Here is a 72,089-nt window from a genome sequence, read left to right as displayed (position 1 = left end):
AGCCCTGTAAGTACAGAAAGTTATTTTTCTAAGTAATACAAGCACACTTATTATATAAGTTATAGTCCAAAGAAGTCAAAACAAAAACTAGAAATGAAAATAGTATACTATAAAAAACCTAATGATTCAGTGCAAAAATACCAAACAAACCAAAAAAAACCCAACTTCCATAGACAGCCCCCAAAATTCAGCTTGTCAGGGTGAATTTCAGCTGTGCGAAAACATATCTTTTTGTTGTTGAATCAAGGCATAGTAAATTCCTTCTGTATTAGTTATAGAAGAATTTAAGTAGTCTGATTCCTGTTTATTGTAGAATCATGAAGAAATTCTTATATAGCTTTCTCAGCTGAATTCTATAAACATAGATAGATGGTTCTTAAAACACCTGGCAGGGAGTGGGGACTAAGTTATCATTTCAGATAGATGAAAGCAACTCTCATTTGGGGCTGTCTGTGCATACATAGGAATAGTTTATCAATTTAGAGCCAAAGCTTCTTGGTTACTTTAACTACTATTTCATATTTCCAAGATTAAGACCGTCATCCCTGTGATGAACTTAGTAGTACAGTATAGTACTACTACATCAAAACAGTTTTATCAATTTATTGAATTTACTAAAAGAAAAGCAATGAATTTATGGGGAAGTCCGGGTTCCTTTTTTCTTTTCTCCCAGCACGTTTAGTGAAAACAAAAAAATGGCTGGTGAAATAGAAACTAAATGTAAACCTTAAAATACCTTTTTTTAATTACAAGTAATTAACTTCTTGATGATGATAGAATCATATTTCAGTTTTAATATATGAGTTTGTGAGTTTTGTAATATATAAGTTTGTAACTTTTCAAAATCATAAATCCCTGTTTACTTATTTTTCAGCTTGGATTCACTGCAACACTTGCAATCGCTGTGCTCTTCGAGGTCACACTTGTGAGAGTGCTAAAGCTGGCTGCTTTATTTGTGGTGGAGCAGGTCACAAACGCAGCACCTGTCCTAATCTTTCTGTGACTGAAAGAGCTGGCAAGTAAGTTTGACACTGCACCTCTCAATTGTGGGACATTATTTCATGAAAATGATTTGATAGAAGTAGGGAAACAGTTGCTCAGTAACCTCAAATTGTCTGTGATAGTGAATAAATTGAGGAAGTTTTGAGGGTTTTTTCATTTCACATGATGTTTGCTGCTTGCATCCTTTGTGACTTTGACCAAGTCATTTAATCTCTGTCTCAGCCTTGTCTATAAAAAGGAGATACTACCACTTCAAGTGTTTGTCCAAATGAATTGCCTCATGGACGTGGGATCATATTTTGGCCAACAGTGTCCATTGGGACTGCACGTGCGCCCTGTTGAGCCCCTCACTTAATTTATTTGACTAACTGACCTTTTGAGACATAGACTCTACCTATTTTGATCCCGTGCTGGGTCTTAAAGAAGTTTAGGAGACCCATGACTGTGGCATAATGTCTTGGGTACCAGACCACTGGCTGAGTGAGACTTAGCTATCTGCACTTTGAGCTGAGAGTATAATTCCCAGCTCAAGGAGACATACTTGCACTAACACTGATTGAGCTAGTGCACCATTGGAGATGCTAGGCAAGAACTTGGCACAGCTAGCTGCTCACAATGCCACAGCTTCATTTTATTTTTAGTGTGCTAGCGTGATCAGAGTTAGCATATGTCTCCTCAAGCTGGGACTCGCACCCCGAGCTAAAGTGCAGATGTGACCTTTGAAGAGACAGGAGCTTCTTTCTAGAGAGTTTGAGTCTCTCACATTGAGCACTCTAACAAAAACAATTTAAAATAGATGTGTCTGGCCTTTTGTTGGTGTGTTTTTAAAAAAGAGCTGCATATTGAGCATATTCCAGGCACATATCCCTCTCTAAAGTAATAAAGGCACTTTAATATGCCCATCATTGAAGGGTCTCACAGACCAGAAAAGTTTCTAAGTCTGGAAACTTAGACTCAATCATAGTCACTGCTTTAGCACCAAGGTAACTACTAAAAAAGTGGGGAAAGATTTTAATTTGCCAACAAGCTTAACTAGCTACTAAATAATATAACACTAAGTAGAGCTAACACTAAACAATAAGAGAAGATACAGCAGTGGTTCTCAAACTTTTGTACTGGTGACCCCTTTCACATAGCAAGCCTCTGAATATGACCCCCTCTCCCCTTTATAAATTAAAAAACATTGTTTTGCATATTTAACACCATTATAAATGCTGGAGGCAAAGCGGGGTTTGGGGTGGAGGCTGACACCTTGCGACCCCACCCCCATGTAAAAACCTCACAACCCCCTGAGGTGTCCCGACCCCCAGTTTGAGAACCCCTGAGATACGGCTACAAGGATACTTGTGTTCCATCTTACTGCCATGGGTGGTAAGAAGGAACTGAGTAGCAGTTGGGACTGTGCTGCTTTTATGTACTTAGGTGAGGGACTCTAACTGGATGGCTCCATGGTCACCAGTTGTCCAAAAGAATATGATTTTGTGTACATGGGGTTCATATTCACCTAGAGATGTTTTGGCCACATGGATCCTGCTCTCAGAACCACAATTACTGTAAGGTTTTAGTTTTTTGAGGTTAAATCCATTATTTTTTGTCCTAAGCAGAAGAACCCAGATGACCATAATAAGATCATGCAGTTACTCAAGTTCAGTAAGGCATGTGCACATATTAGTGGGTGAGGTAATGTTTTAATCTTTCCTTTTTATAGGTGAGATGGCAGAAATTGTGGTTCTACGAGTAGAAGCCTCTGTATATACAGCCCAAAAACTGTATTAGCATTTTGTGTCCATACCACATCAGCTCAGGTGTAATTTGCTGTTTATCATCAATGCAAGGCTTAGCCCAGCATTTCTGTTTTCCAATAATTCTAATTATGGAATAATGTATAGCCAAAATGTAAGGAAATCCTCATTCATAATTTTTTCCTAAAATATTTTTCCTCAAAGAAGTAAAATCTACATGAAAATAAGTCTGACCTTGCTTTTCCATGAAACTTTGCATGCCTGCAGGTTTTGGTGAGACCAAAGACATATCTTACTGGAATACTGTAGTTCTTACAGACCATTGGTTTTTATTATTCTCCACATATTTCTAGTGCATTGAATTGTTGGATTAACAATGTTCCTTTGCTAGTTAATGTAAACACCTGCAAATGTATGTAATTGTTAGTACAAAGATTGTGTAGTTTTTAGTTGATAGGCATGTTGCATGCCCATGACCGATGGAAAAGAATCCACTTGTTAATTATTTAGGTTTTAATTCCTGTATTCTATATAGATTCTTATGTTTGTTAAACTTTGTGCAATTTCTTCAATAGTAAAGCGAGCAGAGCAGTTCAGTATTGAACATGCAATGTCAACAATTGCCATGTTTTATATTTGATCTGTGATCATATATATAGTTTTAAAAGTTTATAAGCATTTGGGTCTAAAATTACAATACTGAGTAAAGATATCTATCTATCTATATAAAATAAACTTATCACTGGGGAGTTGAATTAGAATCTCACAAATCCAATTTCAAAGAAAATTTTCCTTTAATAGCTGATTTTGAGATCATACTTCTGAGGTTTTGCTCATGAACAGTCCAGAACTTTTATTTATGTATTTGTTTACTACAATGTACAATTCACTGTACTTTGATAGCATGTAGTAATGGGTTTGTCTGCCTCTTTGTTTTCCAGAGCTGACAGAAATCAGAAGCTAAAGAAGAACAAGAAGATAAAAATGGGTACAGTTAAAAGGCCATATGTGAAGCATGCTACATTCTCAAGGAAAAAAATCAAGAACAAGAAAAAGAAAAACACTCTTGCCTGTTAATCTTCATTTACCTAAAACTGTGAATGATTTTACAGTCAACTTTTGCTTTTCTGTACATGTTTGTTAATATGAACTTTCAGATAAAATCTGGTTGAATTAAAAATTACTACTTGTAATTAGCAATAGGACAAAACTGCTATACAAGCTGCTGTTTCAATTTGTAAACGTTTTCAAATGGGAAATAGAAATCAGTGTATATACACTGTAAAACATGTCTGTGTTAAAATAAAAAGTGGAATAATATTATACAGGACTATTAAGTTAAAGGGACAGGAATTTTAATAGCTTTCAGTTAACTTGGTATTGACCTTATAAAACAAAACATAATTTTTTGTCCTTTTTTCAAACATTTCCACCCAACTCTTACACTCTCTCAGCACCATGCACTGGGGCCATCTGTCTAACAGCTTTTTGTTGTTTATCTAGTGGTATGTTGATTGTATCACTGCAGTAATGGAAACCAATGCTTTATAATTTCTAGATAAGTAGACGTATGTAATTTTTAAATTTTAGCCACAGTGGGGACATTGTAGACAACAAAAATACAGAGGCTGTTCCTCTCCAGCTGTTACAATATTTTTAGTAGGATTTTAGTGATAAACTTAACAATAGATTTATAGATTCTAAGGTTAGGGACCATTGTGATCTTCTAGCCTGACCTCTATAGCCTGTGCTATAGAACTTCCCCAAAATAATTCCTAGACAAGTGCCCCTTGTTATAATATTTTTAAATAAGGGATTTTTTAAATAAATAAACTTAAATGTGTAACCTCATTTACTAGCGGTGATGAGTCTCAAGTTCAAGGAAACTTGTACAAATTATTCTTGATACTGTGCTAGACATGAATATAACAAATTCAGAGGAAAATGAAATGAGCAATGCAATGGAAAACAAACTTTATAACTGTACTTGTTTGATTCAAATAATTGATTTTCTATTTAGTATTAAATATCAAAGACATCATTGACAATTTTTTCACTGTCTCTGTCTTCTCCCATCTGCCAATACACAATTTCATTGTGCTACAGTGTGCAAAACAAAATCTTCCACAGGGATAATTTGTCAGGTTTATGAAATCTTGCAACAGAAGTTTCTCTGCTAATTTCAGACCCTGGTCATCTTGCTCTGTTTCTTGGACACGATGATTGAAACAGATGTAAGAGGGACATAGAAAACAGTCATAATTAGTGTGACTTTTTAAGGCTCACTAAATTTCATATTATATATGCTCAATTTATAGTTTTAAAAGATTGTGTTCTCTAATTGCTATTACTCCATTAAGAATCTGAAAGTTAAGCTTTGTGTTTTTTCTCTCATCTGCACATCATAACCAGTATTAAAGGTCTGCAATTATAATACATCTATTAATGTGCAAACAAGAAGAAAAATGAATTTTACTTGCCCAGAACTGTGCTAGTTCTGCAAGACTAAAAAGTACTAAATCATTATGGGGTTCAGAGTTGTCTGCTCTGTTTCTGTGCTTCCAAAAAACATTATTTATTCAAACATTTTCTAATGTAGAAAATGATTGGGAGTAGAGGGAAAGGAGGTTGTTTTTTCAAGTTGATCTGTAACGCTTATAGTACTGTAGAATTGTTGGACTGGAAGGGACTTCTAAGTCCAGTCCCCTGCATTCATGGCAGGACTAAGTATTATCTAGACCAGTGTTTCTCAAACTTTTGTATTCGTGACCCCTTTCACACTGCAAGCCTCTGAGTGGGACCCTCCTTATAAATTAAAAATACTTTTAAAAATGTTTAACGCTATTATAAATGCTGGAGGCAAAGCAGGGTTTGGAGAGGAGGCTGACAGCTTGTGACCTCCTCTCCTCCCTCCCCATGTAATGACCTCACGACCCCCAATTTGAGAACCACTGATCTAGACTATCATTGACAGGTGTTTATCTAACCTGCTCTTAAAAATCTCCAATGATGGAGATTCCACAACCTCCCTGGGCAATTTATTCCAGTGCTTAACCACCCTTACAGGAAGTTTTTCCTAATGTCCAACCTAAATCACCCTTGCTGCAAGTTAAGCCCCTTGCTTCTTGTTCTGTCCTCAGAGGTTAAGGAGAATAATTTTTCTCCCTCCTCCTTTAACAAGCTTTTATGCACTTGAAAACTGTTATGTCTCCTCTCAATCTTCTCTTCTCCAGACTAAACAAACCCAGTTTCATTCTTCCCTCCTAGGTCTTCTAGACCTTTAATCATTTGTGTTGCTCTTCTCTGGATTCTCTTTGATTTGTCCACCTTTCCTGAAATGTGGCGCCCAGAACTGAACACAATTCTCCAGTTGAGGCCTAATCAGCATGAAGTAGAGTGGAAGAATTACCTCTCGTGTCTTGCTGACAACACTCCTGGTAAAACATCCCAAAATATTTTTTTTTTTTTTTTTTGCACAAGTGTCATACTGTTGACTCATACTTAGCTTGTGATCCACTCTGAGCCCCAAATCCCTTTCTGCAGTACTTCTTCCTAGGTAGTCATTTCCCATTTTGTATGTGTGCAATTGATTGTTCCTTTCTGGGGGCGCTTGGACAGCGGGGGGGGGGAGCAGGCTAGTAGCTGCATGGGGGGGGGGGGGGGCTCTGGATTCCAGGGAGAGGGGCATGGCCTGGGGTTCACCCGCCACCCATAGTTACAACTCTGGTTTACTCCACTTTCTTGACTGAAAAACATCAGTTTGGGTTTTATACTACATTTTTTTGGATTGGTTCATAGGTTTAATTGTATCAGATATTCACACCAATTTTGTTTTGTAGCAGTGTAAGGTTCAAAGTTGAGTACTAGCCTGAATTAAAGTGTTTTGGGTTTTTTTTTTTTTTTGGTTGGTTTTTAAGTTTATAAAGCAGGCAAATACCTTGTTCTGAATGTTCAAACCTTTTACAGCCAACTTTTGCTTTTCTGTAAATGTTTAATATGATCTTTCAGATAAAAGACCAGTCACTCAGAGTCGGGCCTGGGACTGGTCTACACTACAGAGTTAGGTCGATGTAAGCCAGCTTATGTCGACCTAACTCTGTAAGCCTCTACACTAAAATGTAACTCACTCACCCACTACGCCTTCTTACACTTACTTAACTCCATCTCTATGAGAGGCATAGTGCTTAAGTCTATGTAGTTAGGTCAACGCAGTGTCAGTATCGACACTGCGTTGCTTACATTGATGCCTCTCAGAAACTATCCTGTGATGCCCCACATTGGCAATTAAATCAGTTAAGTGCTCCTAGTGAGGATGCACGCTGCTGATACCAGGAACGTAGTGTGGACATGTAAAACCGATTCAATTATTGTGGCGGCTGTACATCGATGTAACTTAGGTTGACTTTTGTAGTGCAGACATGCCTTCACCCAGCTCAAATTGCATTCTCGATCTCACACCAAAGACAATACTGAGAGCCAATTCTATTGTTACCTGAGGTCTTGCTGAACCCAAAGTTCTTGGGAACTTTACTCTTTGCGAGGCAAAGGCAGGAAATAATCAATGGGAACATGGCTGTTCGACCAATAGATAGTTGATGCAAGCAGGCAAACATAAGTGCTTTCATGCAAAGCTTCTACTTTATTTAGTCTCCAGCACTTAAATATGTCTTACAAATTACCCCCTAGATTCATATTTACCCAGGGTCATGGAGAGGTCTCGATAAATGCAAATGTCCAGTGGCTGGCTTTCCGTCTGCAGGGGAACTTGAGAGGTGTCTGAGCAGTCAAGTGTCCAGATTTCTTCCTGCTGAGCAGGAAGAAATGTTAAGTGTGGAGTTTTCCAGTCTGTCAGGCAGGGAATTTTCCATTCGTTAACAAGCTGTATTTCACATAGCAATAGTTAACTATTGCCAGAATTTCCATCTTGCAAAACCATATACTTTGGAAAAAGCTCAATCAGAAGGGCACAGGGTCATGTTTACTCCTCTTGGTCATTCCCTCCCCCCCCCCCACCTCCTGGTCTGTTAATTGTGCTAAGGCTTCAGAAAGGCCTCAACAATCTGAGGTTTTCACCCAACGTGTCACCCTCATTCTAACCTCGTTACCTCTACCAAAGCAACATGCTGGCAATGCTGAGTGAGCCAGAGAGTGTGTGTGCATTAGGTTCTTACCGTCTGTTCAGCTGAGCCACTAAGGTACAAGAGTTGACCAATAAATTCTCCTAAGGGAGATGTTCCACCTACAGGAGGAAGAGGAGGGGGAAGTATTTTCCTGTAAAAAGGGATTCAAGGGTTGCTTTATGAAGAATTTTATACAGAAGATAGTAAGAATTAAGGTGCAAATGCCCAGTCATTCCCTCTGCACATGAAAGGAGGAAGATTAATAGCACTGGGTAGGAACCCGCCTTAGGACAACAAGAAACTCTGGCATAGCAGGCCTGATTTGTATTTCCTTCCTACCCCTCTTCAAATGAAAGTCAGCATAGAGGCAGTTCAACACTGCCTACTATTTTGAGCCTACTGGAAATGAGGCCTACATAGATTAGCTCATTAGCTCTCATCATCACCCCACCTCTTATAACCCTCCCTACTTCCAAAAAGGCCACCCTAAACTATTAGCAGGCTAGACCTCGCAAAGTTTTACCCCAAACCAGAAAGAGGAAACCTTATTCTACCCAGCAGCCATTGCTGCCCCAGCACACACATACTTTCATTTCTGTTCACGTTCTTATTTGTGCCGCAAAGCTCACCCATGTAAAGCCTTCTCCCTTATTCTTGGACCGCTGTATCAAGTTATGGTGACCACCACTGACCTGCATAACTCTTCCTCTCTCTGAACAAGCAATAAGCTGGGAGTTTAACAACACGTTTCAATTTAAGGCTCAGTCTGATCAACTCTTTCCTCAGTCTCCTAGGCATGTTTCCTTCCCCACTATCCCCATCCTTGTTTGCTTATGCCAAGTCCTGCAGTGCTTCAATTGGCACTAGATTCGCTGGGAGAGAAATGGAGTGCACCATAAATCACGTGCAATGACTGCTCCAGTTACCAGGCTATGGGCGAGGGAGGGTAGCCTGTTTCCAGGGTCTATCTTGCTACTTGGCCTTTCAGGAAGAGACATTTGTAAGAGAGAGAGTGTGTGTAAAATGCTCTGTCTGATCCTTAGCAGGATGGAAGGAAAAGCGTTTTCCTAAAGGTATGTCTACACTACAAAATTAGGTCAATTTTATAGAAGTCAATTTTTTAGAATTCAATTTTATACAGTCTATTGCGTATGTCCACATTAAGCACATTCAGTCGGTGGAGTGCATCCTCACTACCGCAGCTAGCATCGACTTACAGAGCGCACACTGTGGGTAGCTATCCCACAGTTCCCGCAGTCTCCACTGCCCATTGGAATTCTGGGTTAAGTTCCCAATGCCTGATGGAGCAAAAACTTTGTCACGGGTGGTTTTGGGTACATGTCGTCAGGCCCCCCTCCTTCCCTCTTTCCGTGAAAGCAACGGCAGACAATCGTTTTGCACCTTTTTCCCAGAGTCCCATCCGCCAGACCTGCTCAGCCCACTGCCTGCCTGGATGATCGGAACCCCAGGCAGGCAGTGGGCTGAGCGGGGCCGGCGGACGGAGCCCCAGTCTGGGGCTCTGTTCACCGGCTCCTGCCAGCCACAGTCCCGCTCAGCCCCGTTCAGCTGGCAGACCTTGGTGAGGTCGATCTAGGGTGACCAGACGTCCTGATTTTATCGGGACTGTCCCGATATTTGCTTGTTTGTCCCGCGTCCCGACCAATGTTAGGTCAGGACACTGGACAAACAAGCAAGGCTCCCACGCCTCTCCCCCGCGCCCCGACTCCGCCCCTCCTTCCCCCACTGCATCCCTCCCCAAATCCCCACCCCCTCACTGCACCATTGGCTCCCTCCCCAAATCCCCGCCTCTTTCCAAGCACGCCATGCCTGGGAGACGCAGGGGAGCGCAGAGCCGGGGTGAGTGTGAGTCCGGCCTGGCCCCGAGCAGGCAGGACTCAGGCGCGGTACCTGGAGGGAGAGTAGGGAGGCGGCTGTTCTCCCCACCTGGGCAGCGGGACTCGGGAGCAGCCGCTGCTGCAGCTCCCACTGCCGCGGGGGGAGGAAGCAGCCAAGCACGTGGCGCTCGGTGGCTGCGGCTCTGGCGCCTGGGCCTGAACCCCCTGAGCCCGGGCTTTATGCGGGGACCCAGCAGCACGCGCACTGCGCTCAGCCCCTGGCTGGTCGTGTCTGGGCTGGCTGCCCAGCTGGTGCAATCCCGCGGGCAGGGCCGGCTTTAGCAAGAGCGGGGCCTGATTCCTGGGGGCGGGGCTTGCGGCAAGCACCACCCCCAGGAATCGGGCTGCGTTCCGGCCGGAGCTCTGGCCAGGGTTGCGGGGCTTGGGTCTGACCCGGAGCCGAGCTGCGGGGGCTGGAGCCGAGCCAAGCCTCGGGGGCCGGGCCGTTTGCGGGGGCCGGGCCGGAGCCGAGCGGGCCAGGCTGGACTGGAGCCGAGCCGGGTCAGAGCCGCTGAGGCCAGGGGTGCTCGGCCGGGGCACTCGGCCAGAATCAGGGCCAGAGTGAGCTGCTTGGCCGGGGCTGGACTGGGCTGCGCCGTGCCTCCCCGGAGCCCTTCTCGCGCCCCCCGCCACCCAGCTTACCTGGTGCTGCCTGCCTGCCCCTGCTTCTTTTCAGACTTCCCGCGAACCTCTGATTCGCGGGAAGCAGGGGAGGGGGAGGAGCAGGGGGCGGAGTGTTCAGGAGAGGGGAGGAGGGAGAAGTGAGCTGGGGGCGAGGTGGAGAGCTGTGGCGCGGGGCCCTCTTAGCACGGGGCCCAATTCAGCCGAATTGGCTGAATCGGCCTAAAGCTGGCCCTGCCCCCAGGGCGGAGGCATCGGTGGCCCCGTTCGTTCCCCTGCGGGACCCGAGTGGGATGGGGGCTGTGGGAGTCAGAAAAAGGAACAGTGACTTTTACTGTTTCCACCCAGTTTCAAACCAGGGACGTTTTGTGTGTTAGGTGAACATGATAACCACTACACTACAGGGCTTTCACGTGTCAGGTGAACATGTTAACCACTACACTACGAGCTTCTCTTTTTTTTGCCAGTCTTTGCCAAATGCGTAGGAATGTTTTCTCTAACTACAGAAGCTACCTAATACAATGTCTATACCTATGGCCTTCCTGCTCACAAAGCGGTCATGCCCCTGCCCAAGGCTGGCTCAGGCAGGATCGCTAGCGAGGCATGATACTTTTGCCGTTAAGCAAACACAGCAATTCTTTCCTGGCCTCAGCCACTGAATGCCACCATGCATTATGCTGTGCTCTAACAGTACGGGAGGACTGCATGAGCTCAGAAAACATGTAATCACAAGTGTGGTTTTTTTGCCTTCTAATCTGCGATAATCTCAGGGATGGAGATGATAGGGGGAGCGTAGAAACATTTTGGGGGGACTGCTGAGTTCGCCATGCTGGCCAAACAGGAAATGAAATTCCAAAGTTCGCCGGGGCTTTTCCTGTGTACCTGACTAGTACATCTGAGTTCAAAGTGCTGTCCAGAGCCATCACAAGGGAGCACTCTGGGATAACTCCTGGAGGGCAAAACCGTTGAACTGCATCCACACTACCCCAAATTCGACCCGGCAATGTCAATTTCAGCGTTAATCCCCTCATCGGGGAGAAGTACAGAAATCAATTTTAAGAGCCCTTTATGTCGACAAAAATGGCTTCGTCATGTGGACAGGTGCAGGATTAAATCGATCTAACGCTGCTAAATTTGACCTAAATTCGTAGTGTAGACCAGGGCTTCTACTTGTTCCCAGCTGACTCAAACGAAGCCACGCAAACCCACTTACACCGAGGATGAGCGTCCACACAGGCCGCTGCAGCAGTTGCGTAACCCGGTTTAAATCCCCCCCTTGGGCTGGTATGGCAAGCGCCCCCCCCCCCCAAGATAAGGGGCTTTCTGTGGTCCGAGCGGCAGCGGAGGGGTCCCCGCCTGGCAGCACAAGGGCGGGGGCTCGCCCCAGGGCTCTGGCCCTCCACCCGTTCGGGGATGTGAGCGGGCCTTGGCTGGGGCCAGCGACCCCGTGTCCCGGGAGCTGCCCCAGCGCAGGCCTAGGCGCGAGGCGCTGGCGGGTGCCAGGCTCCGCGGCACAAGCGGCTCCTGCGCGCCGCACGGCGGGCTTGGGAGGCGGAGCCCGGCGACGAGGGAAGGGCGGCCCGGAACTTGGGAAGGCGGGAGAGCCGGGGCGGAGCTGCCTGTCGTGGGAGCTCTCGCTGTGTTGTGTGGGCACCCGCCCGGTGAACCCGGGGTCCCCGCTGTCTGCTGGCTCCGGGCGCGGAGCGCGGCTGCCCGGGGAAGGGGATGGGGCGGGAAGTGGGGAGGGTTTAAGGGGGACGGAGATCGACGGTGAGAGAAGGGGGCTTCCGAGCAGGCTGTGCCTTGTGCCTGCGGGTGCAGGAGCCGCCCGCCATGCCTGCTTTCCGGCAGGTCGGGGAGAAGCAGCTTCCCCAGGAAATCATCTTCATGGCCTGGTCTCCCAAGAGGGATCTCATCGCCCTTGCCAACAAAGTGGGGGAGGTAAGGCGGGGCCGCGGGGAACGGGGGCAGCTGGAGGGCCCGGCTCAGCGAGCTGGAAATGGTGGGTAGAGAAACCGCCTCCTTAGACAGGGCTGCTGGGATCTCTCCTGCTAGAGGGAGCGGGGTTCCCTGGCCGACAGTCCGTCTCCGCTCACAGCGAGGGGCCTGCTGCCTGCCCCGTCCACGAGCCGTTCCCTTAGGGTTCACCACACAGGGCTCCGCTCCGTGGGTCCAGTCCAGTGCCCTGCCTCTGGCAGTGCCCCTACCTGGTACTCCAGAGGGAAAGAACTCTAGTCTCCCACTTGCCAGCTGGGCAGTGCTGTGCCGGGGGGTAGCATTGGTTACCCTCAATGGCCATTACTGACATCCAAAACATGTCTCCTTATTCCTTATGGCCTCTTCAGACACATGAATAGTGGTGCATAGCTGTCTCCAGTCTTAGTGTGGCATGTATCTGTATGAGTGTGTGTGTGTGTGTGTGTGTGTGTTTTAAACCCTTCACATGAGAATGAGTTGTTAAGTGCCCTGGGTTTACCATGTTGGCAGTTCCAAGGCATTTTGTTAACTGTACAGCTAGTTTAGCCAAGAACTGTGTTCTTCCATGCTGGCTGCATGGCACAGTTGCCAACATCTGTTCAGGAGAGACTCAGGTTTACAGTAGCTGCTTGATGTGTGTTGCAAGGCAGAATTTAGTGGAACAGTGGTGTGAAGAATCTGGCACAATGCCTGAACCTGCTGTATCTGAATCTATCTCAAATGTTAAGTCTCTGATGACTTTGGGAAGCATCCTGTTTTCCTAAAGTGTTTTTAAAAATTGCTTGCTGATTTTCTTCCTGTCTTGTGTTCTCTCACAATCCTGATGTTCTTCAGATGTGTTCTGGAAAAGGGGTATCATTTAAATGTTCATCCCATCACCACAAGATTACGTACTCATCTTCAAAATGTTCAGGTTAAGATCCCTGGGAGTAACGAGCAATAGTTGCTGCTGTGGGTGAAGTGGGTATATTGTCTCTGTGTGTTTTTTTAACTATATATGTGGGCCTTTGTCCACACTATAATAGTTCTTGTATATTGGGCCAAAAATACTTTGTGATAGGAGAATTTTCGCCTTACTTTATCCTTTCTATTTTTTTACCAATCTAAGTAAATGGTAATTCTCAGCAGAATGCCTGTTTTTGTGTGTGATTTAACAAGTGTATAAAAATTAATTTATATTTAAAATAATTTTAAAACCAATAAAAGCACCAAAAACTAGTTAGTGGTGCAGAGGCAGACTGTATGTCCTGGAACAACATGTTATATATCAGTTTCTTTCTTGAGGTAACGTAATTTAGAGCTTCCCTTGCCAGTTTGCCACATATTGCTTCTGATCTTAAGGCAGTGCTGTTCACTGATGACAGGGTAGGGGGGTTGCTTCGATCAGAGACCGTTTTTTCTGGTCTCTCTCTCAGTTCCTGTTTTCCTAGTTTCCCTCTCTCCCTCCACAACACATTCTTTTTGTTAAAAACTCCACTGTCTACCAGTAGTTTTCAACCTGTGGTCCACAGACCCATGCAGGTCCGCATAGTATGCCTAAGATTTCCAAAAGGGTCTACACCTCCATTTGAATTTTTTTAGGGTGTCCGCAAATGAAAAAAGATTAAAAACCACTGCTCTACACTTTGGTCTCCTCATGATGAATCTGGCTATGGATGGGAAGATCAACTGCAATGCTTCCACAACACAAGTTACTATCTGCTGGGGAGGCTTCTCTAAATACCATACTATTCCGATTGGCCAGGCTGATTGTAGACTTCAGGTCTTAACCTAAAACCTCTTTTCATTGCTTCGTACTAGACAGTATGCCCCAGAACTGTGTGTGTGTATGTATGTAGAATGACTGCTTTCTTGATACAAATAGTTCTAGAACTGACTTTCAGGATGTGGGGATTTATTTAAGTCTAATAAAAAGGAGTGCATCTTTAGTGGCTGACTTAGAAAATATTGTTAAAGGAGGAAGATGTTCAAGTTTCCTACGTTTAATCTATCTGCTTTTCAGGTTTTACTTCACCGACTTGCAAACTTTCAACGAGTTTGGAGTTTGCCACCAAATGAAAATACAGGGAAAGAAGTTACAGCCCTTGCTTGGAGACCAGATGGCAAAAGTAATGTTAAATATATGATGCTTTGTGCTGCAATAAAAATGGTGTTGGAAATCAACAGATACCTTTAGTGAACACAGTACCAACTATCTCAAAAAGAAAATACCCACTACAAAATATTAAGAAAAGGGTAGCTTAATTTTATGTAGCAATACTGTTAAAATGAAGTGAAAGGTACCTCTTTGATGTGTGATGTAATGTATAAAGAATGGCCAAATTATTGTGGCACTGAAGTAACAGGTGACATCTAAAATCTGATCGCAATTATGAGAATATTATTATTCAAATTGCATGGCACAATTTTCAACTCTTAATAGTGCAAAGATGTTCTATGTCAGTCATCCATCTGCATCTGAATGAGCAGAATCTCCAATGAACTGGCATTCTTTGGGAATGAGTTAATTAAAAAAGATGAATATGGTCACGTAAATCCTTATGCAGATATTGCCCAATGAATATTCGTGTCAGTGTTCTAATCAAGTAGGGATGAGTTCTTGTGAGAATCTTAGAATTATGTTATGTTGCAATAAAATATCCTTGCTAATTGAACAGTGCGTCTCAAATGTATTTTTGGCACCAAATTTGCTAAGACTTTCGTCTGTGCTTATCTTATGTTTTCTCCCATGAGTAACAGTAAGCTAAGCATGGACTTAGGTTAAACATGGGCGTAAGTCTTTGCAGGATCAGGTCATTTGTCAGGTGTGATCCAATATACCATTTTAAAATAAAAAGATTGACTTCAAGTCTGCTTTTTAGTAAAATGGTTTAAAATTAGAAGTGAAATTAATGTACTATAAATAGAAAAAGAGAAAATTGTATATAGTACTTGGATTTAATGACTGAAGAATCATTTCATTTCCTAGCTTGTCGTATGTTTGAAGTAATTGCAAAGTTTTGTGTGTTGATTGTTTCACATTATTCTGTTACTTCTCTAGTTTTGGCTTTTGGCCTAGCTGATACCAAGCGTGTGATCCTGTGTGATGCAGAAAAGCCTGAAAGCTTACACTCTTTCTCAGTGGATGCTCCTATTACTTACATGCATTGGATGGAAGTAACTGAAGAAAGCAGGTAGCTCTAAAACTTTTCAGTTAAATAGTGGAATCTAGTAGTTAAGCAAAAAAAAGTAACTTTGTCACACAGCTCAGTCACTTTTCCCACCACTTCATTAAAAAAATCCCCTTTTTTGTTTCTAGTGTAGGTTTTACATATATTTATTGATAACAATGCAGTTCTAGTGCTATAAGCCTGATATTTTTGTTCTCTAGTTATAAGAACAAGAACACTTTTAATAAGTATCTTGTGCATCCATTTATTAATTTATAGTTTATTATAGCTTATTTATTTAGATATATGAACTAGTATTGACTTGCATAATTGCTGCTCAGTTTATGTAATGGTGCTGTTCTAATCATCAATCAATAATCAATATCAAACTTATTGCTGTAATCTGCTTCGTTGTACCTCGACTATGGAAAGTGATAAATTAAAATAATATTTTATCCAAATTTTCAAGAATTTTAGTGATTTGTTTATTTTTAATGCATTGATGGAAGACCCATAGCTATTGGAAGTGCTGTCTTCATTTCGTTTGTATGTCAGGACATAAGAGTACCCCCATTGTCTTGCAATTTGTGTGCCATTAGTCATAAATTGTGCTTCCGTTCACTCTATGACATTCGCACAGATATGATATGTGCCCTCCATAGTTCCACATGCCATAGAGGAAGATGGGGGCATCCCCGCACACATTTCTGTGTCCTCACAAACATTTCTACACTGGCTATATTAAAAATCCAAGAAATTCCATAAACAAAAATTTTGTTTAAAAGGGATTAAGGCTAGGTAAGTGTGACATTCTGACCTATAAACCCTCAAACACAAACCCTGAACCGGAAAGGAAATATTAAGCTAGGGGATATTTTTTAACCATAGACTAATGCCCTCGTAGCCTGTTTCCACACTCAGTATCTTCATAAGTAACTTCCTGCAGAATATGTTGTGGGCTTCCTTAATCTCTCTTTACAGTACTCTCTACATAATTTTAATTGCAGCCTCATGCTTCCAGCATAAACACACAAAGTGCTGGACACTTAACTTATGGATATACGTTAACCTGAAATGAGGTTGTAAATAAGGTTTTGCTTTAGACTGAGGAGTCTTTCTGTTGACTTCAGTGGGCTTTGGATCAGACCCATAGACTTGTGCTAGGAAGTATTTAAAGCTCTTAAGGGCAGGATAAATACATACATATATATATATATATACATTGTCTAGCACAATGAAGTCCTGTGCTCCATGATCAGGGCCCCACACACTGTTGGAATGCTAATAATTAATAACAATGGAAGATTTGGGAAGCAAACCACTGAACAAGCAAATATAAACTTGTTCTCCCCCTTTCTATGTGGGAAACGCCAAGCCAAAAGGAGAGGATATAAAAACAACAAGATAGCTCACTAGCCATCTTGTATTGATGTGATTGTGTTTTTAAAAGTGTATATTTAGAAAACAAATGATATGCTTGTGAGATTTGTAACTCTTTGAACATACATGATACGTTAAATCTAAATTACTACCTGGCTTTTTTTTTTTTTTTTTTTTTACTTTTTACTATTTTTAAAGTCTGGCTTTGCCTTTACTGACATTCTTAATAATTTCTTCTTTTTCAGTGTTCTCACTTCATTTTATAATGCTGAGGATGAGTCAAATCTTCTCCTGCCTAAATTACCTGCATTGCCAAAAAAGTAGGTGTTAAATTAAAAAGCCTAAATATGTTAATTTGTCATTTAGTGTCATTTTATGGGTTCTTTATGTTTAATAGTACACAACTGTTCTGAAGTAAATAAGAAGACATCTTTACTGAAGGCACTTATTTCTCAAACTTTATTTTGACTTCAATTTAGCTACAGTACCACTGCAAAAATTTTCAGGTAAGAACTGATGACTTCATATGTTTTCTTATAATGATGCTTATGTTTGCCTATGGGTTACCATAAACACATTTTTATATTTTAGTGAAGAAAAATCAGATGAGATTATGAAGCTCTTGGGTGATGTAAGGTAAATATTGTTCTTTGAAATCTGTTTAAAAAAAAACAAAACAAAAAACCCCAGCAAGTTTGGATTTAAAATAATTTGTAACTTTTTTTCTTAATGGTGACCTACAAAAGGGGTGTGACTAATTTCTGTGACTTACTTGTTATCAGGCTAAATGCCCTTGTCCTTGGAGGCAGTTCTGGATTCATCGAGGTTTATGCTTATGGAATGTACAAGATTGCTACAGTAACAGGGGTAAGTGTGTTTTTTTGTTTTTGTTTTTGGTTTTATTTTTAACTTTCTGCGTCATTTCTCCTCTTAAAATACACCATATTAGTTAACCACAGTTTTTAGTTCATCTTTGGGAGTGTAAAATATTGCAACTTCAGTATTATTATGCTTAAAACCCAAAGAGAGGGACAGTTGTGTGGTTTTAATTTGTTTTTTAATTAGTATTCTGTCTGGAAAACTTCAAATCCTGTATAATTTGAAATAAAGTGCACTAATTTAATACTGATCATCCAAAACAAAACAGTAAGCACACATTTTGTTTCCTCTCAATAGCTGAGACTTTTTTTTCTCTTTTCAGTTGATATTTACGCAGAAATAGAATTCCGTTTCTGTTTGAAATAAGGGCATGTGTTTAGTTAACAGATCAGCATAGTATATGTACTTGTACTTATGGGGCTATTGAGAAAGGGAGATACTTTAACCCCTTTACATTGGACTCTTTCAGGTGGCAGGTTCTTGCCTTGGATTATGCTTTTCTAGTGATTTGAAATCACTATCAGTCATTACAGAGGTGCAAGTTTCCCCAGACAGTGCACCGGAGATTACTTATTTCCAGGTGAGTAAAATGGAGACTGCAAGCACACAAATAGTAGTGTTTTCTAAATGTTCCGTTAAAATATTAAAACTATTTATTTTTACTTCTCATATCAAACAATTCTAATATATTGTCCTCATTTCTATTTACATAATGATAAATGTTATTTTTATTTCCACCTTCTCTAAAGTTCATGTAATATTTAGGTTTTTTAGATTCTTCATTTTGACTCAAATTGTTGTAATACGTGACTGACAGTGATGAAGCTCTGAAATGTTTGCATTTTTCTGAGTAGCAGCCATATTCTAAAGCCTTTTGATATACTGTCTCCTTTCTGCCAAACTAACAACTAAACAGTTGTACTATTCCCTATTATAGTGACTCAGATTGCCAAGCCTTTCCATATTGACACAATTTAACAATACTACACTTAAGATCTCGGTTAGTCTGTGTCTATTACATTGCTTCTATTCCAGTCAAAACACAAAAAACAAGTATCAGATTTATAAAATGTATAACAAGGATTGGCATAGATATCTTAAGGAAATGTCTACTTCACCTGTGATCTAAACAGCTGTTTTATCTGTTGAGTTTAAAAGAGGGAAAATTTAAAATGGAGAATGGACAAGTTTTTGTGGTTTTTGCCTTAATGCACATGATCCAGTCTATTGTAACAGAAAATAAAAAGACCATCCATCTGATTATAACTGTTGCTTGCATTGCATATTACAGCTGGACACCAGTCTGCTATCAGTTTATTTACCTGAGGTAACTCGAATGGCCAGGAAATTTACTCATATTTCAACTCTGCTACAGGTACATTTTTGTTATGAATTCTTTTTAATACCACAGTTATTGTAGGCATTGGATTTTTTAACCCTATTTAGGTTGATTTTTAAGTTAATATAGAGCACAGCTTTAGAAATGTAAAGATAAGATTCTTATGAGAACATATGTATGTTTAGTCTGAATTTTAAAAAAGTCACTGCACTAACTTTTATTTGCATTGCAGTATATAAAGTTGTCATTGACATGTATGTGTGAGGCATGGGAAGAAATATTGATGCAGATGGACTCACGTCTAACCAAATTCGTACAGGTATTGTGGTATAAGCAATTATTTGGGGAAGGCAGAGAATGAATAACTTTCTTATTTATATATATATCTCAGTTCTGTTTCTTTCATAGAAATCATAGGACTGAAGGGAACTTGAGAGGTCATCTAGTCCAGTCCCCTGCACTCATGGCAGGACTAAATATTATCTAGACCATCCCTGACAGGTGTTTGTCTAACCTGCTCTTAAAAATCTTCAATGATGGAGATTCCACAACCTCCCTAGGCAATTTATTCAAGTGCTTAACCACCCTGACAGTTTGGAAGTTTTTCTTAATGTCCAACCTAATCCTCCCTTGCTGCAATTTAAGTCTACTGCTTCTTGTCCTATCCTCAGAGGTTACGAAGAACAATTTTTCTCCCTCCTCCTTGTAACAACCTTTTATGTACTTGAAAACTGTTATCATATCCCCTCTCAATCTTCTCTTTTCCAGACTAAACAAACCCAATTTTTTCCAATCTTCCCTCATAGGTCATGTTTTCTAGACCTTTAATCATTTTTGTTCCTCTTCTCTGGACTTTCTCTTAATTTGTCTATATCTTGTGTAATGAACAGCTATCACAGGATAATGGTCTCTGTAAATTCAGAGGCAAGCTGGAGTCCATTATAAATTAATGTTTGCCAAGTGCTTTGAAGTTGAAAAAGCATTGTTTGAGGGTTCAGTAGTATTATCCTGTGACTTTCTAGTCTGATGATGATGATATACCAATTGACTTTTGTAGATCTCATTATTTTAATGGATTCATGTTCATGCAGTAGTGATGGTTGTCCACTAATATAATTATTGGCTGATTGCCTTCTTATTAGATTTGTGTTTTCTAGCCCACTGAATATACTTCTGTTAGTGATTGACCAGCCTGTCCATGAAAGTGTACAACTTGAGCAGTATGTTTACACTCTTAATTTGTGAGTGGCTAAAGTTGAATTCCGTTTTTTTATAAGCAAATAATTTCCTAGCACAGATTCCAATTATCATAACTATTGAACTGGAGCACCTGCAGCTCGGTTCATCTCACTGTCTTTACGTCAAGTAGGAAAAAGTATAGTACAATCTATATAAAGGAGCTATCAATGAGATGCTGTTGAAGTGGCATAAATTTTGTAATCCTTGCTAGTATTTAACAAATGAAAAAAATTGTTTGGTAACATAGATTCTGAATTAATAAAAATAATGTTCAAAACTCTTATCACTAATGGAATAAATGTGAAAGTAGTGAACATTTTTTCCTATTTAATCATTGAATTTCCAGTGATCAAGAATGCATTTTCAGTGTTCAATGATGTATTTTGTTTCTCTGTATTTTAAATGAGGTGTTTGCAATTCTAATGACGTAAATTGGTAATTAAACAAAAATCATCAGTTTATTTCAGTAATTTTTGATTAACAGGAAAAGAATACAACCACTTCTGTACAGGATGAGTTTATGCAGCTGCTCTTGTGGGGCAAAGCAAGGTAGTTGCTGCTTGGGTTTTTATATTCCAGTTTCAACTTGTAAATGCATATTCAGATTAAAGAAAGAACACTTATTTTAATTTTTGTCACTTAGCCTTGAACTTCAAGCACTTTTAATGAACCAACTAACAGTAAAGGTATGGTAATGTTTACTGTCTTTAAATGGTCTATTTCAATATCTTTCATAAGTGTCCTATTAATATACTGTAATGAAGCATGTCTCTTTTCTATCAGGGTTTAAAAAAGCTTGGTCAGTCCATAGAGTCTTCCTACTCCAGTATACAAAAATTAGTCATAAGTCACTTGCAGAGGTAAGTCATAGAACACATAATGAATTACAGAGATAAATTTATTAGTAAACATTCGTTTAAAAGAAATTGAGCCCAACAAAAACATGACCACTTCTTGTCATGCAGAGTTTAGTCTGTTGTTATTTTGTGACATCAGAAAACTATAAAATGTAATTTGAATATTAACTCTGATCTCCCTAAAATATTGTAAGGGAAAAAATACTTGATTTATGTAACTGATTAGTTATAGAAAAGTCTAACACTGTACAGGAAATGTGCTGTAACTGATGTTTGGGAGCTGTGATTCAAAAAAAAGTAGGTAATACTTTTGGACAGAATGCTTCCTTTCTGTAAAATGAGGATAATGATATATTTGAAAGAACTTTACAAAGTAGGGATGAGAAAGTGCTGTATAAGAGTAAGATATTATGTATAAAATATTTGTCAGTTAAACAGTGAGTCTCCACTTGATTAAGAAATTATGCTTTTCTGTAATAGTGGCTCTGAGGCATTATTGTACCATTTGAGTGAACTGAAAGGAATGGCATCATGGAAACAAAAATATGAGTCTCTTGGACTAGACGCAGCAGGAATTGAAGGTACAGTAATTGGCTTACTACTCATCACACTGATGTTCATTTTGAAAACTAAAAATGGTTGCTCTCTTTGCAGATGCTATTACTGCTGTGGGCTCCTTCATCTTAAAAGCAAACGAGCTTCTTCAGTAAGTATTTATTTGGAGAGTTGCAACACAATTTTATTTTCAATAGGGCTGTCGAGCAATCGCAGTTAACTCATGCGATTAACTCAAAAAAATTAATCGCACTATTAAACAATAGACTACCAATTGAAATTTATTACATATTTTGGATGTTTTTCTACATTTTTCAAATATATTGATTTCAACTACAATGCAGAATACAAAGTGTACAGTGCTCACTTTATATTATTATTTTTCCTTACAAATATTTGCACAGTAAAAATGATAAACAAAATAAATAGTATTTTTTCAATTCACCTCATACAAGTACTGTAGTGCAGTCTCTTTATCATGAAAGTTGAACTTACAAATGTAGAATTACATGTTAAAAATAACTGCATTCAAAAACAAAACAATGTAAAACTTTAGAGCCTACAAGTCCACTCAGTCCTACTTCTTGTTCAGTCAGTCTCTAAGACAAACAAGTTTGTTTACGTTTATGGGAGATACTGCTGCCTGCTTCTTATTTACAATGGCACCTGAAAGTGAGAACAGGTGTTCGCGTGGCACTTTTGTAGCCAGCATTGCAAGGTATTTACATGCCAGATATGCTAAAAATTCATATGGCCCTTCGTGCTTTGGCCGCCATTCCAGAGGACATGCTTCCATGCTGATGACGCTCATTAAAAAAATAATGCATTAATTAAATTTGTTACTTAACTCCTGGGGGGAGAATTGTATGTCTCCTGTTCTGTTTTAACCGCATTCTGCCATATATTGCATGTTATAGCAGTCTCGGATGTTTGTTTTGAGAACACTTTCACAGCAGCTTTGACAAAATGCAAAGAAGGTAACAATGTGAGATTTCTAAAAATAACTACAGACTCAACCCCAGGTTTTAAGAATCTGAAGTGCCATCCAAAATCTGAGAGGGACGAGGTGTGGAGCATGCTTTCAGAAGTCTTAAAAGAGCAACACTCCAATGCGGAAACTACGGAATCCGAACCACCAAAAAAGAAAATCAATCTTCTGCTGGTGGCATCTGAGTCAGATGCAGAAAATGAACATGTACTGCTTTGGATCGTTAGCGAGCAGAACCTGTCATCAGCATGTTACGCATGTCCTCTGGAATGGTGGTTGAAGCATGAAGGGACATATGAATCTTTAGCACATCTGGTACGTAAATATCTTGCGACTCCAACTACAACAGTGCCATGCGAACGTCTGTTCTCATTTTCAGGTGATATTGTAAACAAGAAGCGGGCAGCATTATCTCCTGCAAATTGTAACCAAACTTGTTTGTCTGAAGTAGGACTGAGTGGACTTGTAGGCTCTAAAGTTTTACATTGTTTTATTTTTGAATGCAGTTATTTTTTGGATAAAGCAACAGAGAGTCCTGTGGCACGTTTAAGACTTAACAGATGTATTGGAGCATAAGCTTCGTCAGACGCATGCCAATACATCTGTTAGTCTTAAAGGTGCCACAGGACTCTCAGTCTGGATCTGTAAAAAGCAACAAACACGGCTACCCCTCTGATATTTTTTTGTATGTAATTCTTCATTTGTAAGATCAACTTTCATGATAAAGAGATTGCACTACAGTATTTGTATGAGATGAACTGAAAAATACTATTTCTTTTTGTTTATCATTTTTACAGTGCAAATATTTGTAAGGAAAATAATAATATAAAGTGAGCAACTGTACATTTTGTTGTAATTGAAAGAAATATATTTGAAAATGTAGAAAACATCCAAAAATATTTAAATAAATGGTATTCTATTATCGTTTAACAGCGCGATTCATTTTTTTGATTGCACAACAGCCCTAATTTTCAAATGTAAAAATCTAACATATAGCTGAAATGAATGTTTGAAGATTTTTCTATGTCATTTCATGTATTAGAATAATCCCCTGCAGTAACTGTCCTATGACCTCCTTTATTTAAAACATATCTGAAATGATCAAGTGAGATATTGGAGTGATGAACAGGGCAACCAAAATGGATCTTAGGAAAAGAAGAAATATAACTGGTACAATAAAGGTATTTTATTCTACAGCGTGAGTACCAATTTTGTGGAAAAACAGCATATGATCATGTAATTGGAGACTGTATCATAATGCACATCCACTTGACTTTGCAACCTTAATAATAGTTAACATTAATCTTTTAACCTAGCTAAATTTGTGGGTAATAATATAAAATTTTTGATATTGTTTAATCCACAGTTCATATTTCAACAAAATTAGTTCTCTTAATGAGTAATTTCCAATGACCAGGGTAGTTTTAAACTTAGGTATAAAGCCACTAACTTAATTTTCCTTTCACAGAGTTTATGTATGTGCAATTTCCTAGGTTATTAGAAAAGTAAACTGAAAAAAATAGAAATTCCAAGCTCTGGAGGGGAGTATGGTCTAATGGTTATACATTTCTGTCTGTTCTCCCAGCTGTGATCCCTTCTGCCCCATCCCCTCCAACCTGTCTCAGTCCTTTCTCTCCTCTACCCTGTCTTCTTGTCCCAGTCCCTTTCTCTTTACTTACCCAATCACCACTCCTCAGACTTCATCCTAGTCCATCTCCTTGCCCAGACAATTCTAGGATCCCCCTTTGGGCTTGCTTTTGGAATCCCATTCTTCCACTGACTACCAGTTTCTCTACTTACCCACACCTAGTGCCAATCTCCTTTCCCAGCCAGTACTTGACCCATACCTCTCTACCTCACCCCAGCTCCTTGTTCAATCTCTCTCCTCCTTTCTGCAATTACAAGAAAATTCTAACTTCACCACTATAGCCCTGGACTGAAGGGAGCATGCGCCACTGCTCTGTGGGGCTTGTACATGCACCGTCCTGTCATCTATAGGAGCTTTGAGGGGATGGAGCATGCTCAGTGAGGATGGAATCTACAGAGATTTTAGCTGTTAGGCTCTAGCAAATCTGTACTGAGCATTTGTGAGCCGTGTTTCCCCCTCCCCTCCCCCAGGCTTATAATTTGACAAAATATTGGGTGAATTCTCATGCAGACCGGAAAAGGCATACCCCTGACACACGTATCTGCGCTCCTTCCAAATTTCAAGCCCCTACTCCAAAACATGAGGGTGCTACAACATATCAGAAAAAAGGTCATCAGAATCTTTTAACTGGGAAACATATTTTTCCCTAGCCTCGTTCTCCAAAATGACTGAACCAGTTTGGCTGAAATTTTCCAAAACAATTCAGCCTGAGGCAGACATCTAGCATGGAAAGTTCAGCTCAAGGAGTTAAACTTTGGCAAAGTTATAAACAACTGAAAGTAGTCTTGTAATGGGAAGTGTAAGGCATTGCTACCATCCCCGCCTATAACACAGTTAGAACTTCTGCATAAACTTGCAGCTTGTGGCCTTTGTTTAGATCAAGTCTTTTACCAATTTTCATTTTCTTTTTTTATACAGAGTTATAGACAGTAGTATGAAAAACTTCAAAGCATTTTTCCGATGGTTGTATGTGGGTAAGCTTAATTATATCCTAAGTATTTCATATCTGCTTTATATTTTAATTATTTGCTTTGGAATTGTCATAGTGTAAAAATATTTGCCTGTGGGTTAATCTGTGGAATTGACTTCTAACAAATGTAGTGTGATGAGCTCTAGCTTTTTAAAAAATAAATTAAATGATGAAAAGAGCCAGTATTGTATTTAAATATTGAAATGTTGGCAAAAAATAGATTGACTAAATCCAATTGTGGAGCTGGTGTTATGACTTTCTATTTATTGGCATCCTGGAAATTCATACAAGTTAAAGTGACTTTTTTCCTTTATATAGGTGATTTGGGGAGCGGGGGGAATCTCTGGCTATGGTTTATCTCCTGTATATTAACAGTGGCTGCTCTTGGCCAGTTTAAATGAAGAGCAGTCGCTTAATTGAGAAATCATTCTCTCCCCTCATTTCAAAACCTATATTAGTACTGAATCATACTAATAAATAAAACCTAAGAATCTTGATTCCTTGTCCCCTGCGCTAGTCAATATTGCATCTAAAGAGTAAACTTTCCTGCTCTATCATCTTTATCTTAATATTTTACCTTAGGAAAATGTTGAGTGTATTGGAAAAATAGCATTTTTGCTGTTCTCATTTTTCCCCAGCCATGCTGAGGATGTCAGAAGATCATGTTCTTCCAGAGCTGAACAAGGTAGTAGTAACTTCTTCCTAGTAGATGCTTTTTATAATATTGCAATGTTAAGTCTAATTCTGAGGGTAGTCAGTGTTTAGTGCAGTTAGAAACAAAAAACAACCTTTTAAGGTTGTTTCTTTGAAGTAAATTTAATTTAAAGAATGATGCTGTCCATGCTAGTCCTTTGGGATAGTTAGTGCATGAAATGCCCTCAGTTGCACATTATCAGCTGTAATGTGGCCGGCCTTATGTCTAATACTCTTTTTAAAAAAATCTCACTTTTCTCTTTGAAGTTGAGTAAACTGTGTTGACCATTTTAGTGAGTAGGCTGTATAGTGGATCTTTCCACCTTTTGAAGGAGGCTTACTCTTTGCTCCCCTCTCCAGTGGGCACCTTGTCCCTGACTGGGGTGTCTACTTCCTCCCCTCCCCTCAGCATTGCTTCTGTTTCTCTGAGTCTAAGCTAATATCACTGCTGTTGCATGATCTTATCTGCAGCAGTCCTTTACACACTATATGAAAGCAGTTGCTGCTCATGTAAACTTTTATTAATGTGAAGCTTTGTGTTTGATTTCACTTTGTTTTGAAGAAAATTGTTGCTTCCCAGTATTCTTCACCAGCAAAATTGCTACTCTGCTGCTATTAAGGTATAGTATATAGAATCATAGAAATAGGGCTGGAAGGGACCTTGAGAGATCATCTAGTCCAGCCTCCTTCGCTGAGGCAGGAACAGGTATGCCCAGGTCATCCCTGACAGGTGTTTGTCTAATCTGTTTTTAAAAATCCCCACTTATGAGGATTCCACAACCTCCCTTGGAAGCCTGTTCAAGTGCTTAACTATACTTAGGTTAGATATATTGGGGAAAAAAATAAATTCTAAGTCCCCTTTGCTGCAGATTAAGCCCATTATTTCTTTTCCTACCTTCAGTACACATGAAGAACAATTGATCACCATCCTCTTTGTAGTAGCCTTAACATATTTGAAGACTGTTACAAGCTTCCCCCTCAGTCTTCTTTTCTCAAAACTAAACACGTCCAATTTTTTTAACCTTTCCTTATAGGTCATTGTTTCTAAACCTTTTTATCATTTTTGTAGCTCTCATCTGAACTCTCTCCAGTTTCTCCACCTCTTTCTTAAAGAGTGGCACCCGGAATTTGACACCATACTCCAGCTGAGACCTAACCAGTGCCGAGTAGAGTAGGATAATTATCTCCTGTGTATTACATAGGGCACTTCTGTTAATATACCATATAATATTTGCCTTTTTAGCAAGGACATCACATTGTTGACTCATTGAATCTGTGATCCAGTATAATCCCCAGATCCTTTTCAGCTGTGCTATTGCTCAGCCAGTTATTCCCCATTTTGTAGTTGTGCATTTGATTTTTTTTTCCCTCCTAAGTCTAGTACTTTGCATTTGTCTTTGTTGAATTTCATCTTGTTGATTTCAGATAAATTCTCTTAAATAGTCAGGGTTTTGAATTCTAATCCTGTCCTCTGAAGTGCTTGCAACCCCTCTAAGCTTAGTGTCATTTGCAAATTCTATAAGCATACTCCATTATTTAAGAATCAGACCCAGGACAGACCATTATGGGACCCCCACTAAATATGTCCCCCCCCATTAGATAACTGCTCTTTGATTAGTCTTTCAAACAGTTTTACATCCACCTTATAGTAACTTCATCTGGACCACATTTTTCTGGTTTGTTTATGAGAATGTCATGTGGTACTGTGTCCAAAGCCTTACTAAAATCAAAGAAGGAAATTAGGGTGATTTGGCTTGATTTGTTCTTGACAAATACATGAATGCTATAACTTATGACCCTGTTATCCTCTAGGTGCTTACAAATTGACTGTTTTAATAATTTTGTTCCAGTATATTTCCAGATATTGAAGTTAGGCTGACTGGTCTGTAATTCCCTAGGTCTCCTTTAGACAATGATAGGTACTATGTTTGCCCTTTGTCAGTTCTCTGGGATGTTACCCATCTTCCATGAGTTTTCAAATATAATTGAGAATGGTTCTGGGATTTTTTTTTTTTTTCCCAGCTAGTTTCTTAAGTACCCTAGGGCGCATTTCATCAGGCCCTGCTGACTTGAATACATTTAACTTATTTAAATATTCTTTTACCTGTTCTTTCCTTATTTTGGCTTGTGTTCTTTTCTCCTGGTTTAATATTATTTGTGTTGTATCTGGTCATGGTTTACCTTTTTAGTGAAAACTGAAGCAAAATTTGCATTAAACACCTCAGTCTTCTTGATGGTGTCCATTATTAGCTATCCTTCCCCACTAAGTAGAGGACATAAACTTTCCTTCTTTTTCCTGCTAATGTGTATATATAGAACCTCTCTGGATTGCCTTTTATATCCCTTGCAAGGTACAACTCATTTTGTCTTTCCATACTTGTGCTGGTTTTTTACTTAACAATTTTCCCATGTTTCCACTTTTTGTAGGATTCCTTTTTGATTTGCAGGTCATTAAATAGCTCTCGAGGGAGCCATATTGGCTTCTTACCTTTAATATTGTGCCTTTGAGACAACTTCCAGCTTTCTTGAACTTCTTTTTCTCTCTAATTTTTCTTCTTATAGGACGTTACCTGCCAGTTCTCTGAGTTTGTTAAAATCTGTGTTTTTGAAGTCAATTTTTTTTTTTATTCTGCTGCTCACTCCTTCCTTTTCTTAGAATCATGAAATCTATAATTTCATGATCACTTTCATCCAAAGTGCCTTCAGGTTCACAACCAATTCCTTCTTGTTAGTCAGAATCAAGTCTAAAAGGGCTGGTTACTTCCTCTACCTACTGAAAGAAAAAGTTGCCCCCAACACATTCCAAGAATTTATTGGACACTTTTGATTTGTCTTATTACTTGTCCAACAGATGCCTGGGTAGTTGAAATCCCCTATTACTATGTTGTCTTATGTTTAGATAGTTCTGTGTTTTTTTTTTTTCTAGAAATTCCTCACCTACCACTACTTCCTATTTGTTGGTCTCTAATAGATTCCTGTAATGACATTGCCCCTGTCCTTTCCCCCCCTCTTATTTTCACCCAGAGGCTTTCAATTGGTCTCCCTCTCTCGTCCTTCTGGACCTTCATAACAAGTGTGTATTCTTGATGTACAATGCAACATCTCCCTTGTTCCTCTGTGCACCTTTCCTGAGCAAGCTATACCCCTCTATACCAGTGCTCTAGTTAAGAGATTTAAATTAAATTAATGGAGATATCCTATCTCCTAGAACTGGAAGGGACCTCGAAAGGTCATCGAGTCCAGCCCCCTGCCTTCATTAGCAGGACCAAGCACTGATTTTGCCCCAGATCCCTAAGTGGCCCCCTCAAGGATTGAACTCACAACTCTGGGTTTAGTAGGCCAGTGCTCAAACCACTGAGCTATCCCTCCCCCAAAGTCTCTGTGATGCCAATTAAGTAATTTAGTTTATGGACTAATACTTTCAGTTCTTTCTGTTTATTCCCCATACTCTTTGCATTTGTGTATAGACATCTGAAATGGTAAGCAGAGTCCCCCACTTTGCCCTCTTGTTGCTCTTATGACTTTTTTGGAATTTTTCATTTCTCTCTCCCAACATTTAGCTCTCGGTTAAGGTCACCTTTTTTTTTTTTTTTTTTTTTTTTTACATCTAGCTGTAGTCTTTTGTCACCTGCCTCCTTGGAACCTATTACATTCTACATATGTTTGAATTATGGTTATTTCATAGACTTTCCCCTTTTCATTTCCATTAGATGACTCAAAAAGATATCACATTTGTTGCTGATTTTCTTACTGAACACTTCAATGAGGTAAGGTATTTCAGTTTACTGAGTGCTTTTATGCATGCACCCTAATTCTGTTTTGCTTCAGACAACTGACCTGGAAAGGCTGGTTAAACTAAATTGTTTGGTTTTTTTTTTTTAAGTGTCTCATTATGAAAAATCATCTAATTCCCCTTGTCTTAAGTACTGTCAGGTCAGTATTTTGTGTTTAAAATTTGTTTTATGTTTGGTTCAGGCACCAGAACTCTACAATCGTAAAGGAAAATACTTCAATGTAGAGAGAGTTGGTCAGGTAAAGTATCAGGCTGTATATTGAGATAAGAGAGACAAGGTATATGGACGAGCAGCAGCTGGGGAAAGAGGAACAGGGGAGCAAAGGCTAGAGTATTAAGATTATGTAGTTACCAAAGAGCACTCCTTCTAACTCCCTTTCTGCTGCTCATAACACACACACAGTTGTTAAGAGTGGAGGATATTATTTTATCTTTATTAGGGAAAGATTAATTAAAAAGAAAATTAATTGGATTAATATCTTATACATTATTTTCCTCATTTGTATGGTGTATTTAAAAAAAAAAGGTGGAACGTAGTTGAAACTAATGTTGATGGAATGAAATTGAAATCTGTTTGCTTGATGTGTTCAAAACATGGGACCACTAGTATTAGAATCTGAAATTACAGTTTCAAAGAGAAATGGTTTATAACTATCTCTGATAAGAAGTTCCACAGCATTTTGAGTAACTTGTTATAACCTGATTTAGAATGGACAATAAAACATTTTCTAAAGACCTGGGAAGAAGGCCCCAAAACTGGGTTATTTATTTTTTAAAAAAGGCCAATTTAGTGAGGATATTATGACATGTATTCCTCCAATACAGTCCTTCAGTGAATGTGTCATAATTATCTTGTTTTTAAATGTTTACTGCATGGATCTGTCATTTCTTCCAGTACTTGAAAGATGAAGATGATGACCTTGTATCCCCACCTAACACAGAAGGAAACCAGTGGTTTAACTTTCTTCAAAACAGCACACATCTTAAAGGTATTGCATGTTGCTATTATACTGTGAATCAAAGATACATGTGCAGATTTGACAATATTAATAATACCTGTGTAGGCATGAGTGCAAGTAGATTATACTGTGTCAATGGTGTAGAAATAAACATGCAGATCTCATTGCCCTATAAAGTGGTTTCCATACAGCCCCCTGCTCAATCTAGAATAAGATCAAAGTTTTGGAAACTGTTTTTCCTCAGGTATTATGGAATCCCTCTCCCTTTTACATTCTTCTCTCAGTCATGTAAATTAGACGTCAAGTAGTTGATGCTCATAGTAATTTGTTTTTGACTGCCTTGGTGGTCTAAAACTCTTCCATAGCATGGACCAAATTATAACAGAGAGACTATCTTGTCTTTCTGCCTATTCACAATCATGTAGCATCCTTATGGCAACTACAGTAATTGTTTATATGACAAAATATATCTGGAAAGTTATGTAATATAATTTAGGTATCTTTTTCATTTGATTTAGTGGCTGGAAATAGCCAGCACCATGTAACCAGCCAGCTTTCTGCCACCAGCAGAGAACGCTGCACAGTTTGAGAATGATTGTACAGTATAAACCAGCTTCTTGTTAGTATCACAAGTCAGCAAGTATTAAGGTATTCACTTGCCTAGTTATCTGCATAGAAATGTAAGCTTGAAGGAGTAGGAACATAAGTGGTTTTGTGAGTGATGCTGTAGTTCCAGATTTTGGTAGTTTATATTACCTTCTAATTCAGCGTATATTTATTATTTTTCCAGTAAAATCTTTGTAGAGAAAGGAATTAGATATACTTCAGAAGATAATTAGTACAAATACATTTCATGCACACACATTTAAATTTATCATGTCTCAAAGCAAGGAAATTCAAGCTGAAAATATTTCCATAGTAGATTCGCTAAGAGGAAAGAAGCATTTTTGGTATAGCAGGATGCTTCATGACACTGCTAGCTGTTGGCTGACTGCAACTCCCCTGTTTATACCATTTAAATTAGTTGGTGGGGAAGAGAGCTACAAAGACAAACAAGACTCCAATTCTGATTTCTATATCCAGACCCACACTGTGCTTCTGCTAGAATGCAAACTCATTTAACTGTATCTTTACAAAAACTGTATTTTTTCACAAAAAACATAATTATTTGTTTGCAGAAAGTCCACTGCTGTTTCCCTATTACCCTCCGAAATCACTGCATTTTGTCAAAAGGCGAATGGAGGGGATTATTGATCAGTGTCTACAAAAACCAGCTGTAAGTCCTGTTTGTAACAAACAGTGTGCATTTTGGGACAACAATTGCTGCTGTTTTGATCTTTTGATTAATTACTCTAAATTGTTTAAAGTGAATTTAGTACTCATTGAAGGTGCCACATTGTATGCCTTAAGGGCTGAAGTTCCCTAATTAGCCGTAGACAAGGTGTACCACATGGATGGCAGTAGTGCAGCTTCCCTTTCCAGTGTGTCTCGAGCCTGTCATGGGGCTGAGAAGGTGGTTAAATCTCTCTGCCTGTTCAGTTCTTTGCTTCTCACACACACAACTAGTATCCATTTTTAAATTTAATTCATTTTATTTTCCAAGAAACAGTACAGTGGTTTAATAAATAATTTTTAAAAAGTGTGTCAAGTGATACTAGATTTTGTGATAAGGACATTTATTCAGAAGGAACTAGGCTGAGTCAGTCTGTTTCAGGTAGGTTGTGATTACTTTAAAAAAGGTGGGGAGGGGTGTGTGTGTGTGTGTGTGTGTGTGTGTGTGTGTGTGTGTGTAACTAAATATTTTTTTCTGTATTTTGGAATGTTTTAATGGTGTGTTTCAGGATGTGATTGGAAAATCAGTACATCAAGCAGTTTGCATGCCTTTATACAAAGGATCTAAAAGGTAAATTTTTTCCCTACATTATGTTTAGTGTTAATTAGCATAGAATTATTGAAATTGTTACCTTCTGACTTTTTTTGGTTTGCTGTTTTAGTGAGGACTCTACACCTCGATTATTTAAATTACCCTTTATGTAAGTATACTGCTCTTCTTACTGTATTTCATTTACCATGTTTTATGTTTTGGTCTAACTTTTTTGTTTTGTTTTGTATTTTAGGTGGAATGACAAATCCTCCAACTTACATTATGTTCTCTTCACCATGTTAGAAAGTTCTCTTTCTAAAATTTACATTTTGAGGCGGCACACAGATGTTTCCAGGTAAGAAATTGATTGGAAATGAAAAAGTATGCTCTTGGGGCCTGATTTTGCAGCCAGATGTATCTAGATCCAGTTCCAGGCTTAGGACCTTGCTCTTCGTTGCTGGATTGAGTTATTTTACTCTTCCGTGATTGTATGCTTCTTTATTCAAATGGAAATGTGTCAAGTATTCTTTGCTCCTTCCTTCCAGTGAGGAGTAATGGTAATGTTAAATGGGTTCTTCATCTTACTTTATAAATATTCACCTTGGTCAACTCCTCGAACCTTGTGATAGACCTTGTATAGTTATTACAAAGCTTATCACAGTCTGTAAAAATGGGAAGATGATCTCAGTAGTTTGGACAGGTTATACTCTTAATTTCTTAGAGTAAATTGCTTTGTTCCAGTGATTAGTAGCTCCTGATGCCATGGTCTGCAACGCAATTCTGTAACTTCAGTCCTTTCATCCATATTGTCTTTTGCTTTTCTTCTTCCACACCCCATCCTTGAGAGTGAAAGCAACGTATAGCAAGCCTATCTGTTCACATCTAAATAGGCTGTGCAGTCTGTTCCAGTAGTTGGTGTAAATCTTTGGATTCTGGTATTTTGGCATGGAACTTTAAGGACGAGTAACACAGGTAGTTTTCTCCCTCCTTTAGGTCTGCTAATAATGGACTACTTGCTGTTGATTTTGGAAACTTCTTGAACAACAGTATAAATGAAAGCTCAGATACAAGGTTAGTATATTTGGGAAACAGGGTATTCAATAATTTATCAGATTATGTTCCTTCAAGGGTTTGCTTATTCTACTTAATATTTTTTTCAGCTGTTTACACTTAGAGTAACTTGCAGGATCAGGGTCTTTGTGGGCAGACCTGGGCACCTGCTTGCATCCTCATTGAACTTACAGGATTTTGGGCGGGTGGCTTACTTTGTACTTGAACTCAGTTTCCTTGAACTTATCATAATTTGCTAGATGGAAACGAAATTAGTTTAGTTCTGAAACTGCTCTTGCCTAAACATGGAATACTGACACTTAAAAACAGTGACACAAAATAAGATCTTAACAAATAGTAATATGCATGAAGTGCATAATGGTTGGGCATAATTTCCTCAATGCAGTGTTTTTGGGGAATTCTCTTCCCAGGATTTCCCTTTTCTCTGCTCTCCACATCTCAGAAAAGCCATGTCAGGCCAACTTCTCCTTCCAGCAAGGGAGAGCTAGATACAGCTGCCTTCAGAGCTAACCAACCAACACCTGTTTCAGCAATACCAAATATTTCCAGGGTGATTGGCTTGCTTTTTTTTTAGTATTCCCATTCCCTGCCTTTTTGTGTGAAGGATCACACAAACTTTGGCCCTGAATATCTATCGCCTGCATGTGGCATTGCCATAAAAACAGTGGACTGCCAAGCTTTCTGTAACCATAGGGTCATGACTGCGTATTTTTATGACCTTTTTGATCAATAGCCCAGGTTAAGAACACTTCATTTGTGGACTGAGGCAAAACTTGGATCTAAAATGTGAAACATAAATACTGATCACTTACTTTAAGATCTTTCAGTATTTATTCATTCAGTTTATTCATTTACTTTTTGTAAAACTTGATGGAATACAACTAAACACATCATCTGTTTTGCTATAGCTTCTACAGTTGTGTAGATGCACATTTTTATGATGATGAAACTATAACCGTGGTTCTTAAGGAGAATGCTGAACAAGAAGGCAAAGAGAGAATCTTGGCTCAGTTGCCTTTATCTTCAGTGTACGTTGACGAGGACCAAGAAAGGGAATTCAGCTTGAATTCTAGTAAAAGGTATGAAAATATGACCCCCTGAAAATTAAGAGCCGAAAAGCAGATTATACAAGTATCTGATTTGTGTACAGTTATACACTTAACACACATGTATTTTAAAAAGAAAAAAAATAACTTTTCTTCCTCTGAGGGAAGATGATTACAGTTGATTACAACTTCCAAATCTAATGTTTGTGCATATTTAAGCTTGCATGCTACTTATAATAAAAGTTCACATCTCTTTTTTTAACAAATGGGAGAGCCAATTTTGAGAATGTACTGAGGAAGTAGAAATGTTGTCTGTTTTTGTGTAAGAGGATTTGAGCCTCACCACTCACTGGAGTACTAGAGACTCAGGAACAGGAGTGAATACACAAGATCTGCAGTTGCACTGAGAGGGATAGGGTAATAAAAAGTTGAGGGAATATTTCTTCCTCATTCTCCCAGTGTTTGTACTTATGAGTATTATCACTGTCTGCTGAAAGAACAGAACTAACTTATCCCTGGAATGAAAGAGCAGGATCAATGCCTTCCCATATTTATTTATATTGCCATAATGGTTTCAGGGTGAGAAGAGAGATTTTGGGTATATTGTAAAGAAAAATATGTTCAGTAACAGAAATTTAGAATATATGCAGTAGGATAATCACAATGCTTATAAGTCTATTATCTGTGGTGCAGTGAAATTTTAATTCTGTCATTTTTGTCTGAGGTTACTCAGGGTAGAGTTGCTGCTTACACACATAAACAATGAATTTCTTTTTTTTACTACATCTAGGCTGGATGAGCAATCTGATGATATTCCTACACGTACTGTCTTTTTGGAGAGTCAGTGGAGAGTACTGGAGAATATGAAAGCTCAGTATGTTGCTGTGAATGGCATTCGGAAAGTTTCTTGTGTGGTAAGTATCATGTTTACAGTCTAGTATATAAATCATTAAGGGAAATAGTTTGCTGATGCAGTGACTGAAGAGATTGATACTCTGCATCTGTTACTCTTAGGGCACTTATCATATATACTCGTTCATAAGCCAAATTTTTTTTAGTAAAAAAGGGAAACACCAGAGAAGGGGGTCGGCTTATGAAAGGGTATAGAGAGGGAGAGGTGGGACACAGCCCCTGCCCCCAACAGAGGGAGCAAGGAGAGGCAGCACAGCCAGCAGAGCCAGAAGGGAAGAGGCAGGGCCAGAGTCTCTCTACTTCTGGCCCTGCTGCTCTCCCCCCAGCCTCTGAGGCAGCTGCAGCTCCGGGGCTGGCAGGCTGCAGCTGTGCCACTCAGCACTGCCCCCCCAGAACAGGCTGTGGCTGTGCCACCCGGCCCGCTGGAGCACGCTGTGGCCGTGCCGCCCGGCCCAGCCCCCTGAAACATGCTACGGCCGCGCCGCTTGGTCTGGCCCGCTGGAGCAGGCTGCGGCCATGCTGCCCAGCCTGCCGGATCAGCTCCAGCCAGGCCAGAGAGATCCTCCCCTGGCCCTCCCCATTTAAGGTGGGAAGGGATGGGGAGAGTGTGGGGGTCCCAGGCTAGGGGTTGGGTCATGTGGGGGGTGGTCAGAGGGGTTACTCCCTTGACCCCCAGCTTCTCTTCCCCCCCACCAGTTGCTGTCCCCGCCCGTAAGGATAAGCAGCTGGCACGCCAGGACACTTTGTTTACTTAGGTTTACCTCCGTGCCTGCAGACGCTCGAGGTAAACAAACCATCTCGGCCCACCAGCGGCTTATCCTGATGGCCCAGGAGCCAAAGTTTCCTGACCCCTGAATTATAGAGTTGGTTTATGAATGGGTCATAAAAATTTCTATTTTTACTTAGCCATCTTAGGGGTGGGGGGGGGGGAGGTCGGCTTATAAACGAGACGGCTTATGATCGAGTATATACGGTAATTTGTTTTGTAAAAAAATGTTTTTTATATCCTGTATTCTGCAAGATCCTTGGAAAGAAAGGAGGAGACAACCTGCATCTTCTCTCCATAGTGTAAAAAATTATAATTATAGAACTTAAATGTTTGCTTGCTTCTGTGTAGATAGATTGGTTAGTTTAGACATATTTATCTTATTCTAAATCAGCCATAGCAATGCAATAGGTTTATCACTAACTTGTTACTTTACTTCACTCCATTTAAAAGAAAATCAAGATTTTAGTAAGTGCTTCTTTTTAAAGGCATTGGCTAACATTTTCAAATAATTTTTTTTCTGTTAATTTTATTAATGAAAACTTCTAAATATTTCCATAGCTAAGTTCGAATCTCCGTCATGTCAGAGTATTTGAGATGGATGTAGAAGATGATGGAGAGGCAGAGGAAGAGGAAGAGGAGGAAGAAACAACTCCAGTTGTGGGTGGTGAACACGAAGAGCTGAATCTGTCTGCAGTTAACCACAATAGTATGTGTGGTGGTTCTGTTGAGGTGGCAGATGGAACAGAAGAACATGAATCAAGCCTGGATTCTTGACCTGATCCTTGATATGTGTGCCTTCACTATAACAAAGAAAGGAGAAGAGACTAAAAGCTAACTTCAAACCATTGATACTTTTCTTTGTACTGTACCAAATATTATATTAATGTTGTTGTGGATGTTGTAGAATACTACACAACGCCTCAAACAAAATCCATTTCTTTGCTCCAGAGTGTGTTTACTGAATGTTCATTCTGTTACAATTAGTTTGTAACAAGCACAATAGTTTCTTTCTGGAGTATTGCAGTATTGAATATGTGTGCGGAAGAGGGTGGTGGGGAGGGACAGCTGGAGTTTTAAAGGGACATAACCAATCTTTGTAGCCCATAAATTTACCTGCCTGAGGAGAACGTGATCTAGGGGTCAAATTTTCAGATGTATGCTTAATGTTTATGTCCATTTGAGGGGTGCGAACATTCTGTGCCCTTGTATGTATGTTTACATACATATTTGACTAACACAGGTTTGCAGGGATGCATTGGGTATTTGGCTGTCCAAGTTTAGCTGGTGCACATTTCAAAAGTTTAACTCATACTTTTGTAATTCTTGCTTGTGTTACAGGGAACCCAAAAATTGTTAAAACAACCACCCCTGACCCACCCATTAAGGTTGTTAAACCCCAACTATGTCTGTGTTACATTATATGCAACAGAAATATATTGCAACCTGTGGTGTGGTGCACGAGACAATTCTTGAACATTTTCCCCTGTGTATTTTATGATGGAAAATTATATTATTACAGAGAATATATTTTTCTATTCTGATGTGTTTGTATGTCCCATGTATGCTTTCAATTTTGCTATAGTCATCTCCTTTATTAATTTATGTTTATTGTTGGAGTGTTGTGGTGCTCAATGTGAAAGCTAGAAACTTGTTTAAAATCTGAAAATGTTTGCCTGTTGCTGAGTAGTTAGCCTCCTTTGTTCTATAACTGCAGCTCAACTCTTTGAATTAACAGTGCTGCTAAATACATAATACTATAAAACTGTGTGAGTGAATTTGTGTAACTTGAATTGGCGAAGTTAACTCTTATGCATGTGTTCCAGTTCTACACTTTTTTAAAATTAAAAACAATTACTACAAAACGTATACAACTATTCTCTATAAATTGCTTTTCTTTGATTGTGTTGGTGTGTCTAATGCCAATGAGTGATTCTAGAAATTATCATTCCCACCTTATCAATATGTAATTTGATTTTTTTTTTAAATGGACCCTTATTGGATGTATAATTCTTACTTTCTAAAGAAAGTTTGTGGACCTTTTACTAGCAGAGAGAGATTTGTAAACATAAAGTGATTGGTATGGTTTGAGAGGTTTTAGTATAGGAAGCTCCTTAAAAATCAGCTCCCTCCCATCTCCTGTTGGACTACCTAAAAGTTCAAAGGCTGCTGTCTGCAGAGTGGACTTGCTTGTTGAAGCATTCACTACTGATGGAGAGCAGGCTCGGTCCAAGTCTTCCTTCGATTTGAACTGTGAAATGGCCTAGTTTGAGTGTTCTGGAAAAACAAGTCACCTGGATCCGCCTTCTTTTTAAGTGGCTGTAGTGCTTGGGTTTTGAAGCATTGCTTTCTGCTTTGCCACAGTTCGTTTTTCTAAATCTCTGTAATAGTCCTGTACTACAATATGCTCTTTAGAAATACTCAATTATTACTTCCATTCATCTTCTTCAGTCTTCCTAACCCAGTGTATACAGCACATATATGCAAGGGCCCAGTCCTGCATCCACTGAAATCAATGGGAACTTTGCTGCCAGCTTCATTAGGTACATGACTGGTCCCTAAATCTCTAGTATGCACAATACAAATGATGTGTCAGTTTAGAAATATTTCTCAGCCTATTTAGGTTGGCGACTAGTTAACTAAAGTAAAATGTTTTTCATGACCCCCTTACATTTACTATGGAAGTAGGAGTACAAAAGATAAGCGTATATAATTTGTGTGTGTGTCTTTCGAGAGGTTGACAGAATACTTGACCTCGAAGGGTTAGAGTGCACAACAATTGGGGAACAAAATTTTCTTTGTTTAAAATTTGTAATATATTTTTCAACACCTCACAGCTGCCTTGATCATCTTTTCTGACCCTCCGGGGGGTTACGACCCACTGGTTGAGAAACACTGGATTAGAGCCTTTAGTCTTTCCTGATGATGTTTCTTTGCAGGCAGTCCTCCGACTTACGACACAATTGGTCCCCGAAAATCGCATCGTAAGTGGAAATGTCATAAGTCGGAACTGAGCATGTATGAACGTAGATTGAGCGTTGTGCTGTTCGTCGTAACTCAAACATCGTAAAGTCGAGGACTACCTGTACATCTGAATCTTTGTACTGAATCTGATTGTTGGAGCCCATCACCTTCATCAGACAAGGCCCCAATCAGCCCAATTGTTGTTGTCATATCTTTAGTTTTGATGGGTGGTATGTGGCCAGTCATTTGATCTTATCTTCTCTAAGACTTGCTTGTATTCCTGGGGGAATTCTGCGCCACTGCGTGTGTGCAGAATTCATGTCCCCGGCATTTCTTTTCTTCCCTGTAGAAAACTGACTTTCTGACAGGGAAGCAAAGGGAAGCTGCAGGAGCAGTCATGCACCACTCCCTAGCTGTGCATGTGCAGAGTTTCTGGCACCTGGAGCAGCCGGCGGAGAGGTAAATCACTGCAGCACTGGGGACACCCCAGCCAGTGGCTCCTACTGTGAGCCAGGATCAGCTGCTAGTCCAGGCTGGGCTGGAGGCAGGAGAGGACGGGACTTCCTCTTCCCCTGCAAGAAGTGGCTGGGGCTGTGTCAGACCTACTCCTAGCTCCAGGAAGCTCAGCATCCTCCCCTGCGTCCTGCCCCCATCGCTCCTCAGCTGCAGGTGAAAGGGTCACGGCAGGGGGAGCTGCTCCCCCATCCACCCAACCCCCATGCATCTGGACCTCCCATACCCAGACACTCCTGACAAGCCTCATGCTGTACAGCCAGAACCCCCACTAGTCCTCTATACCTGAACCTCAGCCCATTGAACCTCAATCCCTGTGGCTGCAGCCCCTTGAACCCAGATCCTCTGCCTCTGGACCACCCCCCCCCCACTGATCTGCCTGCACTCAAACCCCCACCCCCATGAGCTGCACCCACTGAACCCCCACATACAGACCCCAACTAGATGCCCCCACCCCACCAAACCCCACTGCCCCAGTACCCAGATGCCCCCCTGCTGAGACCCCACCAGATCCCTCTGCTGAGCCCCAACCACTTTCACCTGGAAGCACCTTCAGCATCCCATTGCCCCTGCACCTGGACCCCCCCCAACAAGCCTCTGTGCATCCAAATCTCCCCACACCTAGCCCCCCCCAAACTGAGCTACCTGCACCCAGATTGTCCCACACAGCATTCTCTCACCCCACACCTGGATCTCCCCACACTGAGCCCCTCCGCACTTGGATCCTACCTGGTTGAGCCTGCCTGCCCCACACTTGGTGCAGAGGGGCAAGGCCCCAGGGTGTTTCTGGGGCAGGCCCAGGCCTGGTGCTGTGTCAGCCTCACCTCTGAGTCCATGTCCCAGGGTGGGGATGGGGAGGCTGCAGGGTGATCTCCCACTTTCGTACAGCCAGTGGCCTGTGCTCCCCACAGCCATGCTGGAGTCTTTGCATTTATTTATTGACAAATAAAACTTGGAGAATTTTGCAGAATTTTAAAATATACACAGAATTTTAAATTTTTGGGTGCATAATTTTTAAATTTTTGGTGCAGAATGCCCTCAGGATTAAAATTTCTTGTTCTCCAATCACTCTAGTTGCATTTCCACTCTGGGTACCATCTCAGCTCTTCTAATATCCTCCCTCTGCCATGTAGCCCTTCTGTGATTTCACAACTGCTGTTCTGTCCCCACTTTCTTCTTGCTACACTACTGACTCAGTTGCTAAGTCCCTCTATTCTGCTTTCTCCTAAATTCCTTTGCCTCTCCCTCCCATTTTAAAGCCTGTCTCTTTTACCCCCAACATCTGGTTTGTTCCATTCTGTGCCACTGACGGAAAATCCCTAGTTGATGCAGTCTTCCTCTACTACAGATGTGTTCTTTCCTCCTTCAGTTTTAATACCTTCTTGGTCAGACAGCACCATTTCAGCAACAAACACGCCCACAATCCCAGTTGCTTAATGATAACCTTTTATTCTAAAAACTGCTGCCTCCTTTCTTACATTCTTCTCCCTGCACTTGATCTTTCCAGGTTCTTCAAAAAATTAGACAAGATCTACCATATTTTCTTTCCTCTTATTCTATCACCAATACTGGTGTTCTTCAGTTGTTCATCTCCTCTAATCCTCATTCTGCCTCACTGTCCCTAATCCCCTCCTAATTTCACTAGCTCCCATGCTGATCATATGACTTTCTTTCCTTTTCAAACTCTTCAGGTCCTCTACTACCCTTCAAAATACAAGCATGCTATGTACAATTCATGATCTTATAGCTCTCATTACTATGGCATCTGATCACTTATCCTCCCCCTTCAAAAATCCAACCTTTGACTACGTCATACATCATCTGTTTTTGGAGGTGGTGGATCAGGGGAAAGACAGAACTTAACAACCCCCTGAAAAACTAAATACTTTTAAACCAGCCCCACAGTCTGTTTTTTCCATCCTGCTAATGATAACTTTGGAGAGTTTTCCAGGTTCATAGACTGTAGACCTGGGCAGGAAACAGTTTTTCAGCTTGCAAAAATTTGAGATTTTGAAAAACTTTCCTGTTCCACAATGGGACAAAAGTGTGACCTTTTGAAGTATTTCTGCAAAAACACAGAGCAAGAGAGAGTCTGACTCTAGACTAGCCTATAGCATTGGCAATGAACTTGGATTTGCAAAATCCAGTTTCAATTCCCATCTCTTCCTGACTTGAACTGGGGTCTTCTCTCGTCCCACCTGAGCGCTAACCACTAGGCTACAGAGTCGATTTCCAGCTTTCTCAAGTTCTCTGGCTGGAACTGTTCCAAACTCACACTTGGGGTAGCACACCAGACCTGCCTCTATAGCTAAGTGGTTAGGGACCTCAAGTGGGATATGGGAGACCCAGATTCAAATTCCTGCTCCCAAATTGGGCAGAGCAGGGACTTGAACCTTGATCCCCCACATTGCAATGGCGTGCCCTGACCAGAGGGCCTTTTGGCTATTCTGAGGTAGGGCTCCCTGAGGTTTTTGATCAGCAATTCCATTATGTATCTGAGAAACCATTTATTGAAACTGACTCCCACACACCTTTTCAATTTTGATTAATCTACGTTTTCAGAAAAAAAGACCAAAACAAAAAACCCCATCACACACATTTTGTTGAAAAATACTTGACCAGCTTTACTTACCAGGGCTGCAGATTTAAGGCTCCGAATAATGAAATTCATTTATTTAGACACAGTTTGAGTTTGGAAGTGTGAGAAATGAACCTTTTGCCTGTTCATGTTTTCAGAAATTTTTGAGAGAAGAATAATGGCTTTTTGTAAACTCTACTACTCAAGAATATGGACACATCACTAAGCACTGTGTAATTATATGAACAGCACATGCTCCTTTGTGTCAGACTCTTATGTATGTTGTTACTGCAGGAAGCCTGTTCTTCGGCTCTCAAAAGTGTCCACGCTAATCTAATTTAAAAAAATTCTAACCCTTTTCTTGTCACAGAACAAAACCTGCAAAATATAAACCTAGTCCTTGCTAGATCATGTTACACTGTAGGTTTTTTTAACTAAAAAGCATGAATTAGCCATGGTCCTCCTACTGCTGCCCAGTCCAAGCCTTTGGCACCCACACAATCTGTGGTAGTAGATCATCTCCATTTTGTTGGGACTCCTGACTGATCTGTGGATGTAGGAGCTGCTTAAGCTTCCCCTGCTGCCACTTGAGAAGAGCTCTCTTGCAGACTCAAATGGGCCATCTGAATCAGCACAAGTTCCTTTATTGAGCTGATTTCCAGCCCCAAGGACTCACTCAGTATCATTGCTGGCTCAGACAGATGAGAGCTGCAGTAGTAGCCCTCAAGGAAAGGATACGGAGGGAAGAGGAATGGAGTCTTTACCTCCTGCTGTTGGGACCCTCCTTGGGGTCCGAGTAATTAGAAGAAGGATGAACCTTATGAGAGGAGAGGAAGAAAGCTGTTGCTATATGAAACATCTGAGAAGGAGAAATTGGAAGAGAATGGAGAAAGGGAAGCTTTAAAGGGGAGAGAGAACAATAAGGAGAAAAAGAGAATGGTGTGGAAGTGGGAGAGGCGAATTTTGACACCCTCTAGGACAGCCCAGACCTGAAGAAGAGCTCTGTGTGGCTCGAAAGCTAGGCTGTCTCACCAACAGAAGTTGGTCCAATAAAACATATCTCACCTACCTTCACCCTCTAGGTTAGTGACTTGTATTTAATTATATACCGCTGTAGTATAACTACCCAGGCAATATAGTACAATAATGTCAGACTGACCCCCAATGATACCAGGAAATCTCCCAAGAGACTTCTGGCCCCAGCAAAAGTGCAGGTTTAAAGTAATTTATTCTATGGTGTTAATGAGGACTGCATCTTAAAGACAGACAGAACCAGGACTCTTGGCATTCTCCCTGCCTCCAGGGGGCACCATGCACTTGCCTCCGTATCTGGGAAGGTAGCAGCTTCTTAGTGCCTTGGGTGTTGTGAGCCCAAAAGGCCCTGCGGTGGCGGGCAGCACTGTTATTGTCTCAAGTGAGGATCCACTGCTATGGGGCCAAAGGCACTTAGGGAGAGGGCAGTAACCACAGCATCCACCTTCTAGCCTATGCCCTCGCACTGTGTGGCAGAATGAGCTGATAGGTGGTGACTAGGAGCAGTGGTAACAAGGAACACGGCCTTGCAGTCAGAGGACGCTGAAGTAGGTGAGAAATCAGCCTGGGAAGTACCTGCAGAGAAGTACCGAGGGAGGGGGCATTGATTTTGGGGGTTGATTTGATTTGTGGAGGGTCTTTTGATGGGAGGAGGAAATGACAAATCTGACTGAGTGGGGAGGATTTATAAGACAAGCTATGTTGGAGGTGAGTGGGTCAGTATATGCATAAGGAGAGAAGAGGGATGAGCCACTCCATACATTTTCTATGTGCTGTACTGAAATGTATGTAGCGAAAGCACCTAACTAATTTGTAGAAGTCGCTGGAGATGGGTAGTGGAGGTACTGGAGGATTTGGCAGTTGAAGAGGCAATAACCAGGGATTTGGCATTTGAGAAAGTACTTGGATTATTGACACTCTAGAGCAGGGGCAGCAACCTTTCAGAAGTGGTGTGCCAAGTCTTCATTTATTCACTCTAATTTAAGGTTTCGCGTGCCAGTAATACATTTGAACATTTTTAGAAGGTCTCTTTCTATAAGTCTATAATATATAACTAAGCTATTGTTGTATGTAAAGTAATAAGGTTTTTAAAATGTTTAAGAAGCTTCATTTAAAATGAAATTAAATTGCAGAGCCCCCCAGACCGGTGGCCAGGACCCAGGCAGTGTGAATGCCACTGAAAATCAGCTTGCGTGCCGCTTTTGGCACACTTGCCATAGGTTGCCTACCCCTGCTCTAGAGGTAGCTTTAGCCTTTTGGCAAGTGGGAGGGGCTGGATCTCCTCTTTCCTTGTAGGCATAGTTTATGGCAGTGACTCTCACCTTTCCAGACTACTGTCCGCCTTTCAGGAGTCTGATGGTCTTGCATACCCCCAAGTTTCACCTCACTTAAAAACTGCTTGCTTATAAAATCAGACATAAAAATGTCATAGCTCACTATTACTGAAAAATCACTTACTTTCTCATTTTTACCATATAATTATAAAATAAATCAATTGGAAGATAAATATTGTACTTACGTTTCAGTGTATAATGTATAAAGCAGTATAAACAAATATTTGTCTAAATGAAATTTTAGTTTGTACAGATTTCAGTAATGCTTTTTATGTAGCCTGTTGTAAAAACTAGGCAAATATCTAGATGAGTTGATGTACCCCTTGGTAGACCTCTATGTACTTCCAGGGGTATGTGTACTTCAGGTTGAGAACCTATGGTCTATGGTGACTTTAATTTTTCTGGAAGTGCTTGAATGCCTTTATCCCCACCACAGCAACCATCTTACCCACTGCATCTGCTCCAATGTCAGCCACTGCAATCAGTAACAATGATAAAGCCAATTAGTTTAGATATATTGCTAAAATGATGGCCAGCTAATATTGTACAAGGTTATTGGTAAGCTTCACAGTCAATACCACATGAGCAGAAGGGGAACAATTAACATCGCTCATTAAGCTGTTGTTTCAGGCTCTGTAGACTCAGGAAAACAACTTTGTATTAAAAACAACTTTGCATTCAGTTCGTGCTTGGGAGGTTTTCTTCCCAATGATGAAGTCTAGAAACTCACATTTTAACTGGAAGCTGGATTCCATGCAGCAAATTCAGTAGCCCCAGAAGTGTGGATTACCTGGGGCTCTGCTTATGTTACATCAATATTACTGGATTCTATAGTGACATAGCTGGGGGTAAAGAGAGAAATTCACCAGAACAAGCCCAAATTCTCCAACAGCTGGGCCTTAGTAGCGACCAGCCCTCCAACATAATTGCAGACCTATTAGCAACTGGTGTCTACATATACAATCCTTAACAGAAGTAGCTGGGCTTTCCTTATGCTGCAGAGGAGGCACTGGGGCCCAAAAGATGCCTCCTCCTTGAAAATGAATTGGTTAAATTCAAGAATTTCCTCAGAGACTTATTTTGCTGGACCTCCCAGACATCCATAGGTGAGCTTCTTCATAAGAGAGTCTATTAATCAAGCTGTAGGCCTTTCCTAGGATGCATTCCACATCCTTCTCTTATCTGGTCAATATTTACAGATAAGCATTCAGGGACAAAGGTAATGAAATATCTGGTGAGATATTTATTTAAAACTAAATTTTTGATGAAGTCACCAACCATTTCCTTAGGCAAGCTCAAAGAGCAGCTGCTTAAAATGTCATTGTGAACTGAAGAATAATAAACTTTATCTCTTGGATGTGGAATTGATTGACTTCCTATTTATCAGTTGATGGAGGGACAGGAATGACTTAGATTAAAACAAAATAGATAAAATTATTCAGATTTCTCTTTTAGATACATATTTTTTTCCCCTACAGTAATACAATTATATTAGAATCCACATCTCCATCCTTTAGACAGTCCTCAGAATATTGGGAATTAGGTTTGGGATTTTATGATGTGATATTGTTTTTAAATATGGATTTAAATTGTTTTCAAAGTGGGTTCGTTTTACACGTTGATCATGTACATGAAAGTATATGTAATCAATACTAACTTTTAATTATTTTTTAAAATGTTCTAAGGTAAGAAAACAAGCTGGTGAAGTAAAACAGATGAGAGTTGAAATGGTATCATTACAGTAAATAAAAATAATCTCCTTTAAATTGGCCTGTTTTCCAGAGCTTATTTCAATATGTATTAATCCTTTGAGAACCTGAAATTATATTATATAACAAGGTACATGGGCATACTGTTAAACACAACTTAACATTATTGATTACTAAATTCTAGGTAGTAGCTTTTTTCATTTCTTGCCCTAAATAGCTGTGTAGTTTTGCTGTGTACTGTTAAAAGTTGCGGAGTTTCTCTCCAGCTGTGATGGGATTTGCTCATAGATTCATAGTTTCTAAGCCCAGAAGGAATCATTATGATCATCTAGTCTAACTTCCTGTATAATATAGGCCATAGAACTTACCCAAAATAATTCCTAGAGCACATCTTTTAGAAAAACATGCTGAGATATGTCCAGAAAAAGGTCATTTGGACCCTTAGATCAGTTTTGGAGAGAAAATAAAATGAAATTGGAGAACAGAAACTTGAGGCAATGCTTGTTAATGATGTGTTTGATGAGATCCCTGTGGGAGAGAAAGGGGTAGTCCAGGGTTGGCTTTTAGGTTTTTCTATAGTATCTATCATCTTGGTATCTAAGTGTTGTTGCATTGGTTAAACAGAAACAAACCAGAAATCCTTGCACGCCAAATTCAACCCTCAGTTATATATATCTCACTGAAAATGGCTGGGTGTAACTGAAAACAGAATTTGGCTTTAAATCCCTACTATCTTTGCGACGACAGTCTTTGGTCTCATCTCAGGATTCACAATAAGTGACTGTAGCTCATCTGTGAAACTCATAATGGGAGATTCCATTATCATTCTTATGACAACAGTCTAATGCAGTGGTGGGCAACCTGCGGCCTGTGGGTCGCACACGGCCGGTCAGGGTAATCCGCTGGCGGGCTGCGAGACAGTTTGTTTACATTGACATGCTGTTTCCCAGAGCTCCCATTGGCTGGGAACGGCGAACCGCGGCCACTGGGAGCTGCGGGTGGCTGTGCCTGCAGATGGTCAATGTAAATAAACTGTCTCGCGGCCCGCCAGCAGATTACCCTGACAGGCTGCATGCGCAGGTTGCCCACCACTGGTCTAATGTCTATAGATTTGTTTTAGTTGTGCCTGACCAATTTATCAGTGTTGGTTCTCACTGATATCTTTCACAAAGATATGCACTACTTGCAGTCACATGGAGTCAAGGACACAACAACTTACAATAAAACAGAAGAAATCATTTGCTGATCTCTATGTTATTTACATAATATACTGCGTCAATGTCCAGACTGAAATAAAAATATAGAGATAAAAGAGAGCTGAGTACATGTTTTGAAATTAAAAGGCTGCTACCACATTTAAAATGTTAGATTAACACTGTAATACATGACTAAAGCGTTCAGTTTCCAAGTACACATTCCACTTCCAGTGCTCCAAGTTCCAGCTCTCTGGCTTTACAGATAAAGCTGTATCCTTGTCTATATGTGCTGATGGAGCCTGAGCAACTACCTTGGCTTAATAGCTGGGATTTCACTTTCCTGTCACCCCACATTTCCTTTTCTTTCACTGGGGGTCACGCTTTATCATTATTATTTATATTACAGTAGCAGCTGAAACATGCTGGGTCCTGTACAAACAAATAGGAACACTCAGGGTATATCTATGCTTAAAACACTACGAAGGCACAGCTGTACCACTGCAGTGTTTCAGAGTAGGGGTTCTCCCATCTCTGTAGTTAACCCACCTCCCCGAGAGGTAGTACCTAGGCCGACGGAAGAATTCTTCTATCAGTCTAGCACTGTCTACACCAAGGGTAGGGTCAGCATAGCTACATCTGTCAGGGGCGTGGATTTACCTAAGACTCATAGCTATGCAAATGTAAGTTCCCAGTGTGGACCGGCCCACAGTGCCTGAAAAGCTTACAATCAAAAAGGGAAAAAAATACATAAAGGCTGCTGGAAAGGGATGTAACATGAAAGCAAAGCACACAACTCTGCAAATAGTTGTGCATCTGAGTAACTTATTCATGCAGTTAGTTCTGTTTTCTTTAATGTGGACTAATCATGTGAGTAAAGTTGCTTCCCTGTGCGAGTGTTTGCAGGCCCAAAGTAATCAGTGAGGTCACTGGTCTTTGTAGCGCCCAAGGCTTTGTGAGTTTTGTTATATATCTAATTAGTTCCACTGTCACTCTTCCTAGCTAACCTTTGTTAATGCCTCTTTATTTCAATAATCTAATCAAAGCAAACACAAGGGATGGAGGCATGGATGCAAACATACTGAGACCAAATTTGGCACGTCATCTTGGGCGCACAATTTTAGTAGTATTTTTTTTTAAAAGATTTTTATTCATTTATCACCCCCCCCATTCTTCTTTTCCTCCCCTCCTAATTCATCGGCTCCCCCTCTTATGGCCACCCTTCTGTTGGCTGATCTTAAAAATATCTAAGGTTATGTGGTGCCCAGATGAATGCTAGCTCAAAAGCCTCCTGTATGGCCTTATCTGACCTTGTTCCTATGAAATTCACTTGCTTCTTCACATGCTGGTTCTAGACTCACCATCCTGTACTCTGATCTAGCTACATTCAACCCTTTTAGTTCACTCTGTATTTTACCTTTTCATATTTATTTGGCCGCTACTTAGTTCCCTCCTTTTCTACCACATTGTGAATGAACTTGCTCTGCTTCATGCACTTCCCCCCACCCCAAAGTCAAACTTTCATCCTTGAAAAACAGCAACCTGCGCTACGTAATCACAAGGGACCTCAGGCTGTGAAGAAGATGCTGCTCCTGTTAGCAACTTCTGGCTTTGCTGTCTCTTCTCTTTAGGGAGAGCACATCCCTTTTAAGGTCCTATAAGTGGTTGCAAGGCTCATGCTGCCTCTGCTGCTCCTGGGTGGAGGAAATCTCTAATGGGACGAATGCTCCATTGGCAATTAGTGGTGCAGAGAGAAAAAAGTAAAAAATTTCATTCCACAGCCGCTTTGTCCCTAGTATGTACAGGTCACTTCTCCAATTGTTTCTGCTGACAAGAGAACACATAGGTCACTATGCTTCTTTGCTTAGCCAGCAGGGGTTGCTATAAGAGCAGACTAGAGCAGTTTGATGCTCTTATCCCATCAGTCTATATGTCTGTTCCAGCAGAAGGGATGACTGAGTTTTGCTTTCATTCTCATAATTCCCATGGTAGTATGCTGTGTTACCCTGAACCAATTGTGGGTACGCCCCAAAGTCTTTTTGACTTTAATGTTTTCTCACTAAATACAGCAGTCTCAAACGTTAGCATTCAGAATTGCAGAAGATTTAGCCACAAAGGGATATTAACATAAGTTTTGTGCTTAAATCCCCTGTAACTCTGAACATTTAGCATGTTATGTTTATAACCCAAAGAAAGTATGCTGGATTTATTTACATCTTTTAAAATGTTCTGTTACAAAAATGTACATAGAAAAATCTTTCTTTTTATAATTAGGCCTTTTAAAACTTTGTTTTATATACATCCTCTTAAGAAATGCATAGGGGAGAAAAGGCCCACCAAATGCTAATTAGGTGCAAATTACACCATTTTCCCCACTGGTGTCAATTTTCTGACCCATATACATCCAGTGTTTAACTTCTATGGGAGTTGCACCCGCTTCCAGCTGCATTAAGCCCTATATGACAATTATATGTTGTCTATTTCTAAACAAATAGTTGTAAATAACTTCTTGTAGAGCCAATAAGCTCCACAGAAAATTATGGATGAAGAGGGCTAAGACTGATCTTGAATAGTTAACCTCTGTCTAGGAAGATCAAGAACATGTTTCATCTTATGTTTTAAAAAAAATCAACATAAAGTTATGTCAGCTGTCAAGACGCGAACATCATTCCTCAAAGCACCATACCTGATTGTGATAAGATAGATTTTAGACCTATTTGAAAAGATATTAATTCATGCACGGATATTAGTACATCTGTAAGGAAAAGACTATCCAAAACATATTGGTTTCAGATAATTGAAAGACTAACTGAACAAGGAGGTGCAGATGGAAATTAATCCAATATAAAAATATTAGACGTGTGACTACCTCCTTACCCACTTGTCCTGACTGAACTTGTGACTACATATGTTGCTGCATGAAAGTTGGAATATGATATGCTTAGGCAACTTTGAGTGTTTATGAAAATTTAGTTGCAATTCCCAAGTAAATTATTTTTTAACTGTAGAGTTGGTCATAGACATTGAGGGAATTTGGGCCAGGATGAGAAAATGATAGTAGCTCAGTGAACTTAAAATGCCACCTTAAAGTTTAACTTGTTTAGTATGTAGATGGTATTATGGTTTACATTGGACTATTGTATCTAATAATAAAGAGTTCTAAAATGTATCTGTTGCTCTAAGTACCTAGAAATAATTATTACTGTATATGCCCCCCTGCCAGTTGTTTGTTTTGGTTGTCTGGCTGTTTATTCATTTATCTATGTGGGGACACACTTCTTACTCTGACACCATTGCTCAGCATTGAAGCTGCTATTTTATATATATATATGTATATATATATAGGGAGTGTGGGCTATATTGGCAGAGAGAAAGGAGAGTCAGGACAAAACTGGGAGGAAAGATCAAACCAGTATCTTAGATGCCTATATACAAATGCGAGAAGTATGGGGAATAAGCAGGAAGAACTGGAAGTGCTAATAAATAAATACAACTATGACATTGTTGGCATCACTGAAACTTGGTGGGATAATACACATGATTGGAATGTTGGTGTGGATGGGTACAGCTTGCTCAGGAAGGATAGACAGGGGAAAAAGGGAGGAGGTGTTGCCTTATATATTAAAAATGTACACACTTGGACTGAGGTAGAGATGGACATAGGAGACGGAAGTGTTGAGAGTCTCTGGGTTAGGCTTAAAGGGGCAAAAAACAAGGGAGATGTCATGCTAGGCGTCTACTACAGGCCACCTAACCAGGTGGAAGAGGTGGATGAGGCTTTTTTCAAGCAACTAACAAAATCATCCAAAGCCCAAGATTTGGTGGTGATGGGGGACTTCAACTATCCGGATATATGTTGGGAAAATAACACAGCGGGGAACAGACTATCCAACAAATTCTTGGACTGCATTGGAGACAACTTTTTATTTCAGAAGGTTGAAAAAGCTACTGGGGGGAAGCTGTTCTAGACTTGATTTTAACAAATAGGGAGGAACTCGTTGAGAATGTGAAAGTAGAAGGCAGCCTGGGTGAAAGTGATCATGAAATCATAGAGTTTGCAATTCTAAGGAAGGGTAGAAGGGAGAACAGCAAAATAGAGACAATGGATTTCAGGAAGGCAGATTTTGGGAAGCTCAGAGAGCTGATAGGTAAGGTCCCATGGGAATCAAGACTGAGGGGAAAAACAACTGAGGAGAGTTGGCAGTTTTTCAAAGGGACACTATTAAGGGCCCAAAAGCAAGCTATTCCGCTGGTTAGGAAAGATAGAAAATGTGGCAAAAGACAACCTTGGCTTAACCACGAGATCTTGCACGATCTAAAAAATAAAAAGGAGTCATATAAAAAATGGAAACTAGGACAGATTACAAAGGATGAATATAGGCAAACAACACAGGAATGCAGGGGCAAGATTAGAAAGGCAAAGGCACAAAATGAGCTCAAACTAGCTACGGGAATAAAAGGAAACAAGAAGACTTTTTATCAATACATTAGAAGCAAGAGGAAGACCAAAGACAGGGTAGGCCCACTGCTTAGTGAAGAGGGAGAAACAGTAACAGGAAACTTGGAAATGGCAGAGATGCTTAATGACTTCTTTGTTTCAGTCTTCACCGAGAAGTCTGAAGGAATGCCTAACATAGTGAATACTAATAGGAAGGGGGTAGGTTTAGCGGATAAAATAAAAAAAGAACAAGTTAAAAATCACTTAGAAAAGTTAGATGCCTGCAAGTCACCCGGGCCTGATGAAATGCATCCTAGAATACTCAAGGAGCTAATAGAGGAGGTATCTGAGCCTCTAGCTATTATCTTTGGAAAGTCATGCAAGACGGGAGAGATTCCAGAAGACTGGAAAAGGGGAAATATAGTGCCCATCTATAAAAAGGGAAATAAAAACAACCCAGGTAACTACAGACCAGTTAGTTTAACTTCTGTGCCAGGGAAGATAATGGAGCAAGTAATTAAGGAAATCATCTGCCAACACTTGGAAGGTGGTAAGGTGATAGGGAATAGCCAGCATGGATTTGTGAAGAACAAATCATGTCAAACCAATCTGATAGCTTTCTTTGATAGGATAACGAGCCTTGTGGATAAGGGTGAAGCGGTGGATGTGGTATACCTAGACTTTAGTAAGGCATTTGATACGGTCTCGCATGATATTCTTATCGATAAACTAGGCAAATACAAATTAGATGGGGCTACTATAAGGTGGGTGCAGAACTGGCTGGATAACCGTACTCAGAGAGTTGTTATTAATGGTTCCCAATCCTGCTGGAAAGGCGTAACGAGTGGGGTACCGCAGGGGTCTGTTTTGGGACCGGCTCTGTTCAATATCTTCATCAACGACTTAGATATTGGCATAGAAAGTACGCTTATTAAGTTTGCGGATGATACCAAACTGGGAGGGATTGCAACTACTTTGGAGGACAGGGTCATAATTCAAAATGATCTGGACAAATTGGAGAAATGGTCTGAGGTAAACAGGATGAAGTTTAACAAAGACAAATGCAAAGTGCTCCACTTAGGAAGGAAAAATCAATTTCACACATACAGAATGGGAAAAGACTGTCTAGGAAGGAGTACGGCAGAAAGGGATCTAGGGGTTATAGTGGACCACAAGCTAAATATGAGTCAACAGTGTGATGCTGTTGCAAAAAAAGCAAACATGATTCTGGGATGCATTAACAGGTGTGTTGTGAGCAAGACACGAGAAGTCATTCTTCCGCTCTACTCTGCTCTGGTTAGGCCTCAGCTGGAGTATTGTGTCCAGTTCTGGGCGCCGCATTTTAAAAAAGATGTGGAGAAATTGGAAAGGGTCCAAAGAAGAGCAACAAGAATGATTAAAGGTCTTGAGAACATGACCTATGAAGGAAGGCTGAAAGAACTGGGTTTGTTTAGTTTGGAAAAGAGAAGACTGAGAGGGGACATGATAGCAGTTTTCAGGTATCTAAAAGGGTGTCATAAGGAGGAGGGAGAGAACTTGTTCACCTTAGCCTCTAAGGATAGAACCAGAAACAATGGGTTTAAACTGCAGCAAGGGAGGTCTAGGTTGGACATTAGGAAAAAGTTCCTAACTGTCAGGGTGGTTAAACACTGGAACAAATTGCCTAGGGAGGTTGTGGAATCTCCGTCTCTGGAGATATTTAAGAGTAGGTTAGATAAATGTCTATTAGGGATGGTCTAGGCAGTATTTGGTCCTGCCATGCGGGCAGGGGACTGGACTCGATGACCTCTCGAGGTCCCTTCCAGTCCTATAATCTATGAATCTATGAATCTATATATATATATATAATCATGAGATGAGCGGAAAAAAAAGAGAGAAAAAAAAAGCAAGTCTGTAGTTTAGTCTGTTTGAATACTGAGATCACCAATAAAACTAGTCTGTTACAAGTTCTGTCAGCTCTGTTTATCAGACTTTACATCCATGAAAACATGTATATTGATACACACACCCAAACATTAGTAAAATGTCTTTGAGGCAAAAATTATTTGTATCCCAATGATTCAAAACCTACTTATATTTTAAGGTATGTTGAACTCTACTTAGCTGTCAAGTCTGCCCAACATTTATTCTATCCATCTGCTGTATAAATATTAAAGATTTTAATAATAGATATTCTGTAGGTAAGTTTCACGTAATTTTTGGAGCTAAGTTGCCTGTGCAAAGAGCCCTTCTCCATTTCTGTGGTACTAAAGTACTTATAAAGGCATCAGTCAGAATTCTGATCCCTAATGTCTATCAGACAGGCTGTGCCTTTATAATATTTCCTTTTCTACTACAAAGTTGCCAATAAAATATCCTTTCATTTAAGGTGACTCAATTTGACTCAAGCCTTTCAACTAGTAGGTGGTCACTGATGGGTTTCTCAGAGAGAGGGAAATGGAACTCTAACTCAAGGGTGACAGAGCCAGGACTAGAGTACAAGGTCATGTGCATGTGCAGAAAAAGTGCCAGTCTTCCTTCCCCAAGAGTGCCAAAGGCTATTGTAGACATGGAGAAAATTAAATGACCTTAAAGATATAAGGCATATCATATCAAATCATTATAATAATCTTAACATTTATTTAGAACCAGCAAAATTGGCAGGTTTTGTCAGTGACAATATGATAAAACCAGGATAAGATGAAAAATATTCCGCCTCTATGACAAATATTCCAGAAAGTAGAACCCTTGTGATTGTAGATGGGATATTGTAAAGACATGGAGGTAGATTCTCCCTTCCATGGCTGTGAAATCTTGGGAAGGAGCAAAAAGCCCACCTGTTCCTCCTTTGTACAGCCTTGTAAGTAAAACTGAGTGAAACTTTTTCAACTGGAATGTTTTTTGGTGAAAACTGCAAATTTAGTGGCATCAAACTGTATTGATATAGATTTAATCAAATTGTTCATTTCAGAAAAATCCTAAAATAGTCAGAAGAAAATGTAAACATTTTGTTTTGACGCCTATGAAATGAAATGTTTCAGTGTTTTGGTTCAAAACGATTGATTAGACATTTTCTTTAGTTTCATTTTTTTAAAAAATCAAAAAACCTTTAAAAATGCTCAACAAGGAAATGAACCGTTTGTTTCAGATTGAGCAAAACATTTCATTCAATCCAAAACAATTTTTAAATTTTTTTTTATTCACTCAAAACTTTTCTTTGTAGTCTGATCAGGTATGATTTTTTTTATTTTTCAAAATTGCCAGCAAACCAAAATATCTGTTATTCACCCAGCTCTACTTCAAAGTGCCAGGCAAAAGTGCAGTCCCTGGACAAAATGTCTCCATAACTTCCCTAGGCCAGGAGAGGTTTTTTCCGCATGCCCCCCAAATCATGTTTGTGTCTGTGAAGTGCAGTCTAGCGATAATTATTAGTAAGTTAGTTATGTTTTCATGGATCAAGTGACTGATCCCACTGAGCTTTTCCTTGAAAGTTTGGTTGCGATCAAAAAATGGACTGCAAAATGTTTCCTTCTTGCCCGCTTTATGTCTGAATCATATTTGCTTACTCTAGGGATCCAAACACATTTTTGATTCACTTAGTGCTGTGCACCTGATACAGCTATGGAAGTGTGAGCTTTCTAGTTGCTACATCCTCAACAAAATTGCCAGCTAAGTTCTGAGTACAGAATCTTTAGGCTTGTCAAATTCATTATGTTTCGTCCTGTCTGAATCAGCCTTTGTTTTTCAATATCTGCACTCAAGTTTCTTGCCCTCTCTTCATCTGGCACATGGTATCAAAAACCAAAGAGATCTGTGTGGGTGATGAGGGATGAGGGGTGGGAGAAGAGGCTGTTTGAGGGACCAGCATGTCAATGGCCAAGGCCAGGGTAGACTGGTAATGAGTCAGCGGGTCCTAGACTTCTTGTCCTATGAGTGGGGTGCTGTCCCTTAGCCAGTTTTGGAATTTGTTGCACTCATCAGTCTTTGTGATTGAATCAGGATGGTTGGTCTTGCTTTTTGCCTGGTCAGCAGAAGGTCTCTGACCACTCCCCTAATGATGTGATGGGCTGTCCAAGACACAGGACATCACAACCCAGCCACCATCTTGACATCTAGGCTGAAAATCAGAGACAGGGTGTGACCGAATGTATGGGTTGGGCCAGAGGTGATCTGTGAAGTACTAGGGAGGCAAGTGAGGAGATTAATTGTTTTGGGCTTTTGCATTTCTGGCCTTGTCAATATGCATGTGCCCAGGACAACAAGTCTGGGGTATTTCACCACCATCGCCAACGAGGTATTGGTGAACTCCTTTATGAATTCTTTTGGCTGTGGTGGTCTGTAAATGAGCACAGAATCAATAGTAGCTTTGATTCTGGTTTCTAGGGTCAGATGAATCAATTTAAATAAAATTGTGGTGCCTGAGGCACCTTGCTTGTATTAGGTGTTTGCAGAGAAGATGAATGCAAGGTGGCCTGCCTAACTGTCCTGTCTAGGTCTGTGAAGTACTGAGTATCCTGGGGGGAAGAGGTCTACTAGCTCTGGGCTTGCATCATCATCCAGCAGGGTCTCAGTGATGCAGGCTATATTAGGTGTTTCATCACTCATAAGATCCTATATTGTTTGTTGTTTATTGGCAGCAGATCTTGTGCAGATCAGCATCAGTTTTACTTTGTGCTGCTTTCTCCTGTCTGCTGTGGGTTTTAACCTTAATCTTTTTAATTGGTCTTAATCTTCAAGGTCCTGTTGTTAGGATCTGCCAACATCATGATCCATCAAGACAGTTGCATTCTTTAGGGACAATTCAGATAGCAAAGTCCAAAACAAAGCTTGTGAAAGTCAGATTCAATGTGTTCTTGGTTGAGATTGGTCTGGTTTGGAACAAGCTACCAGAAACGGTAGACTAAATTAAACTCTACCTTTTTTCAGAGGACTCTGCAAAACCCATCTATTTTTCCATAGTCCTTCATGCTATTGTCAAAGATAAGGAATTGCTGACATTCAAACATAACCACTAGATTCATTTTCATACGCACCATCTTCTCCCACCAATAATCCTAAAAAAACCCACAAAAAACAAAAAAATGAAACAAAGCAAAGATTTCAAGAATTTAGGAGAGGAGAAAAGCAGGATTCATTATGAACTCTGTTTTGGACCATGATATGTTAATTTTAGTGTATTTAGTGCTTAGATTGTGTGGTGATGGATTTTCTAGAAATACGTAGAGGTCAAACATCCGTCCTAGTAGTTCTATAACTATTTGCCAACTTTGAAACCATCTATTATGCAGATCTGCCAAAGGGACCTAGCTGGTTTATATATAATAATGGAAGAGTGTCAAGCTGGCTTTGCTCTCTTCTCTCATATCCTACCAAGTTGATGATAGGCAGCTGCTTCTGTTCAACTCGTTATAGAGTTCTGCAGGTCTCAATCTTGTCACTTCTCCTGTTTAACAGACAGTATATGTGAAGCCACTGGGGGAGAGTATAAGGTGCTATGGGTTGCAGTACCACCAATATTCTGAAAACACCTACATCTGTATCTTCTTATAAGCACAGGCAATGCTGACTTCTTGCTGTCCCAGTATTAGGAATCTGGATCAAGCTCAATCCAGATAAAATGGGGACATGATCTAGGTTGGCAAGAGGAAACACTTTGACAAGTTAACAAGTGCTCTGAACACACCCTCAGTTAATAGCAGTTGCTAGAACTGTCTTTCTTTTGCCTATCTGGCCAGGAGATTGCGCTGTTATCTCATGAATCAGGATTATACCACATGTTGATGCTAATGATTTTGAGTCAGGTTGAAATGAACTATTGCAATGTATTCTACTTTTGTTTGACCTAAAAGCCACTTGGAAACTACAAGTGATTCAACATAAACAGATAGGAACACATCACACTATAGAATTCTAATTCACTTCCATGCCTAGGTTAACATCCTTTCCTTATTTCTAAAGCTCTAAATGTACTAGAATCTGGCTACCTCGGTTTTGAAAGTACACTCTACAGGAGTGCTACATATGTACCCAGCAACTCTCAGGACCCAGACAGTTGGTATCCTCAAGTCAAGGACACACTGCCACGTGTTGAACCTGAGACCTTGTCTACACTATGCGGGGAGATGGATTTAGGTTACGCAACTTCAGCTACGTGAATAACATAGCTGAAGTCGACGTACTTAGATCTACTTACTGCGGGGTCCACACTACGCTATGTCGACAGGAGACGCTCTCCCGTCAACTCCCCTTTGCTTCTCGTTCAGGGGGAGTACAGGAGTCAATGGGAGAGCTATCTGCGGTCAATTTAGCAGGGTCTTTAGACCTGCTAAATCGACCGTTGATGCATTGATTGCCACTTGTCAATCCCCCAGTAAGTGTAGACAAGCCCTGAGTGTTGTAGTCTCTAGAGAAAGTCTCATTTCTATCTGAAGGCATCATCTGAATAATCAAATGAGCTGTGGCATGGACACAAAATTCTGCCCCCCCAAGTATCTACCTAAATCCTAACTTCTCAAATGCAACAATATCCATAAAAAGAGAGGAGAGTTTCCTTCTAAATTGTATATTGGTGGCTTGATACTAATCATGAGTAGAAATGCATATATAAAAAAAATAAATTGTGTGTAGTGTATTCTCAAAATTTTATGTCTCTGGTGGACATATCAAAAGTGTTCCCTGAATTTTAATTTTAGTTAAAAAGTATTTATGTGCGATCCATTAAGTTAATCTGAAGTCCAATGTGAAAGAGTTACACTTCTTTTTTCAGTTCAAAGATCGGCTATAAAAAGGTGGACTTGCTCCAAGTTCTTAAGTTGGCATTTGTCGTATCAGTGAGTGACTATACTAACATTCACTGTATAACTCCTCAATAAACTGACAAATCTGCTAGGGAGAAAGCATCATGGAATCAGATATACTGTTTATGAGCTAGTGCACAACAGAAATCCATTCTGTTTGCCAGGAAATATTGGCAAGAAGGACCCAGAAAGTACTGTAGACACAACACAAAGCTGATTACATTGTTTTTGTCTCAGCCAAAAGGTGTCACGGCAGCAATTTTGTGCATCCTTTCATTATGCTGGCTCTGAGGGAAGGAAATAACATTCTGTGTTAAATATACTGAGACGTTAAAGCTGTCTGGAAGGAGTGCATCAACTTGTAAATCACACTTCTGTCTGAAATTCTTTTTTACTTGCTGTCGGTACATGTATAACCTAAGATTAGAAGAAAACAAAATTTTCTCTATTTTTGTAGTTAGTTTATTTTGTGCATTTGACAGCACTTTGCAGACTGTTCTACTGTTTCCCCGTTGTAGTCTGTAAGTTTCCCCTGTTTGTGTGTGTTGATATTTCACAGGTCAGCCAGGGAGATAGAGGGGAGAATATCACTGGAATCTGAACTTGGGGTTAAGGGTAAAGCCTGGAACTGGCTGGGTGAATAATGAATGTTTTGGTTTACTGGCAATTCTGAAAAATCCAAAGAAGTTTTGCTTTGGGTTGAACTGCAAATGAATTTTTTTCCCCAAAAATGTTTAGTGATTTGAAAAGTAGAAAAAATTTCACACTGGGTTGAAATGAAACATTTTGATCTAAATGAAAAATTTCAAATTAGATCTTCAGGCAACTTGACAAAAGCAAAGCAGGACTAAATGCACAAAATTCCAGATTACTCACCTGAGATGTGGTAGACCCAAGTCTGTGCCCCTGCTCCAATGACTATTTATAAAAAGTGGAGAGGCTTAGAAAACCCTGACCAGAGTTTTCCATAGTCCAGTGGTTAAGGCATGTGCCTGTAATGTAGAAGATCCCTGTTCAAATCCCTTCCCTGAAAAGGTGGGGTAGGAATTGAACCTCAATCTCCTTTGTCCTAGGAGAGTACCCTAATCACCAGGATAAAGAAGCTTATCTTTCTTCCCCCAAGCATTTTGTGAATCTAGTCCTCCTTTGCTTTTGTCAAAATGCCCAAAATTTAAATGAAAAAATTGGAGTCAGGTTGAAATGAAATGTTTTGTTTTGTATTGTATATTAGCAAAACATTAAAATTTTTTTGCTGTTGAAACTATTGAGTGAACTTGATACAAACTCATGAATAGCTTTGTGTTGCTCAAAACTGCATTTTCAGCAAATTAATAATTATAATTCATTTTAATAATGGTCTAGTGTGTCTTTAATGAATGCCAGATCAGTGCTGTTCATCCAAAACACACACTGTTACCATAGTTAAGCCCTGTGTGTGTGTGAACTGTAAATCTTTATTATAACTTTACTCAGCTGCTACTAAGTACAGTCTGATAATTTTCCAAGTACAGTAACTGCATTGCTGTATTCTTGGTACTGTAAGTTATTTATTTACTAGCATGCAGTAAATTGATTTACCTTAACCAACATTATGGCTCAGCCTCATGGAATATTTTATCATTGGGTGCAGCTGTACAATTTCAATAAAATGCTCATTTTTTCTTCTCCTTTGCCTAGATGACTTTCTTTTGCCTCAGAGTTATCATTGCTGCGTGCAAGGGTCTCGCTCCACCCCTCTGGCTGATTAATCCATTTATTTAACTTGTTTAGTTTAGTGTATCCATCCTCTACTCATAATAATATTACATGAGCGTTCTGATGATACTGATCAATTTTACAGATTGCAATACGTCAGCATGTTCAATATGATTCTCTTAGATCTCTGACTTATTTTTAGGAGCTTATAACGCAGTGTTATTCTCCAAGTTCCCTGATAAGCTATTGGTCCATCATGGACTCCACAGCCCATTCAGCACTGAGGAAATCTCATTCCACCACCATGGAATTGGCCAGAACTTTCTTCACTCCTTCAGAACCCTCTGAAGACAGGATGGAAGAAGCATTGCTGACATGGTGACCGGAGATGTAGATCTCCCTCTCTGACCGGGAGCAGATACAGCCTAGCAGGCAGTCCAAAGCCCAGATCAAGTGCTGATGGTGCCTGAACACTGGCTGGTCACTGACAGACCTTTGCACAGTCTCTAGAACAGTAGTGGGCAACCTGCGGGCCCATCAGGGTAATCTGCTGGCAGGCCGCAAGACAGTTTGTTTACACTGACTGTCAGCAGGCATGACCGCCCGCAGTGCCCAGTGGCTGTATTTCACCGTTCCCGGCCAGCAGGCTGCAACTGCCCCTGAGGAACCTAGGACAAGGTCAGCCTCTCCTCGTAGACCTCAAGAGAGTCACTGCATTCAGCAGGCACCCAAGGAACCCAAAAAAGGGAGCAAGCAGGAACTTGCAGGAGAGAGAAACCCAAGATGTCCCACGTGTGATGTTGTCCTCTTCACCAGATCTCAGTTGTTCTAACCCAGCCTGATGACTATAAGATCATCCAGGAACTTCTTAGGAACTTTCTGAAAATCCCAGTCGAAAGAGTGCAAGAGAAGTCTCCTAAATTTCACAGCATGGTTCATTTGTTGGACCCCAGTAAATTGGCAATGCTTGGCTTATTGGAACTGGCCAGAGACTTTTGGCAGACATCTGTCTCTATAGTGCCTACATCTAAAAAAGCAGGCAGGTGCTATGAAGACCCCTCCGAGGGTTTTGAGGATTTCTTCCACCAGCTAATACTGGGCTCTTTAGTCATAGCCATGTTCAAGAGAAGTCTATGTATCCCCATAAGCATCTCCCAAGGGTAAGGAACCAAACAATGTTGGACCCCTGTGGCCAGAAGTTGTATTCCTCAGTCAGTCTACAAATGTGCGTTACGAACTACCAAGTATTCCTGGCCAAATATGACTTCCTGAATTGGGACCTGTTTAGAATATGTGCTGACAGACTCCTGAAAGAAAAACAGAGAGCAGATCAAATCTCTGATGCAGGAAGGACAGCTGGATGCACGTACCTCATTGCAGGCCACATTTAACATATCCAATATAATGGCCAAGGGTCTGGCTCCTGTGATAATGATGGCAGGGCCTCCTGATTGCAGTTTTTGGGAACACTGAGGGAGATTCACATAACAATCAAGGACCTCTTGTTTGAGGGTTGCAACCTTTTCAGTACGAACACTGATGAACATTGAAGGACTCAGGGGTTACTGTGTGTCATGGCTTCCAGAAAGAGAAAGTACAAGCCTCAGCATTATTAGCAGTAGAGGCAACCGTCCTCATACTACTAAAGTAAGCAGATATTACCTGAGAATCTGAGGAGACCCTTTGCCTCTTTCTCCTTTTCTGCTGTACACCTGCCCATCTACCTCACAACAGCAGGTTTGATTGTGCCACCGAGAGCCTTGCAGAGCTAGTGGATCCAATTCCGTCTCCTCTCCTCTCCTGTCCTCTCCTCTCATCTATGGGAAGTGTTTTTAAGTTTTTATTTTGGGAGTCATGAAACCAGATTATGTCAGACCAGTGTATCCTAGAGATTGTGGATAAGGGATACTCTTTCTAGTTCGAATCCCTCCTGACCCCTTTCCCCTTCAGGCACCCCACTCATGAAATATTGCTCACAGAGGAAGTGGACTGCCTCCGTAACTTGAAGCCATGGAAGAAATGCTTCTGTAATTCCAGGGAAGGGAATTCTAGTCTCATTATTTCCTGGTAGCAAAGAAGAAAAGGTGCTGGCACCCCATCCTGGACCTCAACCATTTCACCCGATGATTCAAATTCAGGATGGTGCCATTGGTATCCATAATCCCTATACTAGATCCTGTAGACCGGTTCACAGGTCTCAATTTATAAGACAGGTACTTGCATAGTGCTCTTCAGATGGCCCACAGGAAATATCTCAGGTTTCACATATAAAAGTCTCACTACCAATCTAGGGTGCTCCCTTCAGTCTCTCCGTGCTCCGGAAGGTATTCACCAAGTGCCTTGCAGTGGTGGCATTAGTCCTGAGAAAGCCAGGGATCCAAGTCTACCCTCTCGACAACTGGCTAATCTGAGGCCAGTCACTGCAACAGTGAAGGTCTCAATCTGAGTAATCCTGGTCCTTTTAACTGAATTTGGTCTCAGAGTCAATAGAGCAAAGAGTTCATAGGGACCGTGATGGACTCCTTATTGGGAAAAGCTTATCTGTCACATAACATTTCCACCATTCTAAATCTTGTCAATCAGCTTCAATCTCACCCAAGAAACATCAGTCAGAACTTCCATGAAACCCCAGGGTCACTGGGCCCCTTGCACCAGTATGATGCCATTTGCTAGGCTTTACTTGTGCTCCATACTGAGGTGGTTGAAATAAGCGTGCATGCTAGACAGCCATCACATAGACATGTTGGTCATTTCCCAGGAGGTTCTTTCCTCATTAAGTTGTTGGAAGGATCCTCTGCACATCTGTAGCAGAGTCCTTCTCGCCTTTTTCCAACGTGATACTGGTCTCAGGTGTGTCCACAGTAGGATGGAGAGCTCATCTGGGCCATCTTGGGACCCAAGGCCTCTGTTCCTTCCAGGAGATGAATCTTCACATAAATATTGTGGACTTGAGAGTCATTTGCTTGGTGTGCATGGCTTTCCTCCTGGCACTTTGAGGTGCAAGTACAGATGCTCATTGAAGACACCACAGCAATGTACTGTATTAACAAAGAAGGAGGAGTTTTCTCGTTGTTGCCGTGCCAGGAGGTAATCCACCTCTGGGAATGGTGCTTTATTCATTGCATCTCTCATTGTGTCACACCAGAGGCCCTGCACCTTCCTGACAGTGGCTAGATTTCCTGACAGTGGCTAGATTTCATATTTTCTCATCAGTCAGAGAACCTCCACCATCCTGGGACTTCAACATAGTTCTAACAAGTTTGATGGGACCTCCCTTCAAATGCTTGGCTACCTGCTCCTTGTACCACCTCTCCATTAAGACTGTCTTCCTAGTGGCCATAACCTCAACCAGACATATAGGAGAGATTCTGGCCCTTGTAGTGGGGCTACCACATACGTAAGTTTTCTTGTCTCAGTTTTCCACAAGAATAAATGACATTAAAACCTCATCCTTGCCAATCTGGCATCTGTTTTAGCAAAGGAACTGGGCTTTATGACCTAAGCTACAGGGAGCCAGAGAGTATGCAGAGTGCATACATGGCCCCAATGAACACTGGTACTCGAAAAGATTCTGATCTTATGTCAATGGGTGCATACGCACCAGAAATATAATACCTGTGGCCAACCCATAATAAAGAACCACAGTTGCTGCAGCATAAATACCCATTCATTTTCATATTAGGTCTATGGACCACTTATTTGTGGATCACCAACTAGACAGCTGGTCACATAATGCTTGTTCTCTTCTCTTTTCCAGCTGTTAGCAAGCATTAAAAATAGCTAAAAATACATCAAATACTTTGCCATATTAACAATTGCTGTAACTGCCAAAGAGATTTTAAAGAGTGTGAAATGGCCAATGTGATCCTGGGTGGGTAGGATTAACAGCCTCTGTATTTAAATGTAGTCCATACTCTGAAAAGAGTAGGGGAGGAATGTGGGATTAAGCGGCCTGTCATAGTTTGGGGAAACAGGAGGGGAGAGTTTTTGGGCTGATTGCAGCCTGGGGAAGTGAAGGGGAACTGGCAATCAATTTTTTTCACAGCATATAACATACTGTAAAGTTTTTTAAGTTACTGAGAACTTCTTGGTCTAAAGCTGAAGAAACAACCTTATCTCTTCATTGAGCACGTTTACAGAGTGTTTGCAGATACACAGCACTAACCAAAGTCCTGTGCCAGCATGTCCTGGGCCAGTAACACTGAGACAGACAGTCTCTTTTTAGTTGGTCCAAAGTCCTCGTCACAACTTTAATGAGGATGTTCTGAGGACCTAACAATCCCTGCCCCCACCCAAATGAAACCTGACTGCTAATCTTTATGGCTGGTGGCTGCACAAGCAAAGTTTATAATAGAAGTGATAATGGACATCCCTGTCTGGTGCAGCTAAAAAGATTAAGGAGAACAGGAAGCAGTAATCCTTTAGAGTTAATGATATCCAAAGGAAAAGACTAGAGAGCTCCAATCCATGCAGGAAAGCAACCTGAAAAGCCAATTTTTTTTTATTAAAACCCTAAACAAGTGTTTTAATGAAAACATGAATTACACTTACAAAGAAATCTATCAGGAAGTCTAATTGCCAAAGCTACCAGCCAATCTCCTTTATCTGTTTTAGTTGTAAGAGCTATGCCAAAGTCCTTGCAGCCAGGTTGGAATCAAGCCAGGATGTAAACTATGATCAATTCAGATTTCCCCCCCTTTAAACTTAGAAAATACAAGTTTGGGAGTTAATTTGCTGTGAAAAAGATCTAAATACTGCCATCACTGCTGTTTTCCTGGGTGGTGAAGGGACATTTGATTGTTTGAACAGGATGGTGTATACACCAGGAGCAGTGAGAAGGCATTGGTTGAGACAGAGGATTTAACTTCCTGACAGGGATGCCCTTCTTCCCCTCCTGTTTATATTGGCATTAGCACCTGCTCATAAATCTTCTGTTTGTACACATGCAACTCTACTTTTGATCCCCAGTCAACTTTAGTTTGCTGGACAATTTTTAAAAATGGGTACAAAATAAATTGGAAAAAATCCAAAGTTTAGCCTTTAAACCAACTGTGTAGTAAATCTCTGTTCTTTCCCCCTCTTAACTAGCTTCGCAGTCACTCACAGCAAAAATAGGTGGTGTGCTATCTTGTGCTAATTTTGAGATACCATCCTGCATCTCAAATCAGCTACATTTGGAGTATATTATCTTTGCCTTTTCAAAATTCTAGCAAAACAGTGAATTAAGCTAAAGCAACTTAAAGCCACTTTACTTCTGAATGAGAAAATCCACATGGAAGTTTAATGTACTTTAACTAAGGCACTTTAAATTCACACCTTTATTTAATTTGGCTTAACCTCCCCTGTAGTCAAGCCATTTGATTACACCTCCCCTTTAAGCTGCCACTGCTGACTCCATCTATTACTATAAATTAGCCATATTAGAAAGAAGAAAGATTAAAAAGAATGTGACTTTTCAGTTTGGAAAAGAGATGACTAAGAGGGGATATGATAGAGGTGTATAAAATTGTAACTGGTATGAAGAAAGTTAATATGGAAGTGTTATTTACTCCTTCACATAACACAAGAAGCAGGGGAACCCAATGAAATAAATAGACAGCATGTTTTAAACAAACAAAAGGAAGTATTTCTTCATGTAACACACAGTCAACCTGTGCAACTTGTTGCCAGGGGATGTTGTGAAGGCCAAACCTATCACAGGATTCAAAAGAGAGGATAGGTTCTTCAATGGCTATTAGCCAAGATGGTCAGGGATGCAATCCCATGCTCTGGGTGTCCCTAGCCTCTGATTGCCAGAAGCTGGGAGTGGATGATAAGGGATAGATCACTTGATGATTGCCTGTTCTGTTCATTCTTTCTGAAGCACCTGGCATTGACCAATGTTGGAAGTCAGGATTCTGGGCTAGATGGACCATTGGTCTAACCCAGTATGGCTGGTCTTATGTTCCTATATTCACTAATCTATTTGATCATCCCTGCTATTTTTTTGACCAGCTTCCCGTAACTAAGGTCACCTCATCTTTATCTGTGTCTCTGTGGCATAACCCCTTATTTAAAATTTACCTTGTCAATATGTTCTGCAAAACATTTATATCTATGGTATAATAATTAGATGGTGCGTGACATGTCATCAGCAGAAGTAGGCCATTGCTGTTCATCTTGATGATGCCATATTTACCAAGTACTCTGTCATGTAGAATCATCATGCCAACACGAGCATTAAAGTCACCTACAATAATCAACTTGTCTTCATGGGGAGTCAATTGGATCAGGTTCATTAGTTCAGAATAAAATTGCTCCTTCCCCTCTCAGAATTAGTCATTGTCGGTGCGTAAGCACTGGTCAGTGAAGCGTAACATCCACCTCTCATGGGCAGTTGGAGCTTCATTTATAGCAGTACACTCTCCAAATGAGAGACAAGATTCTGTCTGATTACAAAGCTGACTCATGCATCACGGGGCTTGTTTTGTGGACGTCCCTTCCAGAAGAAAGTGTACCCAGCAGTCTCCTCAGTCAGTTTAACCTCTTCAGCAAATGGCATCTCACTTAGTGCCACAATGTCGATACAATATCTTTCAAATTCTCAAGCAACCAGAGCAGTCCGCCTACCAAAACCATCAGTTTGATTTGGATGATCAAGGTGTGTTCAGACATTCCATGTTGCAACATTAAGATGGAAAGGAACTTTTCAAGGCTTATTTGAATTTTGACCGCATGATGGGACATCCTGCAGCTGCAGTAAGCTGGTCAGGGCTGCTCAGGATGAGCAATTTGTAGGGCACATTTCCCCCATCGCTGCAGGACTTGTTGGATTGCCAAAGGCTGCCTAAGAATTTATTTGAAGTGAATGAGCAGTTGTGTACCAACTTGTACTCTCTCTTGGCCAACAGGCCATTTCAAGTGGCAAGGTAAGTTAGACAACTGAAGGACTTGCTGGCTTTAGGTTTATTTTGTCAATGAGAAGACTGCCAATTGACCAGGCTCAATAAGCCTGGTCTACCCGGCCAGAGCCCCATTAGTGATGGTATTTTGGAGTAAATCCTGGTAGGCCTTCATGGCTACTGCACTGGCCCGGTGAACAGAGCTTACCACCATACTTCACCCTACAAGGCAATTCTCTACTTGCCCTGTGTCCACCACACGCAGGAGGGGTTGGGCTTATGAGACTTATTATAAATAAGACTACCAAAAATACAATACACCAACTCTCGCTTACATCATTGGCATCTGATAGACTGTGTTGGTTCAACAGAGGGACGTACAAAATGTGCTCATAATTTGGGTATTACACAGAACTGATTGTTGGACTGACCTCTGTCTTGTTTGATCAAAGCTTTCCCCCTCTATTTTGCCAAAAACCCAGTCAGTTAAGCATGTAAGTACTGCCCAGCTGAAAGATCTGTCAATCGCCAAACAATTTTCAATGCCGCTAACTACTATTTTAGAAACTCTTCCAACGATCAGTGAAGATGTATCTGCCAAAGAGGTATCCTGCATGACACAGTCTGTAACACTGTTGTGGATTGTGTTGGGTAGGTGAAATGCCAGCATGCAGACTGGTTCAATGGTAATGATCCTGCAATATTCAATCTTGTTGATATCAAGTGACAAGCGTGTGCCATGCTCTTAACTGACCTGCTCTGCGTCTAAAAAGGCCAGATATAGGGCAGCTTGCAGCACGCTCCAACGCAAACTCCACCAAATGCAAAATATGTGATTTGACCATAAAGTGGATGAAGTACAGGCCCTTGCTGATAAACATGATGCTAAAGGTTTTTATTATGCCTTCAGAGCTGTATATGGCTCTATCCAATTGGCCTTGATATTGCTAAGAAGTGTCAATCATGAATCTCTCATCACAGATCACACTGCCATCCACCAATGGTGACATGAACATTTTAGTGAATTACTTAATCCGTTATTTACTGTTTCTGATGAGACACTGGATAATGTCCATAAATTGCCCACATCTAAAGCACTTGCCAATCCACCCACATGAGCCCATGCACTGAAAGCTGTTCAAGTAATGAAAAAAATAACAAAGCTCCTGGTCCCAATGCCATTCCAGCTGAAGTTTTCAAATGTGGAAGAAATCTTCTCATTGACAAGCTTTTCAAATTTTTCCCACATGTCTGGCTTCAAGAAATCATACTGTAAGAACTGAAAGATGCCAACATCACTATCTATAAGCATAAAAGCTCAAAGAGAAACTGTGGTAATTACCACAGTATCTCTTTGCTCTCCATGGCTGGCAAGACTCTTGGATAGATCCTCCTGAACTGATTCCTGATCCAAATAATTGACAAAGTTCTATCTGAGACACCGGGCAGCTTTTGTGCTCAGCAGAGCACTGTTGGCATGATTTTCATCATTCAACTGTTGCAGGAAAAATGTCGTGAACAGCACCAACATTGTCACTTTATCCAAGACATTTGACACCATCAACTGGACTTCCCTCTGGAAGTTGCTCACTAAATGTGAATGTCCAGACAAATTTATGAAGATTATTTGGCAATTCCATGAAGTCATGTCTGGAAGAGTTAGCACTGATTGTGATCTAGCAGCTCATTTCCATTCACAAACAGGGTGAAGCAAGGGTGTATCCTTGCTCCTAATCTTTGTGGTCTATTCTTTGCTGTGGTGCTAGAGGAAGACCTTTGTGGCTCTTCAAAGACTTTTTTTTTTTTATGTTTCTGCACTGGAAAGCTCTTCAATTGTTCCCATCTATCTCAGAACAGCATGGTGATAGAAGTGTTCATGCAGGAACTGCTCTACACCAATGCCTATGCCTTGATGGTACACCCTGAAGTAGCACTAGGAAATCTTACAAACTGCTTTGGTGTGGCAGCTCATAGCTTTGGCTTCACCATCAACCAAATAAAAACAGAGGTTATATACCAGCCAGCTCCTCAACAACCTTTCCCAGACCTATCAGTAAGCTTGGAAGGAAGCAAACTACATACTGTCAAACAGTTTGCTTATCTTAGCAGCATGTTGAACAACAAAGCAACAATTGACCACAAAGTGGATGCACAAATTAAGAAAGCCAATGCCACATATGGTCTCCGCTATCACCAAATCTGGACTCAACGTGGAAACTATCTATGGACAAAAATCAAAGTCTATAAAGCTGTTGTCCTCTCACGGCATTGCTCTACAGGTGTGAAACATGGACCAGTTTTAATTTGCGACACCTACAATGATTGCCAGCCATCAAATGGCAGTACCGGGTTTCCAACACGGAAGTCCTGGTGAAAGGACTGGTTTGATCTGCGCCCAATTGAGATGGACTGGCTAGGTAATTTGTATGCCTGTGATGCATCTATCAAAACAAGTCTGATAAATAAAGCTTTAATAAAGACACTCTGACATTTTTTTTGCTCAAAATGAACATCTTTGACTTGACCTTTGAGCAACTGACGATTGATTGTATCACATGATCCCCTGCTGTAGGGGTGGGTGTCCACAACTTTGAGGAGAATTGTGTTTGAGCATCTGAAAACACAGCACCAAGTATGGAAACAACATGCAGCTCAATCTGGCTCTGTGGCCAGTGTGGTAAATTTTGTTCTTCCTGATCTGGTCTATGGAGTCATGTGAAGACTCATTAGTACAAACTATGACTGTCAACATTGTCCTTGAAATAGATGTGACTAGCATCATCGTATCTATGGTGGTGTAGAATAGGATGCTGATAATCTCCCATAAAAGATTAGTTTGGAAAAGTGAAGTTTTCAATAGCTTCTGGAAAATCATGTCATGCACACAGGGTGCAATCCACTGGAGAGGGGGGTTCTGAAAACATAATGATTCCATATTTTATTGGCTGATGTTGATGTGATGTATCTGGACAGTTTGGTGGTAAAGTTCTGTGGAAGTTCAATACTTCCTATTTATTTCCAGTCTAAGACACTTGGATCAGGGAATGTCTTTGGATTCTTAGGGTAGGAATTTCAAAAGCACCTAAGAGAATTATGTGCCCAACCCCTACTGAAAGTCCTCTTTTGAATTAACAGCATTTAACTCTCAGCTTGCTGTGATTGTGCTGCCTCTACAGTATACAAAATGTATAAAATAGGACATCTTTAAATGTTCAGGTGTCAAAAGATTGTGGGGGAATATTTTCAGTGTGATCACACTCAGCTGGAACTGACATCTGCTCATGCAAATGATGAGGATTACATATTGTGCAATGTGGACCCTACTTACACTAGAGGAACCCAAGCTGCTCAGTTTATGGTGTTCCTGTCACAATCCTGTTCGCTCACTAGTCACCCCTTCCAAAGGTGCAGTGTGTCCAAACCCCTTATTCATTGATGGGACTTTATCTGAGGGGTGGCTACATCTCTGTCCTTTGCTTGAGTCACTCTGAAACCTACTGGTTAAAACTGTCTAGAATGGCAAAGGGACCGTTGGATCTCTTATTAACTGTTGCTCAAAATGAAATTTTGATCAACTGAAAAGACGCAACGCACCTGTCAGTCAGTGGTTGAACTGAGATGACCTATTGTGTAAATTCAAGAGTGGCTGCTAGCAAGAGGTTATCCTCACCATTTCCCTTCTTTATTCTCCTCCACCCCATGACCCTCATCTGACTGGAATCCTGAACTTCATACCTTTGGAGTTCATCAATACCACTTCCTGAGATAGCCAGATGGTTCACTGCAGCGCCAAGCAAAGTCCCCCCTCACTGACACCCAAGGGATTGAGTATGCTTTCTCAGAAGTACTCCTACCCCCTACCACCTCAGAGAGGACAGCCTAAGACTAAGCTTGGATTCAAATAAACAAGACATTAAAGAAGAATTAAGATTAGAGAGGGGTTGAAATCAGATTCTTGTAGCCACCTCCCTCCACTGAACTTTGCAGTTAAAATAATATGCAGGTCCAACCCCCATTCTGTTCTTGGTTTTGCAGAATCAACACTTGATTGATGATTTGCAAAGCCAAAACAATCACCATTGATTTTTGCCCATCTCTAGCTATGTACTGGTCTTAACTTTCAGTCTCCTGTTTTCATTTAGATGTTGTCAATATTTTGGGATGCATCCAACAGGAAATGGTGGCAAAACCATGGTACTGTAATGTGAATGCCAATTCCTTCCTTGTTTTTACTCCTGTCATTTTGAGAAGCTATGTGACCATTGCAACTGGTTTCGTAATATAGCTCTGTGGATTTTTAATCAGGATGCATGGCCATTATATTAAATTATTTCATGATAAACCTATTTTGAAATATAATCTTACTGAAGTGAATAACTAACTTCAAAGTTACCACAGTCCTTAAAACGTAAATTTTATGGCATTCAGCCAAACTACTGTGGCCTATATCAGATTTCACAAACTAAGTATGATTGGGTTGAGTCAGGAGCTGTATGGGAAACCTTCAAGGA

General features: G+C 40.5%; 2 protein-coding genes across 3 annotated transcripts in view; both read left to right on the top strand.

Annotated features, from left to right (window-relative positions):
* ZCCHC4 (zinc finger CCHC-type containing 4) overlaps positions 1-4,730 on the top strand; it is a 19,863-nt gene extending 15,133 nt beyond the window's left edge. The window contains exons 11-13 of the mRNA XM_034772129.1: positions 1-6; positions 875-1,019; positions 3,686-4,730. The exon at positions 1-6 is cut by the window's left edge and continues 46 nt beyond it. Coding sequence (XP_034628020.1) covers positions 1-6; positions 875-1,019; positions 3,686-3,821 — 287 coding nt within the window. The 3' untranslated portion in view covers positions 3,822-4,730. The remainder of the gene's footprint in view (positions 7-874; positions 1,020-3,685) is intronic.
* A 7,241-nt stretch (positions 4,731-11,971) lies between these two features.
* ANAPC4 (anaphase promoting complex subunit 4) lies at positions 11,972-37,486 on the top strand. 2 transcript variants are annotated; one of them, XM_034771726.1, is made up of 28 exons: positions 11,972-12,321; positions 14,360-14,465; positions 15,398-15,530; positions 17,132-17,206; positions 17,366-17,392; positions 17,478-17,522; positions 17,669-17,753; positions 18,235-18,345; positions 19,057-19,140; positions 19,337-19,423; positions 20,828-20,892; positions 20,987-21,029; positions 21,127-21,203; positions 21,681-21,781; positions 21,855-21,906; positions 25,310-25,365; positions 26,000-26,046; positions 29,765-29,821; positions 30,030-30,086; positions 30,743-30,836; positions 31,985-32,082; positions 32,648-32,709; positions 32,801-32,839; positions 32,924-33,025; positions 33,664-33,741; positions 34,650-34,820; positions 35,578-35,701; positions 37,027-37,486. In XM_034771726.1, the coding sequence occupies exons 1-28, from the start codon at positions 12,214-12,216 to the stop codon at positions 37,240-37,242; spliced, it is 2,400 nt and encodes a 799-aa protein (XP_034627617.1). In that variant the 5' UTR covers positions 11,972-12,213; the 3' UTR covers positions 37,243-37,486. The 2 variants fall into 2 exon arrangements, with proteins under 2 accessions (XP_034627617.1, XP_034627618.1); XM_034771727.1 differs by lacking the exon at positions 19,337-19,423.
* Positions 37,487-72,089: the final 34,603 nt, after the last annotated feature.

Source organism: Trachemys scripta, chromosome 5, assembly GCF_013100865.1.
Source record: "Trachemys scripta elegans isolate TJP31775 chromosome 5, CAS_Tse_1.0, whole genome shotgun sequence".
Taxonomy (NCBI): Eukaryota; Metazoa; Chordata; order Testudines; family Emydidae; genus Trachemys; species Trachemys scripta.
Note: the sequence above shows the minus strand (reverse complement) of the source record. Positions and strands in the feature narration are given on the sequence as shown.

Excerpts from the sequence above, each read along its gene's own strand:
- ANAPC4 (XM_034771726.1), top strand. The coding sequence starts at position 12,214 with ATGCCTGCTTTCCGGCAGGTCGGGGAGAAGCAGCTTCCCCAGGAAATC. Across the intron at positions 17,754-18,234 it reads AGATTGCTACAGTAACAGGG|GTGGCAGGTTCTTGCCTTGG; the intron begins GTAAGTGTGTTT and ends GGACTCTTTCAG. Across the intron at positions 33,742-34,649 it reads AATGAAAGCTCAGATACAAG|CTTCTACAGTTGTGTAGATG; the intron begins GTTAGTATATTT and ends GTTTTGCTATAG.